General features: G+C 41.9%; 1 protein-coding gene across 1 annotated transcript; it reads left to right on the top strand.

Moving 5' to 3' along the window:
- Positions 1 to 11,164: 11,164 nt before the first annotated feature.
- CCL28 (C-C motif chemokine ligand 28) lies at positions 11,165 to 34,004 on the top strand (the record flags this gene model as incomplete). Its single annotated transcript, XM_080702104.1, has 3 exons — positions 11,165 to 11,228; positions 22,920 to 23,046; positions 33,824 to 34,004. 3 exons carry the CDS (start codon positions 11,165 to 11,167, stop codon positions 34,002 to 34,004), a joined length of 372 nt encoding a protein of 123 aa, XP_080558230.1.
- Between the last annotated feature and the right edge of the window lie 26,944 nt (positions 34,005 to 60,948).

Genomic DNA, 60,948 nt, shown 5'->3' with positions numbered 1-60,948 from the left:
AGCCAGACGATGAACCTCCATGAGCCAGTGCCAAGCCCTCACCTCCAAAACTGGGAGCCAAGTAATCTTTTTCTCTTTTTAAGTTGACTGTCTCAGGTGTTTCGCGGTAGCAATCCAGAACTAATATACACCATTCTTTGGAGACTCTTTTCTAGCTAATGTTGGCCTGTGTCTGCTTAGTGAATGCCCTACTCACACACAGACACATGTAGCCTGCAGTCATACTTTGTTCCATGTTTTCTTCAGACACATTTCCATGATTCCATTTTTCTTTCACTTTAATCAACACTGACTTGCCCAATATTCCTCTCATTCATGTCTTCATTCAAAATGATGTGGCATATGTTTTTTTAGTGGTTGATAGGTTCCTGCTGGTGGATATCATATTTGCGTTTAAACACCAGGGTGACAATGTTCTACTTCAAGGTTGGGATTCCAGGGACGGTAATTTTGAGTCCTTTAAGGTTCTTGGTTCTACGTGCTAAACCAACTGTATTCCAGTAACCACTGCCCAACTCGGCGTCTCATCCCAGCACGCTCAGGGAGGACTGTGAAGGAGAGAGAAAATGCTAATAACTCCAGGAGCAGCTGCTGTGCTACCCAGTCCCTACATCCTGTCTCTGTGCTTCTTCTTGGAAGGGTCATGTTGGCGTTTCTTAGCAGAAGGAACAAACACAACGAAAAAAGAAATTTACTATCAAATAGGGAAGCAAACAACAGGCACACAGAAGAGTACACAGGTTCTGTGTAACCCTAGACTCATCAAAATCAAGCCCAGCTTCCTGTTGGCGTTCTATATTACTCAATACTTCATTTTCTTCTGCAGGAATGCCATCCTTGGGAGGTACTTAGGGTGAGAATTAGAGGTGCCACGCAGGCTGGTGAATGTTTTAGGCACATGGGCTACTCTTACAAACCTTTATGGCTCAGACTATAATTTCTGTGCAGCTTCCCTGACTCTTATCTTTAGAGAACACTGCCGTGGTCCGAAGATGCTACTTGAGTTATTGTGGGTGCATATCATGTCTTAGGTCTCTGAAGGCCACCTCTGCAGGTTCTCTCTACTCATTTACTAAGACCTCTGGCAAACACTCCTCGCTTAGTGGCTGAGGCTGGGATTCCTTGCCTGAGGGACTGGGTCTTCGCATTCAGGAAATCACAGTCTTTGCTAATTCACGGCCTTCCAAAACTTGTATTCTCCAGTGTGTGTGTGTGTGTGTGTGTGTGTGTGTGTGTGTGTGTGCACATGCGCATGCACACATTTGTGTGTGTGTATGAGAGAGAGAGAGAGGGGGGGGGATTGAACTCAGGGTATTCTACCACTGAGCTACATTGCCAACCCTTTTTTAAATCTAATTTTGAAACAGGGTCTCACTAATTGTGTACTGATCTCAAACCTGAGAGTCTCCTGTCTCAGCCTACCAAGCCCTGGGATGACAGGCGTGGTCCATTTGCCATTTTATTATAACCCTAGTTTATGGAGGCAAAATTAGAGCTTGATGAAATACCACAGCTTGCTAGTTGGGAACAGTTAGGAATCCAGGCTTTTGACATTCTAAAGTAGCAGTGCCCAATGCAAATATGTGATTTACGTGTCTACTAAAATATGCTGGGTTTTAATTACATATCTAATTATCTTAGTCCATTTTGTGCTGCTATGGAAAAACACTCGAGGCTTAGAAGCTTGTTGGGAGCCATTAAGGCCTTCCCCTAGATTGGTGTCTCTGACTCAGCTGACTGTCCTTCGCCCAGAGTCAACAAGGTTTGGGTTTATGGAAAGTTCAAAGAGGTCCGAGAGAGGCTCAGGTGGTGATGACACGAGGGTACTGATAGTCCTATCTGTAATGTATGTGTTTTGTATTGGTCTTTATTGTATTCTGGTGGTGGTAGCACGAGAATGTTGATTGACATGTAGCTGTGTATAAATACCTCTGGAAAAACAAACCCGGGGTCAGCGTCGGAGCAAAAGATGAGATTGACCCAGAAGTTGCGTTGGCCAGGAGTGTCGGTGCAATAGAGAATATTGACCCAGGCATAGTCATCGACCCATAGGAAATATTGACCCACGAACAGGGGTCAACCAGTAGAGATAGTAGGCTGGCGGCTCCCCCACATTAGAATTTAAAATTCTCCATCCTCACGCCTCACTTCAGAACCCGTACTCTTGCTGGCTGGCTCCGGCAGAAGCTGGAAAAGAACAGAAGTTTATTCTGTCCAAGTTCTGAAGGCTGGGAAGGGCCATTTCAAGGTGTTGGCAAGTTCTGTCTCCTGTTCCCTGTTGCTACATCCTTTAGAGGGGGAATGCTGTGGTCTGCATGGTAGAAGAGCAGAAAAAAACAACTGAATCCTGTAGACCCTCTATGTTGGCATATTTTTCCATTCATAAGGGCCCCCAATCTCGCGGCCTAAACACCTTCCATTACTCTCCACCCTTCACACTGTTTCTTTGGGGAATAAGTTTCAGCATGGATTTTGGAGGGGTCAAAAATATTAGAAACATTGTAGCTATTTGGAAAAATTTAAAAAGTGAAATTGATTTTAATAATAAATTTTAATACAGTATGTCCAACGCATTACCATTTCAACATGTAGTCGATATGAAATTATTGAGAAGTCTTTCAGACCCAGTTTTTGAAGTCTGTGTATTTTACACCTGTCATATCTGAATTTGATCGAGCCAAATTTCAGGTGCTCATTTCATTTGAATGAGCCACATCTGGGCTAGTGGCTTCTGCATGGAAGTGCAGTTCTAGAAGAAGCATGGCTTGACTTTGGAGGTCATCCAGACTGACTTGTTACTTCCAGAAAAGCTAGGTGCATTTCTTTAACTGATGCTGTGGTATTAAGGTGGAGCACGCTTATTTTTTTTTTTTTAAAAGATTTAAAATTTCTTTTTTTTTTCATTTATTTCAGAATGTTTATTTTGATTACATAGATATAATCTACATCCTTACATAGATGTAATCTATGTAAGATTACATAGATGTAATCTACGTCTTTTTTTTTTTAATTTATTTTTTATTGGTGCAATGTATTCATACATCATAGTGGTATAAATAAGATACTTTTGTAGACATACATGCACACATCGCCCAGTTAGCCCCTACCCGATCCCCACCCCATTCCCTCCCCATCCCTCCTTCCCACGCTTGGCTTAGTGGTTGACATCTAGTATTATAGCAATTTATACAATATTAACATTGATAATCTCACATAACAGTTTCATTTGTCTGGTACCAAACTTTTGATGACTTAAAGATAACATTTCAATATTTCTTTTTGCTTTCTTTCTTACCAGAGAATATTTTTTTTTCTTCTTTTTTTTTTTTTAGGTGAAACTATCATACATTTATTTATTTATTTTTCAGAAAAAAAATCTATCCTGATATGGAATATGGGCTCTAGATACCCAAAACAGTCTCAAAGAAGAACAAAGCTAGAAGATGTATATTTTCTGATTTCAAACCATATAAAGCTACAATAATTGAAACAGTGTAGTACTGTTCTAAAGGCAGATATATAAACCATTGGAGCTAAATAAAAGCCTAGAGATAAATTCTTCCATACATTGTCAAGTTATTTTTGACAAGGTTTCCATGAACTTTTGGTGGAGGAAATACTAGTCTTTTAACTAAATATTGTTGAAAAATAATAATAAATGAAAAATAATAAAATTGGACCCTTACCTAACACATATACAAATATTAACTCAAAATAGATAAAGGACCTAAATATAAATCTTAATACTATCAGCTTTTAGAAGAAAATCTGGGTCATAAAACCTCACAACATTGAAATTGGAAGTGATTTCTTGGATATGATTTCAATGGCACAGGCAACAAAAGGGTAAATAAACTCCCTTAAAAAATAAAAAAATATTGTATATCCAAAGACAATGTAAACAGAGTTAAAAGTTACTGATGCTCTTCCAAGAGTTCCTCCTATGACCCATTTCTCCCTAACTCTCACATATTAGGGAAAGCATCTGATTTCTTATTTTTTGTGCCTGACTAATCTCACTTAGCATAATGTCCTCCAGCTCCATCCATTTCCCTGAAAATGATGTAATTGAGTTTTTTTTGATGGCTGAGTAAAATTCCATTGTGTACATATCCCACAGTTTTGTAATCCATTCATCTGTTGATGGACATCTTGGCTGGTTCCATAGTTTGGCTATGGTGAATTGTGCAGCTATGAACATAGATACACATGCATTAGTTTGATAGTTTGGTTTCTTTTCTTTTGGGTAGATACCCAACAGTGGTATTGCTGGATCAAATGGTAGATTTGTTCCCATTCTTCTGAGGATTCTCCATACTGTTTTCCAAAGTGGTTGCACTAATTTGCAATCCCACCAACAATGTCTTAGAGTTCCCACTTCTCCACATCCTCGCCAGCATCTGTTGTTGTTTGTGTTTTGAATGATGGCCATTCTAGTTGGAGTTAGGTGAAATCTCAGGGTAGTTTTGATTTGCATCTCTCTGATTGCCAGTGATGTTGAGCATTTTTTCATGCATTTATTGGCCATTTGAATTTCTTCTTTTGTGAAGTGTCTATTTAGATCATTTGCCCATTTTGTTATTGGATGTTTTGTTTTCTTAGTGTTGAGTTTCTTGAGTTCTCTGTATATTCTAGATATTAGTCCTCTATCAGTGGTGTAGGTGGCAAAAATCTTCTCCCATTCTGTTGGCTCTCGATTGAGATTCTTGATAGTTTCCTTTGCTGAACAGAAGCTCTTCAGTTTCATGCAATCCCATGTATTGATTCTCCTTTTAATTTGTTGTGCTTTTGGGGTCTTGTTGAGGAAATGTTTGTCTGTGCCTATGTGTTGTAGTGTTGGACCTATGCCCTCTTCAAGGAGCTTCAAAGTCTCTGGTTTAATTTCCAAGTCTTTGATCCATCGTGAGTTGACTTTTGTACAGGGTGAAAAAGTGGGATTAACATCCAATTTTCTGCATATGGTTAACCAGTTTTGCCAACACCATTTGTTAAAGAGGCTATCTTTTTTCCAGTGTATGTTTTTGGCCCCTTTGTCAAAAATCAATTGGCTGAAAGTGTGTGGACTCGTTTCTGGGTCTTCTATTCTGCTCCATTGGTCTATATATCTGTTCTTTTGCCAGTACCATGCTGTTTTTATTACAATGGCTTTGTAGTATAGTTTAAAGTCAGGTATTGTGATTCCTCCTGCGTGGTTTTTGTTGCTGAGAACTACCTTGGCTATTCTGGGCTTTTTGTTATTCCAGATAAATTTAAGGACTGATTTTTCTATGTCTGTGAGAAATGATCTTGGTAGTTTAATGGGCATTGCATTAAATCTGTAGATCAGTTTTGGGAGTATGGCCATTTTAATAATATTTATTCTGCCAATCCATGAACATGGAAGGTCTTTCCATCTTCTAAGATCTTCTTCGATTTCTTTTTTCAGTGTTTTATAATTTTCTTTGTAGAGATCTTTTACCTCCTTGGTCAAGTTTATTCCTAGGTATTTTATTTTTTTGTGGGAGATCCTGAGTGGAAGTGTTTTCTGAATTTCTTTTTCAGTGGATTTATGGTTGGTGTACAGGAAAGCTTCTGATTTTTTAAGATTGATTTTGTATCCAGATACCTTGCTGAATTTGTTGATCAGTTCTATAAGCCTTTTGGTTGAGTTTGTTGGGTTTTCTAAGTATAGTATCATGTCATCTGCAAATAGTGAAAGCTTGAGTTCTTCTTTTCCTATTTGTACTCCTTTGATTTCCTTTTCTTGCCTTATTGCTCTGGCTAGAGTCTCTAGTACTATATTGAAGAGAAGTGGTGATAGTGGACATCCTTGTCTCGTTCCAGTTTTTAGGGGGAATTCTTGAAGTTTTTCCCCATTTAATATGATGTTGGCAGTGGGCTTATTGTAGATTGCCTTAATAATGTTGAGAAATGTTCCTTCTATTCCAATTCTCTGCAGTGTTTTTATCATAAATGGATGTTGAATTTTATCAAATGCTTTTTCAGCATCTATTGAGATGATCATGTGGTTTTTGTCTTTGATTCTGTTTATATGATGAATTACATGGATTGATTTTCGTATATTGAACCAGCCTTGCATCCCTGGGATGAACCCTACCTGGTCATGGTGAATGATTTTCTTGATGTGGTTTTGAATGCGTGTTGCTAGTATTTTGTTTAATAGTTTTGCATCCAAGTTCATCAGAGATATAGGCCTGTAGTTTTCCTTCCTTGAACTGTCTTTATTCGGTTTGGGTATTAGTGTGATGTTGGCTTCATAGAATGTATTTGGGAGAGTCCCGGTTTTTTCTATTTCCCGAAATAGTTTGAGTAGTATTGGGATTAGTTCTCCTATAAAGGTTTTATAGAATTCACTTGGGAAACCATCTGGTCCTGGGCTTTTCTTTGATGGTAAGCTCTTTATTGCTGTTTCAATCTCTTTAATTGTTATTGGTTGGTTTAAGTGTTCTATATCTTCTTGACTCAGTTTAGGAAGGTTGTATTTATCTAGGAAGTTGTCGATTTCCTCCAGGTTTTCCATTTTGTTGGAGTATAGTTTTTCAAAGTAGTTTCTGATAATCCTCTGGATTTCTACGCTGTCAGTAGTAATGTCTCCTTTTTCATCCCTTATCTTCATAATTTGGGTTGATTCTCTCTTTTTTTTAGTTAGGTTGGCTAATGGTTTATCAATCTTGTTAATTTTTTCAAGAAACCAGCTTTTAGTTTTATTGATTTTCTGTATTGTTTTTTTATTCTCTATTTCGTTAATTTCTGCTCTAATTTTAATAATTTCCCGTCTTCTGCTGGCTTTGGGGTTCAATTGTTCCTGCTTTTCAAGGGCTTTGAGGTGTGTCATAAGGCTATTTATTTGAAGATTTTCTGTTTTTCTTATGTGAGCACTCAGTGCTATAAATTTTCCTCTTAATACTGCCTTCAAAGTGTCCCAGAGGTTTTGATATGTTGTTTCTTTATTTTCATTTGTTTCTAGAAATTTCTTGATTTCACCTCTTACATCTTCTATGACCCATTCTTCATTCAGAAGTGTGGTGTTCAGTCTCCACATGTTTATGTTGTTTCTCTGAGTCTTCTTATAGTTGATTTCTAGTTTCATTCCATTATGGTCTGAAATGACACAGGGAAGTATGTAACATTTTTTAAATTTGCTAGTGCTCATTTTGTGTCCCAGGATGTGATCTATTTTGGAGAAGGTTCCATGAGCAGCTGAGAAAAATGTAAACTCTGCTGTAGTTGGGTGAAATATTCTATATGAGTCCAACAGGTCCATTTGGTTAATGGTGTTCTTTAGTTCTGAGACATCTTTACTGACCCTTTGTCTGGAAGATCGGTCTAGTATTGTGAGAGGTGTGTTGAAGTCTATCATTATTATTGTATTGGGATTTATGTGTGACTTCATGTCACAAAGAGTTTGATTTATGAAAGTAGCTGCCCCTATGTTTGGGGCATAGATGTTGATTATTGTTATTTCCTCTTGCTGGACTATTCCTTTTACCAGTAAGATGTGACCTTCTTTGTCTCTTCTAATAAGTTTGGGTTTGAAGTCTAACTTGTCTGATATCATAGTTGCTACTCCTGCTTGTCTTCGAGTACCATTAGCATGGATTACCTTGCTCCAGCCCTTTACCTTGAGTTTGTTCCTATCTTTACTTGTAAGGTGTGTTTCTTGTAAGCAGCAGATGGATGGATTCTGGCTTTTAATCCATTTTGCCACTTTATGTCTTTTTATTGGGGAGTTGAGGCCGTTTACATTAAGTGTGATTATAGAGAGATAATTTTTAATTCCCAACATGTTAAGATCTTATTTCTGTTTAAGATACTGTTTATTCTTCTTTGCTTAGTTGTCTGCTGGATGGGAATTCTTGTTTCTTTGGTTCTGGCGTGTATTACCCATTTCCTCTTTGCAGTTAATCTCCTTGAGTATTTTCTCTAGCGCTGGTTTTGAAGACATAAATTCCTTCAGTTGCTGTTTGTCATGGAAGCTTCTTATTTCCCCATCTAATTTGATGGATAGTTTTGCTGGGTAGGAAATTTTTGGCTGGAAGTTGTTTTCTTTCAGAGTTTGGAATATGTTACTCCAAGCCCTTCTGGCTTTCATAACTTGGTTTGGGAAGTCTGGAGTGATTCTAATTGGTTTGCCTCTGTATGTCACGTGGCCTTTTGTTTTTGTTGCCTTTAAGATTCTCTCCTTGGCTTCCACATTAGTCATTTTGACAATTATGTGGCGTGGGGATCCTCTTCTCTGATCCTGTCTAAAGGGAGTTCTATAAGTTTCCTGGATCTGTGTATCGACCTCTTGCTCTATGTTTGGAAAATTTTCTGCTATTACTTCCTTGAAGAGATTGTTGATCCCTTTGGTTCCACCTTCTTTTCCCTCCTCTATTCCAATTATTCTTAGGTTAGCTCTCTTGAAATGGGCCCATATTTCTTCAATGTCAGATTCCTGCTGTCGGTTTTTTTTTTCTAAATTAGAAACTATGCGTTCATTTTTAGAATGATCATCTTCAAGGAGCGAGATTCTATTCTCCATGTGGTCTAATCTGTTGTTTATACTTTGGATTGAGGCCTTTACTTCATTAATTGCATCCTTTATCTCTTTTTGACTCTCTCTAAATTCTTTTCGAAAGTCCTCTATTATTTCTAAAGTTATTTTCCTAATTTGATCTTCTAGAGATCTTTGGATTTCTGTGTTATCAGATTCTGATGTTGTGGTGTTGTTGGCATTCACTGCTCCATTGTTATTTCTCTTTCCCATGATTTTGGAAGTTTGTGCCTTCTCTGGGTTCTTCCCCGAGTCACTACGAGTTCACTTAAGATGCTCTGGATCTCGTGTCTGTGGTATCTCAGTCACCACTACTCCTTAACTGGTTTGTATCACAAAGTCTCAGACCCAGGGAGTCAATCAAAGCTGCTTAGACCGTGGGGAGTGCCAAGTTGGGCGTTCTCCAGTGGGGAGTTGTGACTATGGTATGATATCTCTGCCACTGCCACTCCCCCCCTGGGCTGCACTGCTAAAATCTCCGACCCAGGGAGACTATCTGCGCAAGTCCCTGGGAGCGCAGTACTGGGATTTCTTCCCTAGGGGTCACAATTTGACTCACGGTTATTGAGTGCGCTGATGGAGCTGTAGTGAACTTGGTGGATTCTCTGCTGCCGCCACTGGCAATATGGCACCACTGCCACGCCCTTGGCCGTGATGCGGCGTATTTCTTCTCTGGTTTTGAACTCCGCTCTGAGTCCCTGCCAGTTGTGCTGTGCTCGGCCCTTGGGAGCTTTAGATGTTCCCTGCACCAACAAAACTGCTGACTGCCGCCCGGCTGTTCAGCACCTGCTCACCTCAGCTCGCTGTCAACCGCTCCTCTCAGGCTCCTGGTGGCTGGTTGAATGGATTGGTCTAGGGCCGTCCGGTGAACTCACCACTGCCGCCAGCAGTAAGACGCTGCTTCTGCGTCCTAGGCCGCGAGGCCAAAGTACCTCCTCTCTGGATTTGAGCTCTGTTTTGTGTCTCCCTCCTCTCTGGAGCCTGGTGCTGCTAGGGGAGATGTAGGCCGCTCCGCTCCGGCAGCTCTGCGCCCGGCTCTGGCTGCTCTGCACCACGGGTCTGGCCACTCCGGCCGCTCCGGCCGTTCTGCAACGCGGCTCTGGCTGCTCCGACTGTTCTGGCCGCTCCGCTCCGGCTGTTCTGGCCGCTCTGCTCGGCTGCTCTGGCCGCTCCCAAGATTTAAAATTTCTCGAAGCGCAGCAGCTCCAGCTCCTCGCGGTCCAGCGGCTGCAGCGCCGACACGCGGCCGCTCTGCGCGTGCACCGACACGTAGCTCGACAGCGCGCGCGCGCCCACGCGCCGCTCCACCAGCGCGTACGACACGCGCGCGTTCTCCCGCGCGTCCGCGTCGCGCCGGAGCACGCTTATAATACCAGCATTTGGGAGGTTGAGACAGGAGGATTGCGGTTTGTGGACAGCTACTTAGTGAGGCCCTTTGCAACTCAGTGAGACCCTGTTTCAAAATAAAGAAGAAAAAAAAAAAGGCTGGAGGTGTCACTTGGAGGTAGAATGCCCCTGAGTTCCAGCCCCAGTTCCGCAGGGGAGAAAACAAACAAAAAACAGTCCAATGATCTTCCCCTTCTGGTGGCTTCCCGGAATAACGAAAGGGCTAAAAGAGTGATGTGTGCATGTATGCCTCTACCATCTTGTACTCCATTAAGATGTATGACTACAATGCACCAATAAAAAATTTAAATAAATAGCAAAGCTGGCCTGAAGCCGCCCTCCTCACCTGCCCTGGGGCTGTTTTCTAGAAGCACGTGCCCTCTAATGGTCTCACCTTTGTCATAATTAACCTAAAGCTTCACTGGAAACCATCTGGCTTCTAACCAAGACCAGGTGAGGTAGATAGAATTATTCCCTATCTCTCCACAGAGATAATTTCCTTAGGACTTATCTTTATCCCCAGAAACTAAAGTTTTCAAGCCACAAAAACCAACTCCTTTTAGACAATAGTTTTCAACAGAAGCATCCATCAGAATCATCTATGGAGATTTTTTGGGGTACTGGGGATGGAACCCAGGGGCATTGTACCTCCAAGCGACACCCTCGGCCCTATTTTTGTTGTTGTTGTTCTTCTTCTTTATTTTGAAACAGGTCACTGAGTTGTAAAGGGCCTCACTAAGTAGCTGAGGCTGGCTTCGAACCTGCACGATCCTCCTGTCTCAGCCTCACAAATGCTGGGATTACAAGTGTGACCCACCACACCTGGCCTGAATCATCTATGGAGTTTTTATAAAATTCAAACGACTAGTCACTATAGTCAATAGTCAAATGACTATTACCCCAAACTTCTGGCTTATAGATTTATGTGTGTGGGGGTGGGTGGGTATGTAGATTGCTTTTTTTAAGTAATTGTTCCCAATGATTTAAATACACACCCCTACTCACAAGGACCTCACCAGCTGCCAGGTGGCACTGATGTCCCCTGGCCCCCGGGTGATGGGAACACACACCAGGTTGAGAGCATGACAAGACAGGCATTCGGAAAAGAAACAGGACAGATTCCCTGATCTCTCTGGGGGCGGAGCTACTTGGCTTCTCCCGCTCGTTCTCTGCACCCAAGCTTCATTTCCTGATCTCACTGCTTTACCTGCGGTCAGTCAGAGCCCGCGGGGTTAGGCAGGAATGCAGCAGACTGGACTCGCCCTCCTGGCCTTGGCTGTATGTGTGGCTCTCCCAGCTTCGGAAGGTGAGTGGGGACTTGGCCCTCCAGGGAGTGGGGGACGGGCACTTGGTCCTCTAGGAAGGGGAGTTATCTCTCTAATCAGTGTTGGAAGGAGTGAGGTGGGCAGGAATCTTTGTATTCAGGTGCTGATTTTCCAATGATTTCTAATCATTCACAAGAGAATTGCATAGATTTAAATTTTAGCACTCTGGGAAATTTCAGGAAGGAATCTCATTTAAACTGGAATACTAATAATCTGCGACCTGAAGACTATAGGTACAACTTTGAGCTGAGTCTTTTTTGTGACCATAGTGTCTTAGAATATCCTCAGCTGGAGGTTAGAGCAAAAGCCCCATTAGCCACCTGTCTCCCTCCTCACCCCAACCTGCCAAACTATCTGATCACAAGTGTGCACGTTCCTGGAGGAAAAGACAGACTGGACCCACTGGGCCAGGGGTAGATAAGCTGCTGATTTCCCGGAGCAAAGTCAGACCTGTGGATACTGAAAGCTGAAACTTCGTCTATCTTTTATGAAGGAAAGCAGGATGGAGGAGACTGAATCTCGCAAATTATACCAAAGAGAATTTAACTTATGAGTTTCTAGCAAAGATACGGGGAATGTAATTGTATTTGGACTGAAGGGAATCTCCTCTACAGCAGCACTCACCACCATCTGTAGGAACCCTCAATCTATAGAAATTTAATACTTGGTTGGGATCTGTCTTCCACTCATCTTTTCTTAAGCTTTATCTACTGAGAAGATTCTCTGAGTCCAGATCAGAGCTGGAATATGTTTTGTTTGGTCTACTTAAAGCTGAGGCAACATTTTAAAACAGACATTTCACCCATATGTGTACACACACACACACACACACACACACACACACGCACGATGGACTTAGAGCTTCTCTTTAAGAATCAGATCAAGGGGCTAGGAATGCAGCTCAGTGGTAGAGTACTTGCCTAGAATATGCAAGTTCCTGGGTTCCATCCCCAGCACAGAAGAATAAAAGCAAAAAACTAGGATCTATCAACAGTAGTTCTACATGCCTGGCAAGAACTGTAGGTCCCTCTGTAGGTCTCTGCTCCTCTTCTGTGAGGTTTCCTGCCTGGTCCCTGTACACATTTGAATCATTGTTAACCCAGAGATGTTAACCTGCTCGTTTAAATAAATAAGCAGAGGGAAAAAATTGGATAGTCTCTTTAATATCTATCAATCATTCTCATCAAGATAAAGACAGAAGTTTGTAGTCTTCCATTTCTGAAACATTTTTCAGGGAAATTCACATCTAAATTTTAGATATGTTGCTGTTTCTCAAAGATCTACTTGGTGAGGTTTACTTCCTCGGTTTGTCAGCCCCACCAAGTCAAATTATTTTCCATTCAAAGTTCTGAGATAAAGGGGTATCTTCCTTTCAGCTTCCTGGTCTATTTCCAGCAGCCCTCCGACAAGATAGGGAGACAAGGAAGAGCAGGCAGAGGGGGCATCGGGAATGAGGGAGGCTTTGCCTTACAGGGATTCACTCTTCTCAGGGACTGAGTCCTGGGAGAGAGAGTAGATGGCCAAGTGCAGAGGTGTCTGGAAGGCACATTGGTGGAAATATAGGGAGCTGAGAAACCCAGAAGCAGCCTTTTGGTTCAGTCTCAGAACTTGACTTAAGGCAGTTTGGGACATGGGAAAATCACATAGTCTAAAAAGCCCCGACCTTCTATTTGAATATAAATACCACTGGGTTAAAATACAGGAAGGCAGGCCTGAGAACAGTTTTGGAGCCAGAGCGGCCACACTGCTGCTTTCTTTAGCAAGTTTCCTTTCAAGGATGTGTGTGCCAGGTGCCCTACGTGATTACCTGCCAGGTAGGGTGGGGAGGGAAGGAGGAAGAGGGGAACAGGGGGACACTTAGCAGAGCAGGAAGAAGACAGGTGGCCTTGGCTTGTGCTGTGAGCGGGAGGAGAGGATAAAGAAACGGCCTGTGCCGGCTTGCGACTTGAGTAAATATGTTTTGTTCTTTCAAGCAGAAAGTTTCCCATTATCTTCATGGCATCTTAAATGGCTACTTTGATATGATGGTTCGATAGCTGGGATCCTCAAAGTGTTCTGCATCCATCAGGAAGCAGCCGGCTTTGTCCATAAGTAAAGGCCTTGTATTCTTTCCAACGGTAGTGTACTCTCCATGTGCTGATGTCGTTGTTGGCCTCAAATTCAATACTGAGTCCATAAACATGTCTGCATCCAATATCAGGGGCCCCGAGTCACATTCTTTAAACCCACAATCTAGGGCTCTGTGAGACTATCTCATTTTTATTTGTACCTAAGACTAAGGCTCCTCTGGTGTCCCACAGATAGAAATTGGAAGACTGCTTCACTGAATCCCTACTTGTCCTATTGACAGTCTCCTTTCTCAGAGCCATTCGAATGGCTCCTGAATCACAGAGACTTGCTGCTGGCACCCACATAGAAAGCTTTATCTTTTACTTGTTTTAATCATAGGACACTTGCTAGGGAGGGTTACCAAGAGTATACCAAGAGTTGTACTTGATAGATGCTCTGCAATTGCGATTTTTTTTTTTTTTTTTTTGGATGGTACTGGGGGTAGAACCCAGAGGATTTCTACCTCCGGGCTACATTCCCAGTCCTATTTTATACTTTATTTGGAAACAGGGTCTCACTAAGTTGCTGAGAGCCTCACTAAGTCGCTGAGGCTGGCTTCAAACCTGTGCAATCCTCCTGTCTCGGCCTCCCAAGGACTGGGATTACAAGTGTGCGCCACTATGCCCGGCTGCAATTGCGGTTTTCCATTTCACCAACGTGGTCCCTGAGAGGTGCAACCTGATCAGCCCAGTCACCTGGTATCCTTCAGCTTCTCTCCCTCTGTGCCCAGCCAGGCATGGTGGCATAAACTTGTAATCCCAGTATTTGCGAGGCTGAAACAGGAGGATCTGGGTTCATAGCCAGCCTCAGCTGCTTAGTGAAGCCTTCCATAACTTAGTGAGACCTTGTTTCAAAATAAAGAATAAAAAAATAATTGGGCTGGGGTGTAGCTCGAAGGCAGAATGCCCCTGGGTTCAATCCCTAGCACTACCACCACCAAAATATATATATATATATATATATATATATATATATATATATATATATATAATATATTTTATATATAATTATATATATTTATATATCTTGCACTCCCTGAGTCCTTTATCATTTTTTATATTAAGTGTCCAGGTTTTGGTTCCAAAAGCTAATCATATCTAAAAAGTAGCTGTGATGTTTTTATAAATATCTTTTCTATGTCTAGAAAAACAGCTTGATAGAACAGAAAGCTTTTCAAATATGAGAGCCGGGCATGGTGGCACACGCTTGTAATCCCAGCATTCGGGAGGCTGAGACAGGAGGATCGTGGTTCACGGACAGCCTCAGCTACTTAGGCCCTTTGCAACTCAGTGAGATCCAGTTTCAAAATAAAAAAAGAATAAAAAATAGGGCAGGGGGTGTAGCTCAGAGGTCAATTGCCCCTGGTTTCCATCCCCAGGCCTGCAAAAAAAGAAAAGAAAAGAAAAAGAAAGGAAGAAAGAAAGAAAGATTGATTCTCAAACATGAGTATAAAGCCAGGTGTGGTGGCGCACGCTTGTAATCCCAGCACTCGGGAGGCTGAGACCGGAGGATCACAGTTCGCAGACAGCCTCAGCTACTTAGTGAGGCCCTCCGCAACTCAGTGAGACCCTGTTTCAAAATAAAGAATATAAAATAGGCCAGGGGGTGTAGCTCGGTGGTCAAATGCCCCTGGGTTCCATCCTCAGACCCGCAAAAAACAAAAAAAACAAAAAAGCATGAGTATTTATGGGCCTCTTTTAGGAGAAAAATCCTCTTCATTCTCAGTGTTGATTTTTAGATGATTTTGCTATGCTACTTGATATATAAGCATAAAACAGGCATAAATCTGTTTTGCAATTATAAAACCAAAATAAATTTAAAATTTAAATTTAAATACAACTACTAAGCTAACATTTCAACATGGCATTATTTTGATGTAATAATTAAGGTTTGACTGAAACTAAAGTCACTAGTTCAAATATGAATCCAGCTCAGTGCTCGGGGTGCTGGCTTTGAGGTTAAGGCTAACACATACTACGAGGTACAAAGGTACTTGGTCCCACCTTTTTTTGTGTGAACCATGATGATGTAATTTGGGTCTCCCTTAGCAGGAGTGTTTATGAAGTCTCCTCATTCTTTTCTTATTGCCCTAGAACCATTAAGGTAGTACTGAACTTGGTAACAACACTAGCACACATGTCTCCAGAGTGCTCTCAAGATAGTCTTCTGGAAGACCCAGAACATGTCTATGTAAAAATTATTATGGGAATGGTATACTGAAATTTAGAAGCCATCTGGAGCATTCATCTGAGAACACATCTACAGACTCTCTTTCAGAGGCCTATGAAACATTATTGGAGAAATGCTGACATTCTGGGAAAGTATAGACTTTAGATTCCCAAAGACTAAGAATTCTAAGTGCATAAACTTGGGAAATTACTTAATATCTGGACTCTAATTTCCTTCACTGTAAATTGAAAAAAACAACTCTCTTACTTATTCTCCCGATCAAATGAGATAATGTATAGAAAGTATCTGGATATAAAAGCTACCCAATAAAATTAAAATCACCAAACAAGTGGGACTGAGATATAGCCTAGTGGTAGAGTGCATGCTTAGCATATTCAAGGCTAAGTATTCAGTTCCCAGTGCCAAAAATAAATATATGTTTTCATTTATTGTTTACTACTTGTCAACTGTTCTAAGCACTGAAGTCTGAACTCACACAATCTTCACAACAACCCCACGAGGTAGGTGTTGTTACCATCTCCATATTATAGATAAAAAAGCTAAAATACAGAATGTGTTATTCACCCAAGGTTAGACCCAGGATTTAAACCTGGTAGTCTGCTCCACATGCTTAAGTACTACGCTTGTAAGGTCTCTCAGGATGTCTCTATGGAACAAAATTATCCAAACCCCTTGCCAATTTTTGCCCACTTGACCATTCCTATGTCTATGCTGTAAGAAACATTGATGACCAGGGGGAAAAAAATCCACCCACTCTTCATCTCCCCAAACATTTTTATAGGGTTCTGAAAAGTTGCTGGGAGGACTTAACTTGCGCATAGCATTTTCCTGCACCACAGACTGGTGAGCCCTCTGCCCCCCTCAGCAGCAGTGTGGGCGCCTGTGGGCATCCAGTGTGACATGGTTCAGTAGGGCACGGACAGCATCCACTAGAATGGGCAGGTGTGTTTCTAGCCAACCACATTCTGAACATTGTGTTTACTTATTGCCCTTTTTAAATTACACTCACAGACTTGAACACTGAGCAGCTGTGTGAATCTTTCTGTTCTATTCATTTTTACCTTAGCCTGAGAATCTTTTCTTTAACAATAGTGTATGTATTTATTTTTATTTTTATTTTTATTTTTATTTTTATTTTCATTTTTGCAGTACTAGGGGTGGAACTCGGGAGCATTCTACCTCCAAGCTACACCCCTAGCCCTATTTTTTCTTCATTTTGAAACAGGGCCTCACTAAGTAGCTGAGGCTGGCCGAGAACCTGCGATCCTCCCATCTCAGCCTCCCAAGTGCTGGGATTACAAGTGTACACCACCACACTTGGCTGTATTTTTTTCTTTTTTACTGTGTTTCTATTTTGCTGAGTTAATTTGACAGTGGTTTTCAAATTCCATTTCTATTAAGCTCCTATGTGCTGATATGCTACGGCTCTGAGAATTACACTTAGCAAGATACTGATAAGACATCTGAGCCAGAGAGGAAGCTGGTTTACCTTTCTACAATAGCAAGATACTTTGCTTAAGACCCAGAACTTTTGTTTTTAATTACAGATCTGTTGTGTAGTGTTTCAGTGTTGGTCTTAACAGATCTTGAGCCCTGGGAAGTCTTTAGAGCCCTCTAGTGATTGAAAATGGAGCTAAACAAGCATGAACGTTCCTGACAAATCATTCGTCCACTTGGTATTTGAAGCAATAATCACAACAACCCCAAACCAACAGACCAAAAGAAATAAAACTATGATCATAAGACAAATAATGCAAAACATAAAATATAATGCAAAATGTAACAAAAATAAAATATCAGATACACATAGCATCATTTAAAAATATTAATTATAAGCCAGGCATGGTGGCACACGCTTGTAATCCCAGCACTTGGGAGGCCGAGACAGGAGGATCGCACAGGTTTGAAGCCAGCCTCAGGTACTGAGTGAGGCTCTCAGCAACTTAGTGAGACCCTGTTTCCAAATAACATAGAAAATAGGTCTGGGAGTATAGCCCGGAGGTAGAAAGGCCCCTGGGTTCCACCCCCAGTACCACACACAAAAAATTAAATAGAGAAATTATTTATCACAATAAGGTGACTTCGTGTGTGTGTGTGTGTGTGTGTGTGTGTGTGTGTGTGTCTGGGAGTGTATGTCAGAGGTAGAATGCCCATGGGTTGAATCCCCAGCACCATAAAAACGAACAAACAAAAAAACAAAGTTGAAATAAAAGAAAGTGGTAGACTATGCTAAGCAAGATTAGTCAGTCACAAAAAGTAAAAACTCAGATGCTCTCCCTTATATGGAAGCTAGAGAGAAAATGGGTCATAGGAGGAACTCTAGACGAAGAAGGAGACAGCATAGATGAGCAAAGAAGGTGACCCGACTGAGGGGGATGGGAAGGGGAAGAGGGACATTCCCTAATTTACATGGTACATTCACACACATATCAAAGTCAATCACTAAGCCAAATATGAGAAGGAAGGAGCGGGAGGGGATGAGGTGGGAATTGGGGAAGGGCTAAAAGTTATGTGTGTATGTATGCCTCCACTATCTTGTACCCCATTAAGATGTATGATTACAATGCACCACCAACAACAAAAGATAGAAAAGCCCTATGTGGTGGTGCATGTTTGTAGTCCCAGTACTTGGGAGGCTGAGACAGGAGGATATGGTTCACAGCCCACCTCAACTACTTAGTGAGGCCCTCTGCAACTTAGACTCTATTTCAAAATAAAAAAGAGTAAAAAATAGAAATGGGGGTATAGCCCAGAGGTAGAATGTCCCTGGATACAATCCCCAGTGCCACAAAAAGGATAGAAAAAGTTAAATAAAAATGGAAATACTGACAGGGATTTGCACAAAAGAACCTCTAGAGGGCGATATTACCCACCAGATGCTCACCATTACCTAGGTCCTGTCTTCCTGTTAACATTCCTCGTGGCCTAACTCCCTGTGCTCTCTTCAGTTCTTTCTTGGCTTGTAGATGTAGCACAGTAGTGGAGTGCTTGCTTAACAGGTGTGAAGCCCTGGGTTCAGTTCCCAGTGCCACACAAAAAAAAGGGGAGACGGGATATTTCCTGGTCTTACATTTTCTTTTTTCTTTTCTTTTCTTTTTTTTTTTTTTTTTGCGGGTCTGGGGATGGAACCCAGGGGAATTTGACCTCCGACCTACACCCCCTGCCCTATCTTTTATTCTTTATTTTGAAACCGGGTCTCACTGAGTTGCAAAAGGCCTCACTAAGTAGCTGAGGCTGTCCGCGAACCGTGATCCTCCAGGTCTCAGCCTCCCGAATGCTGGGATTACAAGAGTGTGCCACCACGCCCGACTTGATCTTATATTTTCGATAAATACCAAGGGGATTCTCTTTTGAGTTAATGAACCAGTTATATACCTGTATATATTAGAAAAACAATACAGTTTACCAAATACATATAGGTCCTGGGTGCTTTCCTGGATTAAAACCGTTGCTTGAGTTGATGTAAGCACTTGGGTAACTCACATTCTCCTAACAGATTTGCTTAGTATGCTTAACTCCCATCATGCTTTTGAAAAATACATTTCATATTTTAGAGTTGATTGGGTCATAATCAACAGGTGTGGTTGATGTGGTCGCTCTCTGAAGCTGGTAACTTCAGAGAGGACAGGACACATGAATGGATGCATGGGTAAGTAGCTATCTTGATACTGTACCTTGTTTGGGATATTAGGGGAGTGTGAGTTGGAAGCTAGGCATAGTGGCACATGGACGTGGAAGGCTGAGACAGGAGGATCACAGGCCAGCTTCAGCAACTTAGTGAGAGCCTGTTTTAAAATTTTAATAAATGAGATCCTGTTTCAAAATAAAAAAATAAAAAGGGTTTGGGGTGTAGCTCAGAGGTAGACTGTTCCTAGGTTCAATCCCCAGTACCAAAAGAAGAAAAAAAGAATCCAAGTTAAAGAATAGGCAGCACAGGGTAGCTAAAGGAAGAGATAGTTTTAGGAAATCAATGCATTGATAAGTATAAAGACAACCAGTATCCATATACCATAAAATCCACCTTCTTTCTTTCTTTTTTTTTTTTTTTCCGGTACTGGGGCTGGAACCCAGGGGCATTCTACCTCTGAGTGACACCCCCAGCCCTAATTTTTACTCTTTATTTTTGAAACAGGGTCTCACTGAGCTGTGAAGGGCCTCACTAAGTAGCTAAGGCTGATCCTCCTGGCTCTGCCTCCTGAATGCTGGGATTACAAGCGTGTGCCACTACGCCTGGCCCTAAAATCCACCATTTTAAGGTGTAAAATTCAGTGGTTTTTTATATAATCACAGAATTAGCAACCATAAGTGCTATTTAATTCCATGACGTTAACCTGGTGTGGTGGTAGACCTGTAATCCCAGTACTTGGGAGGCTGAGATAATAGGTGTGGGATCAGCCTCAGCAATTTAGTGAAATCCTCGGCAACTTAGTGAGGCCCTGTTTCAAAATTTTAAAAAATGAAAAGGGCTGAGGGTATTGCTCTGAGGTAGATGCCCCTGGATTCAACCCCCAGTATTAAAAACAAAGTAAAATTCTATAAGGTTTTTACTACACCAAAAAGAAATCCTGTGCCTGTTAGCAGTCACTCCCCCTTTCTTTCCAGCCTTCACCCCCAGTTCCTGGCAACTACTACTCTACTCTATTTTGTAAATTTCATGTAAGTGGAATCATATATCTGGTTTCTTTCAGCTAAAATCTCATTGCAGGCCGGGCATGGTGGCACACACTTGTAATCCCAGCATTTGGGAGGCTGAGGCAGGAGGATCACAGTTTGCAGGCAGCCTCAGCTACTACTTAATGAGGCCCTTTGCAACTCACTGAGACCCTGTTTCAAAATAAAGAATAAAAAAATAGGGCTGGGGATGTAGCTCAGAGATAGAATGCCCCTGGGCTTCACCCCCAGTATCACACACACAAGAAAAAGCATTGCATTTTGAACACATCTCTGATAATACTCATTTTGTGTTAGTTTGTTGTGGTGCAGGGGATTGAACCCAAGGCCTAGCCCATGCTAGGCAAGTGTTCTACCATTGAGCAACACCCCCAACCCAATGCTTATTTTGCTATATTGTGATTCTTTATTTGCCTGCCTCTTACTGGACTATTAAGCATCACAGGGACAGTGACTATCTGTGGGTAATTTCAGCATTTCAAATGCAGGAAACAGGATCTGTCACAAAGCCATTACTCAAGAAATCTTTGCTAAACAGATGAGCCTTTTCCCATTCCAGCGAGGGTCACGGCATTTCACAAGGCTTGGGGACTGGAGATGACTGAAGGTCAGCCCAGAGCTTCCTGTGTCAGCATTAACAAAAGTCTTGCCAGTGACTAACTTTGTGCCTAAACAAGTGAATAAATGAATGAATGGTAACAGAAAGTTTTGATACCTAGAAAGTATCACGTGGATATTCTGAATTTCATAGTCAGCTCATTTTCTTCTCCAAAGCTGGGAGTAGACCTAATGTTTTTATGTTGGGAAGGCATGGAGATAGAGATCTTTTCCTACCTTAGTTCAGGTAGATCTGAGCGTTTCTTTTAACCCCTACTTCAGGAGCCAACTTCTGTCCTGTTATGAGGCTGCCGCCTGTGGCCACTCTGATCATAATTTATAGTTTTGGTTTTGTTTATTTGCTTTTTTATTTTGTACTGGAGATCACATGCAGGATCATTCTACCTTTAACCTATACTCCAGCCTTTTTTAGTTATTATTTCAAAATAGCATCTCACTAAGTTGCTGTGGATGGCCCTGATCCTGTGATCCTCCTGTCTTAGGCTCTCAAGTAACTCCACTAAGCTAAGGTACCATGCCTGTCTTCATTTAAAAATTTTTTAATTTACTAACCACTTGGTGGAATGGGAAGCATAGGAGAATGCCATATCATGTGGCATATAGAAATTTGCAGATACACATTTCGGATTGGGTAATGTATTTCTTTTTGTATTTATGCTGCCCTCAGTGCCTTACAGTTAGAAAACAAAAGCTCCTTCTAACCTTGCCTTCCACTCTATCCTCTCTCCACTCCAATCTGGCTTATCACTGCGAGGTGGAACTTTTCTAAACCCTCCTCCTTCCTCAAACATCAAGTGGTCCCCTTTTCATAAAAGCTAAGCCTCTTTAGGCTGACATCTGAGTGGTGTGACTTCAGCACTCTGAAACAGATCCCCATCACTCTCCTTCCCAAGTACTCAATTTAAACTAAATGGTCTACTTGTGCCTTGGATTTCCTGTCTCAAAGTTGTTTGTTTGTTTGGTACTGGAAACTGAACCTAGGAATATTCTACCTCTGAACTATATCCCCAGATCTTTTTATTTTTTGGACAGGGGCTTGTTAAGTTGCTGAGGCTGGCCTTCAACCTGTGATCCTCCAGTCTCAACCTCCCAAGTGCTGGGATTACAGATGTGTTAGATGATGCCTGGCTGTCTCAGAGCTCTTTTTTCTTTTCTTTTTTTCTTTCCTTTCCTTCTTTTCTTTTCCTTCTTTTCTTTTCTTTTTTTTTGTGGTGCTGGGAATTGAACCCAGGGGCATTCTACCTCTAAGCTACACCCCCAGCTAGATTTTGAAACAGGTTCTCACTCAGTTGTGGAGGGCCTCTCTAAGTAGCCGAGGCTGGCTGCAAACCTGGATCCTCCTGTCTTAGCCTCCCAAGTACAAGTATGCGTCACCACGCCCGGCTATCTCAGAGCTCTTGACCACACATTTCCCTTAGTTTGGACAAGTCTTCATTTTTCTCCACCCGTCCATATCCTTCAACACTCAGACAAGTCTTTCACTGCCAGAACACTTTACAAAAGACGTTACAAAGACTTCACTCCAGAGGCCCACGTGGTGTCTCTCTTTCACACGGAATCAAGTAGACACCACTGACCTTGCTTTTAGCAGCTTTGATCAAGTCAGTCCACACCAGACCAGCAGCCTTGGCTGCAGCTTTTATTTATTTCTTCATTTCTTTCACATGTTTTGTCCTTCCACTAAATTTACATTTTACCTCTGACAAATACAGTGTAAATTTCAGAGGACAGAGGCTTGTTTTGCCACAGGACATCCACAAAGCCTACAGAAAGTGTTTATTCCTTGACTCAGTGGATCAGCAATCTGTTTCTCTGAAATCTTTTTGTGTATTGTGGTACTGGGGATTGAACCCAGGAATGTTCTTCCTCTGAGCTATTTTATTTTTTATTTTGAAACAGGTTCTCACTAAACAGGTTGTGGAGGGCCTTACTAAGCGCCTGAAGCTGGCTGCGAACCTGCGATCCTCCAGTCTCAGCCTCCCAAGTACTGGGATTACCAGTGACTCAGGCATCTTTAAGATGAGAACTCTGCTAGTGTCCTACACACCATAATATTTAACTTTTCCGTTCTTTTCTTTTCTTAGCCATACTTCCAATTGCTTCCAGCTGTTGCACAGAAGTCTCACCTCATATTTCCAGAAGGCTTCTGGAAAGAGTGAATATGTGTCACATCCAGAAAGCTGATGGGGACTGTGACTTAGCTGCTGTCATGTGAGTACTCTTCCACAGGGCGTCGGCACACTGATTATTTCCCTGGCCATTTAACAATAGGTTGAAAGACTTTGCCTGACACACAACATATAAGTAATCATCCAAAGAAAGGAAGGGAGAACAGATTCTGTTCTTTGAGTCCCAGGCTCCCTGGAATGAATGCATACTCTCTCTGTAAGGGTGTCCAGAGCCTGGTACTCTCCCTCCAGCTCCCCTCTTACCAGAAAGCTCCCTCCAGCTACCAGAAAGCATTCACAACTTTTCTAAGCAAAACCAGAGAGATTCTGAATGAGAAAACAAAACAGTGGTGACATTTCCTAGGCAAGCATGTGGGTCGCTGTCATTTATATTCTCTGAATTCATCAGCAACATATAAGGTTCAAAAGGCAGTGTGGCAATGTACCTGTCACAAGTGCCATGTGCAATTCAACTACGAACGCCCTTCTCTGCTTTTGATTCTGGGGTGCTGGCTCAAAGTGAACCTTCCCATCCCACCCCTGGCTCTGTCTTAAAAGCTTTAAGCTTATATGTATTTAACATCTCGGCAGATGCTTTAATATCTGAATTGCATCGATACTTAGCAAATCTGGGTTCTGACAGTACTGCTGGAGGAAGACACAGGAACAAAAAATGATGCAAGTCTCTCGCAAGCTCCCTCAGGAGAGAGCTCTGATTGAGAGGACATAGTTCACCTGCTGTCATGCAGCTAGTAGATGGCAGAAATGGGATGCGCACCAGGTCTCTGGGTTCAGGACAGTCTGTTACTTCCAAGGCTGATTGAAAGGAACGGTAGTGCTAACCATAAAATGGTCTCCCAAACTCAACTGTATTCAGATGTGAGGCATCTCCCAGGTACATCACTTGTGCTAGTGATGAGTCACCTGGAATCCCTGTCATTAAGTACCCCCATTACTAATTCCTGAGCTCTTGAGTCATTCAGGAGCCTCCTTATTCAGTCAATAGATCCAATAAGTATTTATTGACCAGTGGTTAGGTACCAAGCAATATTCCATGTACTGGGAGTACAGTGCTGACTTGGTAGGCTTTCCTCTCCTGCAGTCTCCGGGATAGAGTCTATCCAGCTGTGCCCTACAGATCATCTCTGATGATTTGCATAATCTCTTGGATTTTAAATACACTTCCCCCATTCCAGAGAAATCTGTTTGCCATTCAACTTTGAAAAACACTGTTCCAAGACAAGGTTCTTAAAAGTTCAGAGGAACAGTTTGTAAGATATCCGAGGATAGACTTTTTTTCAGATTGGGAAACTATGAACTCCCAGAAATTTTTGTTTATGATTTTCTGAGCATGCTCCTGAGGAGAAAATCAGTGTTATGTGATTCTCAAAACAATCTTATAAAAAGTTTAAAAACTACACTTGGGGTCATATGTCGGAGAGCAGGCAAACTTATAAGTTTTTGAAAGAGTCTCAAAAAGACCTTATAACTTTTTTTTTTTTTTGCAGGTCTGGGGATGGAACCCAGGGGAATTCAACCTCTGAGCTACACTGCCTGCCCTATTTTTTATTCTTTATTTTGAAACCGGGTCTCACTGAGTTGTGGAGGGCCTCACTAAGTAGCTGAGGGTGTCCTTGAACCGCGATCCTCCGGTCTCAGCCTCCCGAGTGCTGGGATTACAAGTGTGCGACACCACGCCTGGCTAGGATCTTATAAAGTTTAAAAACTACACTTAGGGTTGTTGGGATGTTGAAGAGGAGAAAATAATTGGTTGGAACTTCTAAAAGCATGAGTGCCTACATTGGAAAGGAAGGGGGTTGAGGACACCCTCAGCAGTGCCTCCGTTTAACCATTCCCTGGGTCTGCTCGGATGGCTTAGTCTTGGGAGCCAGCAGAGCCTGTGGCATTCTGGGGAATGATGCATACTAACGAGGTGCCTTCCAAGGGGCACCTCAAGTTCCCAACTCACTTGAAACGTTTCTTTAGTATTGTCCAGATTCTACCAGTCTTTCATCTATTGTTGGTAATAGTTGGAGAAAGTGAAAAATCATAGACAGACAATGCTGTAGGTAAGTGGAGTCATCCAGATGTGTGTTCAGGGTTCACATAGCAGAACTAAATGTACCTGAGTCTATGCTGGCTGCTCTCAGAAGCACCATTTTCAATTGCTCGGAATTCCAACGAGTTGGAACTCGTTGTCATATGGCACCCTGGATCTAAGTAGCCTTGAACACTTTTACAAAGGACTCTTGAAAGGCTTAGAAAAGCCAGAGGAAGTTTCTGTAAAGAGTAAGAGATTCTGGGGACTGCCAGCAGACACCATTGGTAAAAAGATTTTTTAGAGGAGTTTCTTTGGAAGAAGATGTCAGATATTTGAAAGGCATGGGAACAAAAATGATATAAGTCCTCAATTTGATAAGGAAAAACATGATAAGAAACAAGTGCTGGGCCAGGTGTGGTGGTGCAGACTGTAATGTCTGTGCTTGGGAGGCTGGGACAAGAGGATTGCAAGTTCTAGACTAGCCTCAACTTAGTGAGAGCTTGTCTCAAAAAAAAAAAAAAAAAAACCAGTAAAAATAAAAAGGGCTTAGGGTATAGCTCAGTGATAAAATGCCCTTGGGTTCAATTTCCATTGTTTGTCTGTCTGTCTCTTCCTCTCTTACACACACACACACACATACACACACACACACACACACACACACACACACACAAAGAAAAGAAACATGAGCCTTCACTTTATTTATTTATTTATTTATTTATTTATTTATTTATTTGGTACCAGGAATGGAACCCAGGGGCTTTCTACCTCTGGGCTACACTCCCAGACCTATTTAATATTTTATTTGGAAACAAGGTCTCACTGAATTGCTGAGAGCCTCACTAAGTAGCTGAGCCTGGCTTTGAACCTGTGCCAATCCTCCTTTCTCAGCCTCCCAAGCACCAGGATTACAAGCATGCACCATCACGCCTAGTGAGTCTTCACTTTAAAAGGAACTAAATTTTGCTGGGTGTGGTGGCGCACGTTTGTAATCCCTGCGCTTGGGAGGCAGAGACAGGAGGATCCCGCAGGTTCGAAGCCAGCCGCGCTGGCTTAAGAGACCCTATTCCCAAAAATAAAAAAGTATGAAATAGGTCCGGAAGTATAGCCCAGAGGTAGAAGGGCTTCCAGGAACCCCAATGCCACAAAAAAAGATACTGAATTTTAACTAAAAGGAAAGTGTGAAGATAATCACTAGATTCAATGATACTTTATTCAAGCACAAGGTTGTAAACTGGCCTCTTTGTGTTGATGGGAAAGCTGAAAAAATACAAAGCTGTTATGATTTGGTCTTAAATAAAATTACATTTGACTTAAATATTTTAATCATAAATTACAGATCCTCTCAGTTGTGTTTTCTAATATTCAATATCTTATTTTCAAATTTCATTTTTACTACAGAATATGTCATTACTTATCCCAAACAGAGTCCCTTAGTTGTTACTGTACAAAGACTTCAGAATGAGACAAGTGCTTAAGATGCAGAAAGCATTGCTCCAGTTGGAAACATAATTCCCAAGTCTCAAGTATTATAAGTCACAATCAATTAATATAAATTAACTTACAATGGACTTACTAGGTTTATCTTCCTTTCTTGCCTGAAAATAATTCCTTTGTTTCAGACTCTGTAAATGCTCTTTGTAATTTTTGGTGCCTGAGACAGCAGTTTTCTTGTTTAAAATTCTTTACAGCGACTTCACCAAAGAGCTTCTGGCTGCTTCTAAACATAAATACAGTGGGAAGTTGTTATCTCCAGAAGAGGGTTTCTTGAATCATACAGAGGTTATCTGTTGGGAAGACATTTCAAAATTATTAAATAAAGTTGTCTAGGAAGCCCAAGTCGTTTTTCAGAAGTGATCGTGGAGAGATGCTCTATGTAGAGAAAAGGGTGAAGAAATGAAGTTTAGGGAACAACCCCAGGTATTCTCTCCATGGCAGGACCACAGTTTGGGCCCATTGGATGTTTGCTAACCATGCTTGTGAGCAAAAGAACCAGGAGATCAGCTGTGGCTTCTTTCAGTCAAAACTCTCCCCCTAGAAATTCAGAAAAGGGTTAGCTGATGCTTGTCAGAAAGCTATGGATTTGGGGGCAGGGGAAGAGGTGTGGAATGGTGTATTTAATTTCCCAACATTACCCCCCATCTCTTCCTGTCCTGATAGAATACACATGGAATAAAAATAGTTTGTTTTTCAAGCAGTGTTCACACTTCAGGATTCATGGCGCCCTCATAGCATCTCAGATTTGGGGGCTGTGTTCTGGTAGCTGATGTTTTCACCCTTGAATTACATTGAGAGATTGGAGCTTTCCCAGGCAGGGCTTGGAAAAGGGCTCCACGTGGTAGGTGCCGCCTGTTTTCCAATGGCTCTCCACATCTGCATCCTCCTCTGGTGTCCCCCACCCAGTTCTCTCCCTGCACCCCAGTGCCAAGCAATTCCCCTCCATGAAACTCATCACTCACTCAAAGTCTTGGGACGGGGTTTGCTGGAGAATTGAATCCAGGAACATTCTACCTCTGAGATAAGCCCCCTATCCCTTTTTTATTTTGAATCAGAATCTTGCAAAATTGCTATGGTTGGCCTCGAATTGCAATCCTGCCTCAGCCTCTGAAGTACCAGGATTACAAGTGTACCCTTAGAGCCTTTTGGAAGTTTTTGTTTGTTGTTTGTTTTTTTTGTTTTGTTTTGGTTTATTTGATGCATTATGATTTTACATCATATTGGGGTACAGAGTGTCAGACAAATGCTTGCACGTAGCTCCTGGTGCCCTTCCCCTTCAGGCCCCTCCCCTGGCATCCCCTTCCCTGCACATGTCTTTGATATTGGAATTGGCAGTTTCATGTATGTTCATAGCGTCATTTCTACTATTACACTCTATAACTTCATCTCTCTTCCCTAATCCCCTCAGTCACGCCCTCATAGTCTCTTCTCATGTATCTGAAGTTGCCCTAATTTCTCAATCTCTCTCTAGTTTCTACATATAAAAGAAAATATACATCTCCTCACTTTTTGAGCCTGGCTATACTCGCTTGGTATGATATTCTCAAGCTGTAGCCATTTTCCTACAAATGGCATGATTTCGTTCTTTGTTGCTGAGTAAAATTCCATTTAATCGTGGACTCGAGTCCTAGTTCTCTAGTGAGTAACCTGGGGGTTACCTGCACCTCAGTGAAGTCTTTGCTCCCTTCTTGTTGAAACCACAGGGAGAAGAGAGTGTTTCACTCCTTTGGAAAGGGCAGGCACTTCAGCTGTTTTGTTTGGTTTGGTTTTGGTTTTGTCCCCCCCCCCCCACACACACACAGCAATGCTACAGCCACAGTTTCTTCTATAATAACAAATCAAAGGAGCTGGCCACAGTGAGCACCAGCTTTTCATCTAATACATGTAGGGAAGGGGCTGCCCTGTGATTAAAATGGCCTCCTTCTTTCAAGTTAATATTCCCCCCAGGCTGGCTTTATTAGACTAAATTGGCGCCTTTTCCCATGTCCCCCAGCCCCCACACTTCTAGTCCCTATGTTGTCTGATAATGATTCCTCTTGGGGCACCTGGAGAAACAGCATCCTATTCTCTGTCTCCCCAGCCCCCAACACACTTTCCCCTCTAATAGGATGGGGGGGTTCAATTTATCAAGACACAGAAATATTATATACATAGAGCCAGCAGGATTTGCAACATTTCATGAAAGCTGGCTGGTACCTGATGGAGAATTAAAGGTTGCGCCATCTTTTTTAACGAAATTCTAGTTAGCATAAATGGTGAATGCTGACTGAGGATTCTTCGACCCCAAGGTCAAAATTTCATATAGAGAAATGAAAATGAAGAAGACACATTCTGAGCTGTGGTAGAGAGCCATAAGATATTCAACATTAACAAAGGCCTAAAATATTTTAGTCCATTGTTTCATTGAAAAAAATCAGATTGTCCTTATTTTGCATGATTTTCACTTCGCTTTTCAGACCTGCTATCACTTTCCCAAAGGATGATACCCTAGTTGACAATGTCACATTTTTTCGCCATAATTGCTGCTTTCAGAAGCTTCAGGTGCCATCTGTGGGCACTCCTCCTATTGCTCCTCCTATTGTCACAGGCTGTACCCAAATCACAGGGTTTTAAAACTGTCCCTCCCCCCCCTGCAACCAGCAACAAGTTCGGTGGCTTCAGTTCCCTGTAAATTAGAGCTTTGGGTTTCATGCTGTGCAGATAAGCTGCCTCTTGGGAACACTGCAAACACCAACCCATTGAGTGGGCAGCAGTGTAAGATGGCTCAGCACCATGTGGCACATTCTATGGCATCTTCCATCAAAAGACATATGAGATCTAGTAGGAGCCATATAACTTTACAGTATTAGGATGACTGACACATGATAACCACAAAGCTTTTCTTTCAGATTCACTTTCTAGCTATTCAATAGCAACATCTTTTGCCCTCCTTCTCTTTGCAAACTACTCCAGAGGCTCTTCTTCCAACAACTTTTTTTTTTTTTTTTTTGGTGGTACTGAGGTTCCTGGAAGCCCGTCTACCTCTGGGCTACACTCCCAGACCTATTTTTACATTTTTATTTGGAAACAGGGTCTCCTAAGCCAGCGTGCGGCTGGCTTCCAACCTGCGCGATCCTCCTGTCTCTGGGGATTAAAAGCGTGCGCCACCACCCAACTTCCAACAACCTTTTCTATCTCTATCTTCTTATAGTCTATCTCTTCAAAGTTGAGAACCTGGGAAGGGGCTTCCATCATCTCACTGGCTTAAGAGGAGGGAGAAGAGGAGGCTGCAAAGACTGTCGACATGATGCCTCTGGCAGCCAGGGGCCTAGGATGGTGCCACCTGGAAAGTCTGGCTGAGACCTGTGCTCATTTGCCCCTAGTTCAACCTTCAGCAAGCCGTGGCGGTGGACAGGATGGTGGCCTCAGCCGTGTCTGGCTCTGGTTCCACCAACAATTTTCAGTTAGGATCTGCAATGAATTACTGCGTTTCTACTGTGAATAAAACCTTTTCAAAAATATGGACTTCCAGGAAGATGGAGACCGAGAAAAGCGGGGCTTAAGAGCCCCGCTAACAACCAATCTCCATTACCACAAAATCAGCGCCTTTCATAGCCAGAAAACACCATCACCAGAGAAACAAAAAAATCACCAGGCTCCAGAGAGAAAGCGGACTGAGAACAGAGCTCAGAGCCACAGAGGAGATACACCAGCCTCACGCCCGAGGACGCGAGAGCAGCGCCATATTGCCAGCGGTAGCGGCAAATTCACCGGACGGCTACAGCAAGCCGAGGTGAGCCGCTGTGGAACAGCCAGGCGGGATTTCTCGCCGCAGGTAAAATCTAAAGCTCCCAGTGGCTGAGCTCAGCACACGCTGCAGGGATTCAGAGTGGAATTCAAAACCAAGAAGAAATACGCCAGCCTCACGGCCGAGGGCGTGGCAGCGGCACCATATTGCCACCGGCGGCAGCAGCAGAGAATTCACCGAATCCAGTACAGCTACATCTGCGTACTCAAGACCAGTGAGTCAAATTGCGGGCCACAGAGGAGAAATCCCAGTACTGTACTCCCTGGGACTTGGCCCAGTGGGGGAGGGGCGGTGGCAGAGATATCACACCATAGGAGAACATGCAACCTGGCACCCCCCACAGTCTAAAGCAGCCTCTATCGACTCTCTGGGTCGGAGACTCTCTGATACAACCCAGTAAAGGAGTAGTGGGGTCTGAGATACTACTGACTCGAGATCCAGAACACCTTAAATGAAGTCATAGTGACCCAAGGGAAGAACCCAGAGAAGGCACAAACTTCCGAAATCATAGGAAAGAAGAATAATACTGGAGCAATGAATGCCCACAACCCCACAACATCAGAACCCGATAAAACAGAAAATCAGAGATTTCTAGAAGATCAAATCAGGAAAATAACTGTAGAAATAATAGAGGTGCTTCGAAAAGAACTCAGAGAGAGCCAAAAAGAGATAAAGGATGCAATTAATGAAGTAAAGGCCTCAATTCAAAGCACAAACAACCGATTAGACCACATGGAGAACAGAATCTCGCTCTTAGAAGATGATCATTCCAAAAATGAACGCATAGTTTCTAATCTAGAAAAAAATATCCGACAGCAGGAATCTGACATTGAAGAAATATGGGCCCATTTTAAGAGAGCTAACCTAAGAATAATTGGAATAGAGGAGGGAAAAGAAAGTGAAACCAAAGGGATCAACAATCTCTTCAAGGAAGCAATAGCAGAAAATTTTCCAAACATAGAGCAAGAGGTTGATACACAGGTCCAGGAAACTTATAGAACTCCCTTTAGACAGGATCGGAGAAGAGGATCCCCACGCCACATAATTGTCAAAATGACCAATGTGGAAGCCAAGCAGAGACTCTTAAAGGCAACAAAAACAAAGGGCCAAATGACATTCAGAGGCAAGCCAATTAGAATCACTCCAGACTTCCCAAACCAAGTCATGAGAGCCAGAAGGGCTTGGAGTAACACATTCCAAACTCTGAAAGAAAACAACTTCTAGCCAAAAATTTCCTACCCAGCAAAACTTTCTATCAAATTAGATGGAGAAATAAGAAGCTTCCATGACAAACAGAAACTGAAGGAATTTTTGTCTTCAAAACCAACACTAGAGAAAATACTCAAAGAGATTAACTACAAAGAAGAAATAGGTAACACACACCAGAACCAGAGAAACAAGAGTTTCCATCCAACAGTCAACTAAGATTGGTTATCTGTGGAGATTCATTACTTATGTTAGTCTTTTACCTATCTCTAAATGGTATTGTTTGCCTTTATTGTTGTTAATTTTTAGGATTTCTAGTTGGAATATTAATATACCTTCAGATATAGCATTTGGAAATATTTTATCAAATTCTATTAGTAACTGTTAACTCTGTTTACATTGTCTTTGGATATACAATATTTTTTTTTATTTTTTGGGAAGTTTGTATACTCTTCTGTTGCCTGTGCCATTGAAATCATATCCAAGAAATCACTGCCAATTTCAGTGTTGTGATGTTTTATGACCCAGATTTTCTCCTAAAAGTTTATAGTCTTAAGATTTATATTTAGGTCTTTTATCTATTTTGAGTTAATACTTGTATATGGGATTAGGTAAGGGTCCAATTTTATTCTTTTCCATGTAATTATTATGTTTCAACAATATTTTTAAAATATTATTATTTCTACCACCAAATGTTCGTGGAAACCTTGTCAAAAATAACTTGACAATATAGGGAAGAATTTAGCTCTAGGCTTTTATTTAACTCCAATGGTTTATATATCTGTCTTTAGAATAGTACTACACTGTTTCAATTATTGTAGCTTTATATGGTTTGAAATCAGAAAATATATACCTTCTAGCTTTGTTCTTTTTCAAGATCGTTTTAGGTATCTAGAATCCATATTCCATATTAGGATAGAGTTTTTTTCTGAAAAATAAATATATAAATATATGATAGTTTCACCTAAAAAAATAGAAAAAAATATTCTCTGGTAAGAAAGAAAGTAAAAAGAAATATTGAAATGTTATCTTTAAGCCACCAAAAGCTTGGTATCAGACAAATGAAACTGTTATGTGAGATTATCATTTTTAATTTTGGATAAATTGCTATAATACTAGATGTCAACCACTAAGCCAAGCATGGGAAGGAGGGATGGGGAGAGAATGGGGTGGGGATCGGGTGGGGGCTGGCTGGGCGATGTGTGCATGTATGTCTACAAAAGTTTATATCCCACTATGATGTATGAATACAGTGCACCAATTAAAAAAAAAAGTAAAAAAAATATGTCTAGAAAGTCAGGCGTGGTGGCGCATGCTTGCAATCCCAACATTTAGGAGGCTAAGACAGGAGGATCGCGGTTCGTGGACAGCCTCAGCTACTTAGTGAGGGCCTTTGAAATTCATTGAGACCCTGTTTCAAAATAAATAATAAAATTGGGCTGTGGTGTAGCTTGGAAGTAGAATGCCCCTGGGTTTCATCCCCAGTACTGCAAAATAAATAAATAAATGCATAAATACATAAATAAAGTCTAGATCATTCTTCCCTAAAGGAGCATAGTTTCAGTAGGTGACATAAGAAAAGTACTCACATAGCAGATGCAAGGTGCCAAGAGAGAGGAAACCACTACCATGGAGACACAAAGGGAGAAAATAGTGTATTTAGTTGAGAGCATCTAGAAAACCTTTACAGGGAAGGATGCATATGAGATGGATGGGTGCTGAGAATGAGTTGGTTTTCTTGGGGCAAGAAAAAGAAATGTTTTACCCTATTTTTTTAAAATATTTTCTCTCTTTTTTTCCTGCTACTCATCTTCCTCTTTTTTTTCTTCTTTTTCTTCTTACTTTACTTCTTTCCCTCTTCTTTACCCTCTCCCAATTCCTTTTCCTTCTCCATTTTTAATTTTTGGGGAGGGTTGGTACTGGGGATTGAATAAAAGAGCATTCTGCCTCCAAGCTATACACACTTTAGACTTTTTAAATTTTTTTATTTTGCTAATTTTTGTTTGTTTGTTTTGCTAAGTCGCTGAGGCTGGCTCAAACCCGAGATCCTCCTGTTTCAGCCTTCTAACTATTGGGATTACAGGCATGCACCACCACACCCAGCTCCTTCTTCTTCTGATGTCTGAGAATCACAGCCAGGTGCAGGAAGGGAAGATCTAACCTTGTGCTGCTCAGCTTTAGGATTCAGTTCTTAAGAATACAGTGCCCCCAAAGTGGGAGCTGACTGTGTCTATAACCTTTTTTGTGTATTTTTATTTCTAATCGGTATTTTTTCTCCCTTCCCGGCAGCCTTCATGTCAAGCGCAGAAGAATCTGTGTCAGCCCGCACAATTACACTATTAAGAAGTGGATGAAAGCACAAGCAGCCAAGAAGAACAGCAAAGGCAACATTTGCCACAAAAAGAAGCCCCACGGCAAGAGGAACGGCAGAGGGGAGCGGCGGGGTAGACATGAAGCACACGCCTCCTGAACCACTCGTTAGAGTTTACAGAGGAACCTAAGACGGGCCTCAAGTGAGCCTGGTCATGGTTGGTTATAAATTTAGCATCTGAATTTTCATTGTTATTTTGTTTTGTTTGGTTTTACTGGGGATTGAACCCAGGGTCATTCTACCTCCCAGCTATACACCCAGCCCTTTTTATTTTTTGTTTTGAAACACGGTCTTGCTAGGATGCTGAGTCTTCTAAGTTGCTGAGGCTGTCCTCAAACCTATGATTCTCTTGTCTCAGACTTCCAAGTACTGGGATTACAGGCATGTGCCACCGTGTTCACTCAAAAAGTTATTTTTTAAAGGCACCATTGCACAGTATGCAAATGTGTCCAGTAATACACTCAACTACCAATGAAATGAAAATTTAGTCCTTATCTTGATGTTATATATTTTTTATTTTTATTTTTATTTTTGCGGGTCTGGGGCTGGAACCCAGGGGGCATTTGACCTCCAAGCTACACCCCCTGCCCTATTTTTTTTTATTCTTTATTTTGAAACTGGGTCTCACTGAGTTGCAGAGGGCCTCACTAAGTAGCTGAGGCTGTCCGCGAACCGCGATCCTCCAGGTCTCAGCCTCCCGAATGCTGGGATTACAAGTGTGCGGCCCGGCTTGATGTTACATTTTAAGAGGAGACATTTCTCCAACATTTTTATTATGAAGTTTTCCAAACCTACAGATAAATTGAAAGAATCATACATGGAACACCTATACACCCTTCACCTAGATTAATCATTGTTACTATTTTGACACATTTGGTCTCGGTCTCTCTCTCTTTCTCTCTCTCTCTGTCTCTCTCTCCCCGTGTTGTGTATTAATAAAACATCATTTTTATGTACATATATATATATATATATATATATATATATATATAAATTTTTGCTAAACCATTCAAAAAGAAGTTACAAATATTATAACTCTTGTTAGTCTGTTTTCTGTTACTATAATAAAATACTCAAGACTAAGTAATTTCTAAAGAACTCAAGTTGATTTGGCTCAGTATTCTGGATTTGTGAAAGTGTGAGAACACTCTCAGCATCCAGTAAACAATTTCTTCTGCATCATACCACAGAGCAGGGCATCACATGGTGGGACAGAGCTTGGGTCTCTTTCTCTTCTTTAAAACAAACTACTGTTATCATGGGACCCTCACTTTTGTGACCTCATCTAACCCTAATTACCTCCCCAAAGCCCCAACTTTAAATAAGTATCAGCATATAAATTTGAGCATTAAATTTCCAACACATCAACTTTGGGGGGACACTTTAAGTCATAGCAATATTTCACTCCTAATTTTTTTTTTGAGTGTTACAACTTGGCATCTGCAAGAATAAAGGTATTTCCCTACATGATCACATTATCAGTTTTATACCTGAAAATTCATAATGTTATATACATTCATATTCAAATTTCTGCAACCGTTCCCAGATTATTTTATATAGGTTATTTTTAAATCCAGGAATCAATCAAGTTTTGCATATTGCAATTAATTGTTAAATTTTTTTTTTGTACTGGTCCTGGGAACTGAACCCAGGGGAATCAATTCTACCTCCAAGCTATACCTCCAGTCATTTTTATTTTGAAACAGGGGCTCATTAAATTGTTGAGACTGGCTTCAACCTGTGATCTTCCAGTTTCAGCCTCCCAAGTATTAGGATTACAGGTGAGTGACACTACTGCACCCACCTGTGTGTATGTGTGTGTGTGTACTAGGAATGGAATGCAGGGGCATTCTACCTCCGAGTTATACCCCAAGCCCCCCCCCCTTTTATTTTGCGATACTGGGGATGGAACCCAGGGGCATTCTACCTCTGAGCTATACCCCCAGCCCTATTTTTAGGGCTATATATATTCTTTATTTTGAAACAGGGTCTCACTCAGTTACAAAAGCCTCACTAAGTAGCTGAGGTTGTCAGCCAACTGTGATCCTCCTATGCATTATATTCATATATCATAATGGGATAAAAAATTGTGTAGACATACATGCACACATGGCCCAGTTAGCCCCTATCCAATCCCCATCCTACTCCCTCCCCAACCCTCCTTCCCATGCTTGGCTTAGTGTTTGAGATCTATATGTTTGTTTAAGTACATCTTGTGTTTTAGAGAGTTTCCTTCTTCCCCCCTCCCATCTCCTCATTTAGGTTGTCTTATTTGCTCCTCTATAGGATTTCCTTTTTCATCTAGAGTTCCTCCTATGACCCATTTCTCCTTAGCTTTCACATATTAGGGAAAGCATTGGAATTCTTATTTTTTGTGACTGACTAATCTTACTTAGCATACCATCCTCCAGTTCCATCCATTTCCCTGAAAATGATGTAATTGTGTTTTTTTGTGGCTGAGTAAAATTCCATTGTGTACATATCCCACAGTTTTGTAATCCATTCATCTGCTGATGAACGTATTGGCTGGTTCCATAGTTTGGCAATGGTGAACTGTGCAGCTATAAACATAGATACACGTACACTAATTTGGTAGTTTGGTTTGCTTTCTTTCGGGTAGATACCCAGAAGTGGTATTGCTGGGTCAAATGGTAAATTTGTTCCCATTCTTCTGAGGATTCTCTATACTGTTTTCCAAAGTGGTTGCACTAATTTGCAATCCCACCAACAATGTTTTAGAGTTCCCACTTCTCCACATCCTCACCAGCATTTGTTGTTGTTTGTGCTTTGAATGATTGCCATTCTAGTTGGAGTTAGGTGAAATCTCAGGGTAGTTTTGATTTGCATCTCTCTGATTGCTAATGAAGTTGAGTATTTTTTCATGCATTTATTGGCCATTTGAATCTCTCCTTTCATTTTCTATTTAGTTCACTTGCTCATTTTTTGATTGGATTATTTTCCAGTGTTGTTTCTTGAGTTCTGTGTATAGTCTAGATATTAGTCCTCTATCTGAGAAGTAGGTGGCAAAAATCTTCTCCCATTCTGTTGGCTCTCGATTGAGGTTCTTGACAGTTTCCTTTGCTGAACAGAAGCTCTTAGGTTTCATGCAATCCCATGTATTGATTCGCCTTTTAGTTTTTGTGCCTTTGGGGTCTTGCTGAGAAAGGTTTTATCTGTGCCTTTGTGTTGCAGTGTTGGACCTATGCCCTCTTAAGGAGCCTCAAGGTCTCTGGTCTAATTTCCAAGACTTTGATCCATCTTGAATTGACTTTTGTGCAAGGTGAGAAAGTGGGATTTATTTCCATTTTTCTGCATATGGCTAACCAGTTTTGCTAACACCATTTGTTGAACAGACTATCTTTCTTCCAGTGTATGTTTTTGGCCCGTTTATCAAATATCAGTTGGCTGCAAGTGTGTGGCTTTGTTTCTGGGTCTTCTCTTCTGCTCCATTGGTCTATGTATCTGTTTTTGTGCCAATATCATGCTGTTTTTATTACAATGGCTTTGCAGTACAGTTTAAAGTCAGGTATTGTGATTCCTCCTTGCATGGTTTTTGTTGCTGAGAACTACTTTGACTATTCTGGATTTTTTGTTGTTCCGAATGAATTTAAGGATATGCGCCCTTTTTTAAAAAGTGTGTGTGTGTGTGTGTGTGTGTGTGTGTGTGTGTGTGTGTGTGTGTGGTGCAGGTGATTGAACCCTGGGGCATTCTACCTCCAAGCTATACCCCTAGCCCAATTTGTTATTCTTTATTTTGAAACAGGGTCTCACTAAATTGCGAAGTGCCTCACTAAGTAGCTAAGGCTGGCCACGAACCTGGTCCTCCTGTCTCAGCCTCTCAAGTACTGGGATTACAGGAGTGTGCCATCACACCCAGCACTTTTTAAAAATTTTAAATAGCTTCTTACTAAGTTGCTGAGAGTCTTGCTAAGTGGTTGAGACTGGTTTCAAGCTTGCAATCTTCCTGTCTTAGCCTCCCAAGTTCTGGGGTTATAGGTATGTGCCTCCATGCCCAACTTGAGTGTCATCGTCTCCTCCTCCTCCTCCTCCTCCTCCTCCTCCTCCTCCTCCTCCTCCTCCTCGCTACACCCCCAGACCTATTTTTCTGGTTTGAAACAGGTTCTCACTAAATTCAGCCTGCAATCCTTCAGTCTCAGCCTCCAAGTACTGAGATTATAGGAATGCATCACTACGCCCAGCTGGCATGAACTTTTTAAAGAGTCTAGACTAGAATCTGCTTCACATCTGTAGTTGCCTGATTGTTTTCTTATAATCATGTCCACATTTATCATTTTTGATGTGTTTCCTATGTGACTTCATGAACATTAAAAAGTGTGTGTGTGTGTGTGTGTGTGTGTGTGTGTGTGTGTGTGTTACTGGGGATTGAGTTCAGGGGCATTCTACCTATTTTATTTTTATTTTGAAACAAGGTCTCGCTAGGTTAATGAAAGTCTAAGTTGCTGAGGCTGTCTTTATATATGTTATCCTCCTATCTCAGCACCCCAAGTACTGGGATTACAAGCTTGGGTCACCACACCTGGCTAGAAATTATTTTGTAAATAGAAAACTGCAAACTGATAACATAAGAGTTCACCTCACCTCTCTCTCTTCTCTCCTCTCTTTCTCTCTCTCTCTCTCTCTCTCTCTCTCTCTCTCTCTCCTTTCTTCCTTCCATTTATTTATTTATTTATTTATTTATTTATTTATTTATTTATGCAATTCTGGGGATCAAACCCAGGGCCCTGAGTATACTGGGCAAGCACTCTACCACTGAGCTACTATTGTCCTTTGCATTAATAAATTCTGATGTTGGGGGGGTTGTGCTTCACTCCCCAGTAGCGAGCACAATAGGTTCTCAGAGCAGCACTTAGCTGTTCAGAGTTCAGTCCTATGCAGAATAATCTTACATTCTCCTTAAATAAGAAGTCTACATTTCCTATTCCTCACTCATTCTTCACACACGCCATGAGTTGATTCCTGATACTTCTCTGCCACTGTTCCTGCTGGTCCTCAGAGGGCATTAGCAAGCAGGGGCCATTTTCTTAGGAGTTGGGAATCCTGAGCTTCCCTGCAGACCAGTCCCAGGCAGAATGTTGGCAGCACAACCTGGAGATGAAATGAACTCACCCAAGTGCTAACTCCAATGTAGTTCAAATCTATCTCTCTCTCTCTCTCTCTCTCTCTCTCTCTCTCTCTCTCTCTCTCTCTCTCTCACACACACACACACACACACACACACACACCTGTGCCTAATGTGTGCTGGTATTGAGAAATGGCTTTGGTACTAATTTCAAAATGTATTGGAAAATAGCTTTGGTATTAATTTCAAATGTAAAAAGTAATCAGAGCCTGGGTGCTTCGTAGGCACTCAAGCAGGGAGGGGAAGCAGCTGTTACAATTCAAAGCTCAGTACACAAAAGAGTTGTTGCCCAGGGCCTTCATTTTTTCTTTTGGTGGTGGTACTGGGGTTCCTGAAAACCCTTCTACCTCCGGGCTACACTCCCAGACCTATTTTTATATTTTTGTTTTGAAACAGACTGGCTTCAAACCTGTGCGATCCTCCTGTCTCTACCTCCCAAGCACTGGGTTACAAGGGTGCGACACCACGCCCGGCTCAGGGCCTTCATATTTTAAAGACAAGTCTACATAATAAATAACTTCTAGCATATAGGCTAAAACATCCTTTTAGCAGATAGGATGCAGGAGGATGGTACAGGCCTTTCTCAAAGAGGACAGCTACCATGCGACCCCTGACTTTGTTGACCAAGTAACAAATCTTGGTCTTAACGAAGTCTTGCACTGGAGACTGGAACAGGCCCACACCTGCATCAGGACAAGAAGAAGGCTTTTGGTCAAGCAGGATATGAAATAGTAAATCCTCATAATCATATCACAAGGCTTGTACCAGAGATAATAGGCGGGCCCACACCTAGTCAGCTCAGGAAGAGTATTGGTTAGGCAAGATGGGAAATAATGAATCTTTATAAAAACTGTTCTATATCCCCAAGCCTTCAAGACACTCCATTACATGTGTCTGTCTGTGTGTCTGTCTGTCTGTCTCTCTCTCTCTGATGCAGTCCTTTAATAATTCTCTCCCTTCTTTCTATCTTTGTAATAATAAAAATTGCTTCTTAAGTTTGCAGCAATATAGTTCTAGCTATTTTTTTTAATTATCTAAGGACAAGAACCCACAGCTCTATCTCACACCGTTATGTAATGCATTGACACGAATGTGACAAATGGTTTCTGTACTCTCACCAATAGTCCTACAAGGTCTGTATTGACATTTCTTCTTTATGAGTGAGAAAACCAGAGGCTCATAGCGGTCCAGGGACTTGCCCAAGTTCACACAGTAAGAGGCACAGACCAGCCTTGCACTCAGCTCTGGACTATTCCCGGTTCTCACATCCACTCCTTCTCTCTGTAGCTGACTGAGAGGGTGTGGACAGGCAAAGCCTACAGGCAAATGAGAGGCTCTCACGTGATACCCGTGGCTGGTGCTTCTGAGGGCTGGGAGAGTCTGCTGAGTCCTAGCTCTGAAACATGCTGCCACAGCACTGCTGGTGCTGCCTGGCTGCCAAGAGCCTTCTCCACAGGCCAGAGCAGCCCCCACCTGGCTCGGCAGAACGGCACTAGCTATAGTCTGGTTTGTGAGATCTTCCTCCCCAGGTTCTTCTTTTAAACTTATCAATAGCCTTTGTCCAAAAAGACAGCATTTTAGCTGGATGTGGTGGTGTGTGCCCATCATCCCAGTACTTGGGAGGCTAAGACAGAAGGGTTGCAGGTCTGAGACTAGTGTGCACAATTCTCCATTTGTGCATTGAAGCCATTCATAGTTCTACAGTTTTTAGGTAACAGAAGGGTGGGCCCTTCTGTTACCTAAAAACTTTCTATCAGCTTTCTGTCTCTTTCTGAGGCTGTCTCTGTGATGGCCACCATGGGGTGAATGTTATATCTACACCTTTTGATGAGAAAACTCCTGCAGTTTTTCATTTATTCTAATTTGGATAGGATCTTTCATGTCATAGAGACACAGATTCGGCTGGGTGTGGTGGCACATGCTTATAATCCCAGCATTCAGGAGACGGAGACTAGAGGATTTCAGTTTCGAGGACAGCCTCAGCTACTTAGTGAGGCCCTTCGAAACTCAATGAGACCCTGTTTCAAACATAAAAAGACTAAAAAGGGGTGTAGCTTGGAGGTAGAATGCTCCTGGGTTCCATCCCCAGTATCTCAAAAAAAAAAAAAAAAAAAAAAAGAGAAAAGAAAAAAGAAAAAAAGAAACACAGATTCTCTGTGTGGTGTCATTAAATAGCCACTAACTATTCTAGCCCAATGGGTCACCCAGGAAACAGTGTAGAATGCCTTCACTCACACTCACAGGTACTGCAGCACCGAACTAGAAAACACAGCAAAGACCCCCTAGAGGTGGTAGGAACAGTCAGTCCTCCCTGTGAGATCTCAGAACAAATAGAACCATGGCTCATACTTTACACTTTACAGAGCCAATTTCATGCTCTTTTAGCAAGTCTGGCACATAATTTTTTAACAATTATAAAATCATTTTTCCCTCTAGCACATTTGGTGGAACTCCAAGTTCATTCCCTTCCAGCACCGTGGCTCTGCTTTTCCTTGGCACTCACTGACAGGCAGAGTGATCAATGGGCCTATTGCAGCCGCTACACACTGTCGCCCTTCCACCTGTACAGAAAGTACAGATGTGTCACTGCACCGCTTCCTCATCTGGGCTTAGCACATGCGAGCCCTCAACAGATAGTTACTGGTGAAAAGGAGATGTGTAGACAGTGACCTCTAACTTGGAAAATACCAATGAAAACAAGACAACATGTAGCAGTCAGGCACTCACTCCTGTTACAGTCAGCTTCTATGGAGAAGTAAGGCGGCCACTGAGGGTTAAATCCCACCAAGACCTGGCCTGGAAGAGCTGACTACATATGCCCAGTGTGACTGAGCTCCAGGTTGTCAACTTTTCCTTAATCTCAGAATTTTCATGCCCTTTTACCTGTTCCCTCCAGCTCTGACTTCAGCCTGCATTTAAATTGAACTTTATCTCCATTTCTGCTCCTCACTGTGATGAACAGATTTTTTTTGCAGATCTTTGCAGAGGAAGTAGGGCAGAAGAAATGACTTCTGACAGACTGACCTTGTAAACCTGGACCACAGTGGAGGTAAGAGATAGAATCTGCAAGTAAATGAAGGCTTGGGAAGAGCGTGGGGTCATCAGTGGCCCTGGGAATCACGAAAGGTGAAGAAAAGAGGTGATTCCCCAGTTGGTGCTCTTCTTTACCTTGAGATTATCAGAATAATTAAAAAGATGAAAGTGTCAAGCATCGGTGAGGACATGAAACAATTGGAACTTTTATGTGTGCTGGAGGAGATGTAAATTAATAAAAATCATTTGGAAAACTGCCTAGTAGTCTCTACTCAATACCTATCCCATGACCCAGAAATTCTACACTCAGGTAATATCCAGTTAAATGATTATGTTCACCCAAACTCATGGATAAGGATATCCATCGCCCACAGACTGAAAACTATATAAGTATCCATCAATAATCAACTAGCTACTTTTTTTTTGGTACTAAGATTTGAACCTGCAGCCCTTCTGTCTCAACCTCACAAGTACTGGAATTATAGGTATGTACCACTGCACATGGCTACACTGGCTAAAACTAAACATTATATTCTTATAATAAGATACTACTGGATTATCTACAACTCTTGCAACAGTATGAATGTATCTCACATGTGTTATGATGACAAGACCAGCTACAAAGAAGTCAGTATTAGTTACTTATTAATACATAACAAATTATTCCAAAACTTAGTGGCTCAAAATAAGACAATTATTATCTTATACTTTCTGTGGGTAAGGAATTTGTGAGTGACTCAGCTGGATAGTTCTGGCTTGGGGTTCTCTCATGAGCTTGGTAGTCGAGGTGTTGGCAGGGGCTGAAGGCATCTGATGGCTTGGCTGGTACAGAAGTTCACTTTCTAAGGTGTCCACACACAGGGCTGTTGGGAGGAGGTCTCAGTTTCTTGTCATGAGATGCCTGACAGTCCCCATAACATAGCACCTGCTTCCCCCATAAAAAGTGAACTAAGAGAGACAGGAGAAGCTTTGGTGCTTTTATGACCTAGCCTTGGGGATGAGTTGCCCCACTTATGCTGTAGGGTTGCTGAGGGTTTTGCTAAGTTGCTGAGACTGACCTTGAACCTGCAGTCCTCCTCAGTCTCCTAAATACTGGGATTACAGGTATGCATCACCATGCCTGGCATGTTTCTTGCCATAGATGTGTGTATATGACTGTGTTTATTAAAAAAAATTCATGGAGCTACAACTTATAACTTGTTCATCTTCTGTATCTATACATTATGTTCTGACAAGTTAGACAAGTAAAAGCAGAAAAAAATCAGAGAGAGAAAGAAAGGAACTCTGGAACATAGCCATATCACATATGATTTCTGTTGTGTGCACAAACTAGTCCTTCTGGTGGTGAGGGTAGGGGGGATGCATAGGCTGGCTCAGTGGCCCGTGGCCCGTGGCCCAGGCAATACAATTGAGAAAAAGAAGGGCGCTCCTGATCCGTTTGACTGCTCCAGGACATGACACATTAGTAGCTGTTCTGTTTTGTTTTATGGTACTGGGGATGGAATCCAGGGGCAAACCCCAAGCTCCACCCTCAGCCCTATGTTATTCTCTTTTATTTATGAAACGCGGCCTCACTAAACTGCTGAGGCTGGCCACCAACCTGTAATCCTCCAGTCTCAGACTTCCAAATACTGAGATAATAGGTGTGTGCCACTGTGTCCAGCTATTAGTAATTTTTAAATTATAAAATCCAGGTGTCATAACTTCATAATATATGTAATAGTTTAAGATGTTCAGAAGGAGTAGTAGTAATTTAATTGAGATGTCTTCAATACTGTTCTATTCCTTGGGTAAATCATACCAACCTCTAAGAAACAATATGTATATAGGACCCCACATCTTGGCCTCTGGCTTCTTTGTGTGCCCCTGAGTATGGAAACTACAACCACTTATGGATAAGTGTGCATTCACAGTCTGCATTATTTGTTTAATGCAAAATTGCCTTTTTCTTGCCACTTTCAATACTAGCTGGTTTTCTCCCTTAAAATAGAACACATACCTCATTCCTTGGCCAACACACATCTATCCATCTCAATTGTTCATTGGTTTCTCATTCATCCATTCTTTCAGCCATCTGACGAGTATTTACTGAGAAGTCATGCCCAGTCGTTGTAACAGTTATTGAGAACACAGAGATGAAAGACAAGATTCCTGACCTCCAGAAGTTCAGCGGCCATTGGGGGAGTAAAGAGAGAAAGCAACAGACCACTTCGATACCCTGTGACATAGTATGGAAGCGTAGAAGGCGAGTGGGTGGGATGGAGTCTGGGGAGAAGATGATGCCCGAGTTTCATCTAGAAGGAGTGATAAAGTAGAATAGAAGAAATACAATTTTAGGTAGAAAGGAGACATATTGGGAAGAGAAAGAAGATAAGGTTTTAAAATCTGAAATCTTCAGTTAACAGAGCTTAGTTATTCTTAAAACACAAGCACCACACTTTTAAATTAAAATAGGATGGCTCAGAAAATTCCTGAGGTGATAAAGCCGTGAGAGCTTCACTTTTTGTCCAAGTTTTGTTCCCCTCCAGGAAGATCCTCAAAAAGTCACCGTTTTTGTTAACAGAGCCCCACATCCCCACAGCCTATCTCCGCCCCCACTTCCTGTCTAGTCTCTAGACTCTGAGGAGCCCTGGTCCAAAAGAATTATCACCTTTGTAAATCAGAAAGCTTCAAAGAAAAGAGGCTGTCATCCATTCTCCCCTGTACCCTTTAGCCAGCCCCTTTTTAGATACCCTATAAAAAGGGATTGCAAGTCCTGCCGCCAACATTTCCTAAGATCTGTGATCCCCGGCCTCACATTGAACCAGAAACATTAAGAATTAAAATCTTGGGGACTTCCGGGAAGATGGCGACTGAGAAAAGTGGGGCTTAAGAGCCCTGCTAACAACCAATCTCCATTACCACAAAATCAGCGCCTTTCATAGCCAGAAAACACCATCACCAGAGAAACAAAAAAATCACCAGGCTCCAGAGAGAAAGCGGACTGAGAACAGCTCAGAGCCACAGAGGAGATACACTGGCCTCACGCCCGAGGACGCGGCAGCAGCGCCATATTGCCGGCGGCAGCAGTGAATTCACCAGACAGCTACAGCAAGCTGAGGTGAGCCGCTGCGGAACAGCCAGGCGGGATTTTTCAGCGCAGGGAACATCTAAAGCTCCCAGTGGCTGAGCTCAGCACACGCTGCAAGGACTCAGAGTGGAATTCAAAACCAAGAAGAAATACGCCAGCCTCACGGCCGAGGGCGTAACAGCGGCGCCATATTGCCACCAGCGGCAGCAGCAGCGAATTCAATGAGTCCAGTACAGCTACATCTGCGTACTCAAGAACAGTGAGTCAAATTGCGGGCCACAGAGGAGAAATCCCAGTACTGTACTTCCTGGGACTTGACCCAGTGGGGGAGTGGCGGTAGCAGAGATATCACACCATAGGAGAACGTGCAACCTGGCAACCCCCATAGTTTAAAGCAGCCTCTATCGACTCCCTGAGTCGGAGACTCTGTAATACAACCCAGTAAAGGAGTAGTGGGGTCAGAGATACTACAGACTCGAGATCAAGAGCACCTTAAGTGAAGTCATACTGACCCAAGGGAAGAACCCAGAGAAGGCACAAACTTCCGAAATCATAGGAAAGAAGAATAACACTGGAGCAATGAATGCCCACAACCCCACAACATCAGAACCCGATAAAACAGAAAATCAGAGATTTCTAGAAGATCAAATCAGGAAAATAACTGTAGAAATAATAGAGGTGCTTCAAAAGAACTCAGAGAGAGCCAAAAAGAGATAAAGGATGCAATTAATGAAGTAAGGGCCTCAATTCAAAGCACAAACAACCGATTAGACCACATGGAGAACAGAATCTCGCTCTTAGAAGATGATCATTCAAAAAATGAACGCATAGTTTCTAATCTAGAAAAAAATATCCGACAGCAGGAATCTGACATTGAAGAAATATGGGCCCATTTTAAGAGAGCTAACCTAAGAATAATTGGAATAGAGGAGGGAAAAGAAAGTGATACCAAAGGGATCAACAATCTCTTCAAGGAAGCAATAGCAGAAAATTTTCCAAACATAGAGCAAGAGGTCGATACACAGGTCCAGGACTTATAGAACCACCTTTAGACAGGATCGGAGAAGAGGATCCCCACGCCACATAATTGTCAAAATGACCAATGTGGAAGCCAAGCAGAGAATCTTAAAGGCAACAAAAACAAAGGGCCAAGTGACATTCAGAGGCAAGCCAATTAGAATCACTCCAGACTTCCCAAACCAAGTCATGAGAGCCAGAAGGGCTTGGAGTAACATATTCCAAACTCTGAAAGAAAACAACTTCCAGCCAAAAATTTCCTACCCAGCAAAACTTTCTATCAAATTAGATGGAGAAATAAGAAGCTTCCATGACAAACAGAAACTGAAGGAATGTATGTCTTCAAAACCAGCGCTAGAGAAAATACTCAAAGAGATTAACTACAAAGAAGAAATAGGTAACACACACCAGAACCAGAAAAACAAGATTTTCCATCCAACAGACAACTAAGATTGGTTATCTGTGGAGATTCATTATTTATGTTAGTCTTTTACCTATCTCTAAATTGTATTGTTTGCCTTTATTGTTGTTAATTTTTAGGATTTCTAGTTGGAATATTAATATGCCTTCAGATATAGCATTTGGAAATATTTTATCAAATTCTATTAGTAACTTTTAACTCTGTTTACATTGTCTTTGGATATACAATATTTTTTTTATTTTTTAGGGAGTTTGTATACTCTTCTGTTGCCTGTGCCATTGAAATCATATCCAAGAAATCACTGCCAATTTCAGTGTTGTGATGTTTTATGACCCAGATTTTCTTCTAAAAGTTTATAGTCTTAAGATTTATATTTAGGTCTTTTATCTATTTTGAGTTAATACTTGTATATGGGATTAGGTAAGGGTCCAATTTTATTCTTTTCCATGTAATTATTATGTTTCAACAATATTTAGTTAAAAGATTATTATTTCTACCACCAAATGTTCGTGGAAACCTTGTCAAAAATAACTTGATAATATAGGGAAGAATTTAGCTCTAGGCTTTTATTTAACTCCAATGGTTTATATATCTGCCTTTAGAACAGTACTACACTCTTTCAATTATTGTAGCTTTATATGGTTTAAAATCAGAAAATATATATCTTCTATCTTTGTTCTTTTTTAAGATCGTTCTGGGTATCTAGAATCCATAGTCCATATTATGATAGAGTTTTTTTCTGAAAAATAAATATATAAATATATGATAGTTTCACCTAAAAAAAATAGAAAAAAATATTCTCTGGTAAGAAAGAAAGCAAAAAGAAATATTGAAATGTTATCTTTAAGTCATCAAAAGCTTGGTATCAGACAAATGAAACTGTTATGTGAGATTATCATTTTTAATTTTGGATAAATTGCTATAATACTAGATGTCAACCACTAAGCCAAGCATGGGAAGGAGGGATGGGGAGAGAATGGGGTGGGGATCGGGTGGGGGCTGACTGGGCGATGTGTGCATGTATGTCTACAAAAGTTTGTATCCCACTATGATGTATGAATACAGTGCACCAATAAAAAAAAAAAAAAAAAAGGGATTGCAAAAGATCCAGGGGCCGCTCTCACACTCTCTTTAGGTGGCCCACGTGAATGTGTGTCCTTACTTTGCTTACTGTCTTTATCTCTGACTGCCACATGTTTAGATTCTCTTTGCAGTGGAAGCCAAGAACCCACAGAAGTTATTGAGCTGTTCATGACAAGAGCAGGTTTGGTTAGCAGCTCCGTTGGGTACTGTGGTGGGAGGGGCCTGTGTCACAACCTTGGACAGTCATAGCCAGGGATCATTCACGCTTGGGATGCTGACCAAAGGGAGCTTGGCTGTGAAAGCTGGAGGGGAGGAGTCCTCCATGGAGCCCCTGCTGCGGTGGACATCACCTCATCCGCATGCCGAGGGACGACATGTGGCCCAGCGAGGCATGCGTGATAGGACTGTCTCTAGTAACTTCAACAGATCCAAAGTGCGTTCAGTGCTGTACATATGGCACATGTTTACTAAAGGTGTTCTGAGCCACAGAATCTCATTTTTATGATTTTGATTACTGTTCTCCCTTGAGAATGAGGTTAGAGGCTGCCTGTTGCTTGCACAATAGCTCTTTCCCCTTTATCTCTTGTCTCTCCTTGATTTTGTTGAGAGTGGCAATGATCCTTGCCTAAACCTCCATGTCCCAGCCTCCATGAGATTGGAGTGGCCATGTATCCTGGTCAAACCACAGAAGTGGAAGCTATTAGGTTACACTTTCAGGAAAAAAATTATATTTATTTATTTTTATTTGCACTGGGAATTGAATCTGGAGATCTTCTGCCTCTAAGATACACCCTCAGCCCCTTTTTTAAAAAAATTTGAAACAAGGTCTTATTAGGTTACTGAGGGTCTTACTAGGTTCCTGAAGGAAGCTGGCCTCAAACTTATAATCCTCCTGTTTCACCTCACAAGTACCGGGGTTACAGGAGTGCACAAGCACACTTGCCCCCAAAAAGTATTTTAGAGACTGATTAAGTTTCCCCTTGCTCCTTGTTTATACTAAAATTATATCTGAAGCTGGAGCAACTCTCTTGCCAAGAAATGAGAAAAATATTAAGACATCTAGGAACCTCCTTGTGGCATTTCTGAACTGCCCAGCAAGCACCAGCCTTCTCATGACATGATATAAACAAATATGTATTATTTTAGTCAATGTTAACAAGGTTTCTGTCCATTCATTTGTACTCAACTTCAAATGATATTGTCAGACAGAATTGTTGCTGTTTTATAGCAGAGAAAACAGAGGCAGAAAATGGCTTCCTCAAAGCTGGGCAGTGACTGAACTAGTCTTAAAAACTGCTTCCAATATCCAGTGTCTTCCTAGGAGAAAATCTTCTCAATAGGAACCCACAAAACCTTTCGTCTCTTGATCCTTTTGTCTAAAACATCATACCGTCTCCCACCCCACACAGCCCCGATTGAAGCCTCATATTAGAGAACATTACTGATCTTTAAGGGAGATGAATTTGAAAAAATTTTGTATTCCTCCATCTATACCACTCCAGGGTATCTTTACAAAGGAACTTAAATCAGAGAACTACTGTAATATATACATATTCATGTTCAAAACAGCAGAATTCACAATAGCCAAATTATAGAATCAACCTAGGTGTCCATCAACAGATAAATGAATTACAAAATTATGGTATATCTACACAATGAAATTTTGCTCAGGAATAAAGAACAAAATGATGTCATTTACAAGAAAATGGAAGGGCCTGGAGAATGTTATGTTAATTGAAATTATCCAGTCACAGAAAGTAAAGGATCATATGTTTTTTCTAATATGCTGAAGCTAGGGAGTAAGTGTGATATCAGAGTAACTCCAGATAATGGATAAAGAACCTCCGTGGAGCCAGGGAGGTGGCCTAGGAGAAGAGTAGGGAGAAGAGTGAGGATTGATGAAGAAATTACTACCAACAGCTTCATGTACGTATGTGAAACTACCAGTGTCAATCTCAGTATCTTGTATGAGGAAAGGAAGAAAGGAAAGAAACTGAAGACAAGCCACCAAATGTTGTGTGCATGTATGTCACTATCAATACTATTTACATTATGATTTGAGACTATAACGCACCAATGAAAGTATATTGAAAATAAATAAATTAGTACAACCACAATCTGTATGGAAATTTATCAAAAGACTGGGAATGGAACCACCACATGACCCAGCTTTATCACTCCTGGGTATCTTTCCAAAAGAAGGTAGGAATTGAGTGATAACGTGCATATCCACATGTAAACAGCACAATTCACAATAGCCAATATGGAACCAAACTAGGTGTCCATCAACAGATGAATGGATAAATAAAATGTGGTGTGTGCACACTACGGTGTTTTATTCATCCATAAGAAGAACAAAATTATGTCATTTGTAGGAAAATGGGTGGAACTAGAGCACATTATGCTAAGTGAGAGCAGCCAGGCTCAGAAAGCCAAGGGTCATATGTTCTCTCTCATAAGTGGAAGCTAGAGAGAAAATAGGAAACAAAATGCACTTCATGAAAAAGAGGAGAGAGAACAGTAGGACAGTGGAAGGGATTGCAGGAGGGAGGTGGGAGGGGAAAAGGAAGATGGAGGAAGGAAGCAGTTCAAATAATGCTATGTCCAGGTATGAAGGCATCACTACAATCTCACTAACGGAAGGAGGAAGAGGGGAGCAGGGAAGGATGCCGAAGGAAGTACCCCAGAAACTGTGTGTATCACTTTGAGCCTCCCTGTAATGTATAATTACAATGTACTAATAAAAGTTTAAAAATAAAAGAATTATGATGAGGACTTTACGGGTTGATCAGGATGAGCGTTCCCTTTCTCTCAGTCCCATAGGTCCTAATAACGTGTTCCATAGTCTTAGGAAACAGAGCCTTTGGCTATGATGTGAGTGACATGCTACCATTCTTTCAACACCAGTCATTTCAAGTTGAAGGATAAAAAGAAGTTGGATACCCTGAGTTTAGATATGATGTCTTTAAATGTTAAAAAAAATTTTTTACTAGAAATGAAAAAAACTGAAGCATCCTATAGACATTAATTTCCAAATATGCAAACACCAGCCTTCACAACCCACTGAAGCTAAAAAGTTTCTAGAGCCCTTCTTAGTCTTCTTATTAAAAAAAAAAAGTTCTAGAGGTCCAAAAGTGAGATGGCCCCAGAGGGCCACATCCAGCTGTGACCCCCACCAGTGACCTTCCAAAGAGCCATTGTGATGGAGTCTCCAGCACCAACTATATAAGGCCCTCGCTGAGACTGGGTTTTGTCCATTAGTACAAGGAGCTCTTGGTGGTGACCTGCCGGACTCCAGGATAGATAGCAATTTGGTGGTGTGGTGCCTTTGGATTTGATTTGTTGGTTTGGGCTTCTGACTTTGTTGTTTAATGTATTTGTTTGGGTTTGTTATTTTGTTGTACTTTTGTTTGTTGGTTTTTTTTTTAAGTTAGCATCTTTAGTTGCTTTTGTGGCTTTTGATGGGCAGTGCTAGGAGAGAATAGAGAGGCCAGCTCTCCCTGCCAGGATAGCCTCATGACAATTATATGGTCCTGAGGGACATTGGCAAGGATGGTTTTGCCCAGATCAAAATGGCCTGCCATATCCTTACCTGGATGAAGATGGCTGTGAAAGTCTTTACCTGCATCTACTGACAACTGGTTCCTTTCATCTAAATTGGACATCATAAGGACAGCGAAGCACCCCAACTTGATCCCGCTGTTTGAAATCATAGACCGGCTGACTTTGTCTACCTGGTGATGGAGCACATGGCGGGGCGGGGAGGGGGTTGCTGTGCCACGTCTGGCAGTTGGCTGGCATGGAGGAGGAGGAGGCCCGAGGGTGTTCAGGCAGATCATGAGTGTGATGCATTACTGCCACGAGAAAGGCATCGTGCACCAGGACCTGAACATCCTTCCTGATACAGAAGGGAATGTCAAAGCCATTGACTTTGCCTGAGCTGCACTTTACCACCCAGCAGAAACTGACCTCTGCGGCACTGCCTGCTACTGTGCCCCAGAGGTCCACCAGGGCCAAGGATATGGCCCAAGGCAGACCTCTAGGGCCTGTGTTTCGTCCTCTACTTTGTGTTCACAGGCTGCTTCTGATTCAACCTCACCTCCTTGGAGCAGCTGAGGGCACAGATGCTGCAGGGAAGCTACTTCAAGCCCTCACATTTCCTCCCAGGCGTGAAGTCGTGAAGCCTCATCTGCTGCTTTGTGACTGCTGACTCCGCCCTGAGGCCCACAGCCACAGAGATCCTGGTGCACTTGTGGCTGGGACAGGGTGAGGAGCATTCACCTCCTTCTACCCAGCTGCTCCCCAAATGCTGGGAGCCCGCAATCCTGAATGTGATGCAGGACCTGAGTTATGACCCACACCAGACCTGGCTCTCAGTGGAGAACAGGACATTTAACCCTGCTATGGCGATTTACACGCTGCTCCAATGCAGGGCAGAGCCCAAGCATTGCGGTGTGGTGCTGGCCCACCCCAAAGAGCCTTTGGCCCTCCTCCTACCACCAAGGAGTACCCAGATAGCCCGACTTAGGGCCTGCCAGTTGGCACCCTCTAAATACCCACCAGCCAAGGAGAACAAGCAGGGCCTGCGGGAGGGGGTAGGAGGGCAGCTTGCCTGCCATTCCCCTGAGCTGCCATTGAAGAGGACGCCTCTTCCCAGTCACATGCTTATCAAAGTGTTGGCAGAATGCTTTGTGACCCTCCTGGGACCCAGAGGATTGGAGGCCTGTGAGGTGCTGCTCTAAGGCCATCTCCCACTTCCTTCCTGCCCCTCCTGGGTGCGGGTGGGGGACGGGGCTTTCTGCTCCACCTCCCTGAGAATATAAGCTCACTCAGCTGCAGTCAACAGTTGGCTCCTGAGCCATCGAGTGTCCCACAACTCAGGATGCGATCATCTGGCCCCTCTTTTTCCACGCTTGTTTTTCTTGATGTGCGGGAGGGGGAACATAGGAAGCTGACCGATACCTTTGGTTTGTCTTTCTTTTGCTGTCTAAAAAATAAGCTGCCTGAATTTAAAAGTGACTCGCAAGCTAGGTGTGGTGGCGCACACTTGTAATCCCAGCATTTGGGAGGCTAAGACAAAAGGATCAGGGTTCGTGAACATCCTCAGCTTCTTAGGCCCTTTGCAACTCAGTGAGACCCTGTTTCAAAATAAAGAATAAAAACAATAGGGCTGAGGGTATAGTCTGAAGGTAGAATGCCCTGGGTTCCAGCCCCAGTACCACAAAAGAAAAAAAAGCAATTCATAGTCTATTTACTAAACAAATCGGCTAGAGTTTGGCCTTGGCCTTGTCTCCTGTGTGCTTGACATCCATCAACCCCCAAAGTTAAGGATCACTGATGTAGATGCTGAAAATGTCTTAGGAGGCATTTCCCCAGTGTCTGTCCCAATGCACCATACCCATGACTTGGAGTCAGATGTAACTGCATGTAAATTTTAGATTTGCCACTTCTTAACTCTGGGTGCCACAGTCCATGTGGGAAATGGTAAGGGCTGTATCTTGTACTAGAAGAAACAAAGAAACTAATTGCTCACAAGCCTAGACCCTGTTACTTTACAAAGGAATGAATGGATGATCTGGGCACATATGTCACCTCATGTTTGAGGAGCTCTAATTTAAACTGTCTAGCTGGTACGACTGGAATAATCATCACATCTCACAAGACTGGCAAAAGAATTAAGTGATTAATTATGTCTGAGGAAGTGATAGGAGCAGTAGGAGCCTCGCATGTACTGGGCACCAGGCACAGATTTTGTATCCATTAACTGGTGTTTTAGTTTCCTACTGCTCTCTGACACAGCACTCCAAAACTTAGTGGCTCTGAAATCATTTACTGTTTCTCATAATTTTCTGAGTTATCTGGGACTGGCCTGGACAGTTCTTGGGGTTCTCTGATTGGGTTCCCTGTTCGGCAAGTTGTTGGGAGGACAGAAGACTGAGCTCTGCAGAATGCTGGGTGGCTGGGCTTTCTCTTTTATCTCCAGATCTCCTCTCTGTGTGCACCTTTCATTTGGTCTCTTATTTTTTTGTTTTGTTTTTCCATTATACCAAATTGACCTTTATTTTTAAAATTTTTTGTATTGGTGCATTGTAGTCATACATCTTAATGGAGTACAAGATGGTAGAGGTATACGTGCACACATCACTCATTTAGCCCTTCCTCAATCACCCCATCCCTTCCCCCTCTCTCCTCACGTTTGACTTAGTGATTGACTTCAATATGTTTGTGAATGTACATCACCATTTGGTCTCTTTCCATGGTGTCTCTAACAGAGTAGCTGGACTCTACATGGTGACTCGGGGTTCCTGAAAATACCAATCTGGAAGCTTCCAAGTCTTGTGACATGTTCAGTTGATTAAAGAAAATCATCATGGTCAATGAGGGAGGGGTACATGGAAGAATGAGTGACATAAGGTACGGTGCCTTGGAGGGAATTTTTCAGGCTAGCTGCCACGTGTAGAAATCTGAAATATGTATCAGGAAACCTCAATTTTCCTTTTTTTCTTTTTCATTCACTGCCTTTATTATCAATGTGTGCATGCAGGCATGCTTGGGTGTATGTAAGTGTGTGTTACTGAAGACTGAACCAAGGGTCATTCTACCTCTGAGGTATACCCCCAGTCTATTTAATTTTGAAACAGGGTTTCACTAGGTTACCAGAAACCACCCTTGACTCCATGACCTTTCTGTCTCTCTCTTGCCTTTTTTCTTTCTTTCTTTCTTTTTTTTTTTTTTTTAAGAAACATAGTTTTGCTATATTGCCCAGGCTGAGCTCATACTCCTGGGCTCAAAAGTAAATTTCTGCTTCAGCCTCCTGACTCGCTGGGACTATAGGCACACACCACTGACCCTGGCTAGATTTTTCTTTAAGAACATATGTTCTCAATTTGTTTTTGCTATTTGCCTCAATTTTCTTTCCTTCTTTTTTTAAGATTAGCCTTAGGTAGTCTGGGAATTTGTGAAGTAATTAGAACATCATAGGCATCTGGAGCCATCTTCTAAAAGGGCTCACAGTGGTCTCTGCCTTCTAATATTCATGCCTCTATGTAACCCCTCCCCTGAGTACAGGTTGCCTAGCGACTTGCTTCTAATGACTACACTATGGCAAAAGTGAGGGCATGTCTGTTCCGAGACAGGTTACAGAAGACTGTGACTTTGTCTTCCTGGCAGTCTCTTCTCTTCTTGGTCTACTTGCTTTATTTGTCTTCTAGGGCTGCTGTACTAAAGTACCACAAGCTGAGTGGCTTAACCAGCAGGAGTTTAATGTCTCAGAGTTTTGTGTTTACATGGCTGAAATCAAGGTCTCGGCAGATTTGGTTCCTTCTATGGCTATGAACAAGAATCGGTATCATGCGCTTCTCCCCTGGCATCTTGGGGTCTGCTGAGAATCATTGACGTTCCTTGAACTATAGAAGCATCCCCGTGACCTCTGCCTTCATTTTCATGTACTGCTGTCTCTGTGTGATGTCTCTGTGTTCAGATTCCCGCTTTTCAGAAAGACACTAGTCAGAATGAAGGAGGCCCAGACTAATGACCTCATCTTAGCTAATTTCACCTGCAGTTACCCTATTTCCAACGAAGGCCTCATTCTGATACACTGGGGATTAGAACTGCACTGTATAAATTGGGACAAGGGGACTTACAATTAAACCCTTAACATTTGTCTCGATGAAGCATAAGGGAGAGCAGCGTCTGGCAACTGAGGGTGGCTTCTGACCAATAACCACTGAGGAACTGAACTCCAATGGCTCACAAAGAATGGAGTCAACAACTGTGTGAGTGAGCTGGAGGTGGCCCCACCCGCCACCTTCAGTCTTGAGATGACTGCAGCACCAGCCAGCACCTTAGGTGATGACCACTATGGAAGACACCCTGAGCTGACATCTAGACTGAACCTGGTGTTAGAGCCCAAAACAGAGGAGTCAGTAAGCCCCATGTGGATTACTGACCCACAGAAATGATAAGGTAGTCTGTGTGTGCTTGTTTAAGCCATTACATTTTGAGGCCATTTGTTACGCAATAGAAAACATAGATAACATAATCAAGTGTTCTGTGTTATACAAAGTAAAAATAGCAATAAATTCTGTGATTAGAGGACAACATAGAAAACATTTATAGTAGAGGAAGATAAAGTACATGAAGAAGTTGGAAAGGGGCTTAATTTCAAACACAGATATTCAAAGCCTGGCAGAATCTGAAATGACAGAAATTTTTCTGAAGCCAAGTGGAGTGTGGATAAAAGAAATACTTGGAAATGAAAGACCAACATTGGCCTTAGGGTATAGCTCAGTGATAGAGTGTTTACCCAACATGCATGAGTTCCTGAGGTTGATGTCCACACCACCAGTAAATTTTAAAAAGACATTATCTGGGTTAGGCGTGGTGGTGCATACCTCTGATTCCAGTATTTGGGAGGTTCAAGGACAGCCTCATTAAGTATGAAATTCTCACCAACATAGCAAGACCCTGTTTGAAAATAAAAATAACAGGGCTTGGGGTGTAGCTCAGAGGTAGAATACCTCTGGGGTTCAATCCTCAGTAACACACACACACACACACACACACACACACACACACAATCTGGAGATATCAAAAAAACACAGAAATAAGGATTGCTTCTTTGTAATTTAACAATTTTTAAATCACATTTCTGGCTATATTTATAAAAAATGGAAAACTTGAAACAATATTTTCATGTCATTGACATGGTACTATACATCTAAAAGCATCTATAAGCGTGGTGGTGCACGCTTGTAATCCCCACACTTGGGAGGCTGAGACAGAAGGATCACGTAGGTTCAAAGCCAGCCTCAGCTGGTTTAAGAGACCCTGTTTCCATAAAATATAAAATAGGTCTGGGAGTGTAGCCCAGAGGTAGAAAGCCCTGGGGTTCCATCCCCAGTACCACCACCACCAAAAAAAAAAAAATCTAGATAATTATCTGATTCTTTTTAGTCAGGTAGACTCAGCCTAAATGCTATCAAAGGCACCACTTCTGTTATAGCTTCCAGGACATTCTAAGCCCAAATGAGAGGGAAAGAAATATTAAAAATACCAGAAGAAAATGTTCATATGGGGAGGAGGATAATAATTGGTAGGTATAACAATAATAATAACTATACATTATTATTCTTATAATAATAATTACTACAGCAACTAATTCAACTAACTCAAGAACCAGTTATTAGAATACAACTTCTAGACAAGTTTATTTTATCAAACTGGATAGTACCCCAAGAAAAGTTCACTGGATTTCAACTTTATGCCTTTGCATGGTTCCATTTAGTTCAGAGGCATGAGGGTGCCCACTACCAGAAATAAATGTGTCCATTTTTCTTCTACCTCCAACCCAAATTATAAATATCTACTATCTAAATCAGATGATTTCACTTAGCCAAAAGACACAGAATGCTGCTTCCGAAGCCTCCCCTAATAAGTAGGGCCATGCCCAGCATGGTGGCACACACCTGTAATCACAGTACTTGGGGGGCCGAGACAAGAGGATTACAGGTTGGAAGCCAGCTTCAACAACTTAGCAAGGCTCTTAGCAACCTCGTGAGACCCTGTTTCCAAATAATAAAATAAATAGAGACAAGGATTTATATAAGAAGAATACCTCTGGATTCAATCCTCAGACACACACACACACACACACACACACACACACACACACACACACACACACAGTAGGGTTGCTTGCTAACCATCATTTTAGCTAGGATATTGTTATTGATTCTGAAATAAAATATGGTTAAACCAGTCACGTTTATTTCTCTCTCACATAGAACTCCAAATGTAAGTAGTCCACGGCTGAAGAGGTGGCGCCGTGTGCCATCTACCATGCTTCTCTGCCACCCCCTACTCTGTCAGTCAAGTGGGGCTCACCACCATGTGCAGTGGTCCACATGCCAGTCTCAGTGAAAAAGAGATGAGGGTGTGCTAATTTCCTGGGATGTCATAACAAAATGCCACAGACTGGGTGGCTTAACTAACAGGAATTTATCATCTCACAGTCTGGAGTATAGGAGCCTGAAATCAAGATGTCTGCAGAATTGGCAATTTCAGAGGGAAGAACTTATTCCCAGCCTCTCTCCTTGACTTGTAAATGCCAGCATTCGTCTTCTCCTGTGTCTCTTTAAAGTATCTTCTCTTCATAGATCTGTTTCAGTCTTCAATTCCCCCCTTTTTATAAGGGCACCAGTCATTCTGGGATTAAGGCCCACTCTACTTTCTTCATCTTAGATCATTATATCTGCAATGACTATTTCCTACTAAGGTCACACCTGACCTACTAGAATTAGGGCTTCAACATAGGAGTCGGTGGAGGGAGAGACAACTGAACCCATAAAGGGAGGATGAGTGCGGTGAATGTGGGGGCAGAAGTGCTCATTTCTTTTTAGTGAATGGCCCAGAGGTTGCACCCAGTGCAACTGGCCAGGAATGAGCCACATGACCACCTGGCATCAAGAGATATATAAAATACATTTCTTAGTTCATAGCCACATGCTCAGCTAAGACTATTGTTATTTTATTATTAGAAGAATAAAAGAATAAATACTGGAAAAAAATTAACAGCTTCAAACAATCTACAGTTTGCAAAGCTTTTATGAAGCAGAGAACTAACTTTCATGTCCAAACTACAATAATAATTGCTCTTGTTTTGAATACTATCAACCATGCCAGAAACATGAGAAATGTTATATTTAGTCCTTACAATAACCCCGACAAGTCACTTTCCTTTCAAATATTACAAAAGGAAACCAAGGCTAGAGAGATTAAGTCGTTTTTCCAAAGTCAAGCTGAAATTAACTGAGTATCTCGTCAGTGCTAAAGCCTGGCCTGTTTCTCTGCACTATGTTGTACACATGAAGGAGCAGCTCTCCAGCAGGTCTGCCTTATCTGAAATGCTTAACTTTATTATTAGTTCTGGTCAGTGACTTGAAGATTGGTGTGGAAGATATAAAAAATGTCCACTTCTAGATTTTATGGGCTAACAAAGTGATAGGTAACTTAAATCTAGTGTATAAAATATACACTGGTGCTGTACATAGCAGTGCATGCTTATAATCTCAGTACTTGGAATGCTGAGATAGGAGGGTCACAAGTTCAAGAACAGCCTCAGCAACCTAGCTAGACTCTCAGCAACCTAGCAAGACTCTATTTCAAAACAAAAATTAAAAATGACTGGGATGTAATTTGTAGGTAGAATGCCCCTGGCTTCAATCTCCAGCACCCAAACAACAACTATAAAAATAATGGCATAAGCATATATGTTTTATATTTATATATGGCAATTTATGGTATAATTAAAATGTCTCATTCAAAACTCACATTGAACTTGTGCGCGTGCATGCGTGTGTGTGTGTGTGTGTGTGTGTGTGTGTGTGTGTTACTGGGAATTGAACTCAGGGGCATACACCTGAGTTCACCTCCAGCCCTTTTATATTTTAGAATAGGGTCTCACTAAGTTGCTAAGGCTGTCCTTAAACCTGCAATCCTCCTGTCTTGGGCTCCCAAGTACTGGGATTATAAGATGTGCACCACCATGCCTGGCTCATATTGAAATTTAATCTCCATTGTAGCTGGGCATGGTGGCACACACTTGTAATCCTAGAACTTGGAAGGCTGAGACAGGATGATCACAGGTTAACAGCCAACCTCAGCTACTTAGGGAGGCCCTCTGCAACTTAGTGAGACCCTGTTTCAAAATAAAGAATAAAAAATAGGGCTAGGGGTATAGCTCAGAGGTAGAATACCCCTGGATTCAATCCCTAGTACCACACAAAAAAATTAATTGCCATTGTTAAGGCCTAGTGGTGCATACCTGTAATCCATCATTGCTGAGGGGTTAGGGGAATGGGAAGCGAAAACAAGAGGATCTCAATTTTGAGGCCAGTCTCAGCTACTTAGTGAGACTCTGTTTCAAAATAAAATATAAGCTGAGTGTGGTGGCACATGCTTGTAATTCCAGCATTTGGGAGGCTGAGACAGGAGGATCACAGTTTGAGGGAAACCTCAGCTATTTAGTGAGGCCCTTTGCAACTCAGTGAGACCCTATTTCAAAATAAAGCATAAAAAATAGGGTTGGGAGTATATCTCAGAGGTAGAATGCCCCTGAATTCCATCCCCAGTACTGAAAAAATTATATAAAATAGGGCTGGATGGGATGTAGCTCAGAGATAGATTGTTCCTGGGTTCAATCCCCAGTACTCAAAAAAAAAAAAAAAATGCCCTTGTAGACGCTGGTGCCATATTCTTGGACTTGCCAGTCTCCAGAACAATAAGAATTTAATTTTTGTTCTTTAGAGATTACCCAATCTCACGTATTCTGTTATAGCAACTGAAAACAGACTAAGATAATACTCTATACAATACACACATACACATATGCACAAATATACATGTGTATAAACACACATACACAAACACATTTTTTTTGTTTTTATGGAAAATTACTGTTTTCTCCTCACTTTGTTCTAGTCACACAAAAAATCACATTTATTACAAATTAAGATCTATAAGGAAGATTTCTCTGGAGTTGAGCAGAGAGTTTTATCCTGGCTGTTCTCCCCAAAGATGATGGCAGGTTATTGTCTCAGTTTCATAAGTCTCATTTTTTTCTCTGGGCGTGATTCAACAGTCTCACTGTTCTGAGAAGGTTTTCTGGAGTGGCTTCTATTTGTTGCATAAAGGTAAGGTCACAAGGTGATCCTCTTCGTTTTTATAGCTAAGCAACAGTTTCTGCCACTGATGTATGGAAATGCCAGGGAAGAAGTATATGATTTGCATAAGGGGCTCAGAGCTTTCTGAGAAAGTAGGACCAACACTCTAACCTGAGTTGCTGAAAGTGGAGTTAGGAGACCTTCGGGGCAGCCCCTCAAGGTCTGCTAATGGGTGCGGCACCAGTTGCCCATGGGAAACTCAGCTGACGGGCAAAAGTACTCTCAGCTGAGGATTTAGGCTTAATCTCTGGGCTCGGCTCGGTGTTTGGGCATGGAGGTGGATTCTTTGTGTTTCAAGGTGTGGTTGAGCCCAAAGTCCCCAAGCCCTGTTGCTCAGGACATGCTATCTGAGCCTACGTGTGAGAGTTTTAACTATGGCACTCAACCACAGAACTTCTCCCTAAGCTTGTCTGTCTGGTCCATAGAGAGGTCGTGAAAGGAAATACTTCAGTTCTTGTGAATTAAGATAAATTGATTTGCAATGAATTGACTATAAATGTTCACGAAATGTGCCTGTATTTACATTGTAAGGAGGCCAAGCAAGTCTAACTAGTTAT

The sequence above is a fragment of the Muscardinus avellanarius genome (genome assembly GCF_963383645.1).
Source record: "Muscardinus avellanarius genome assembly, chromosome: 1".
In the NCBI taxonomy this organism is placed as follows: Eukaryota; Metazoa; Chordata; class Mammalia; order Rodentia; family Gliridae; genus Muscardinus; species Muscardinus avellanarius.
Note: the sequence above shows the minus strand (reverse complement) of the source record. Positions and strands in the feature narration are given on the sequence as shown.